Raw genomic sequence first — 58,313 nt, 5'->3', positions numbered from 1 at the left:
GGTTGTCATGGCTTGGAGAAAAAACATAACATCCCTCTGAAACTCGGTCAAAAACAGATACTCTGCCACACCCACATGACACCAGATAGCCAAAGCTTTCCTTTACAGAGGTGAAAAGCATCATGTTAAGCAGGGACCAGATGGCAGACTGCTGTTGTGACGGCTCTGACCAGGCAAAGTCAAAGACACCAGTTATCTCTTTATTTCAGGCAGGACTCGTCCCACAGTTGACTGCGAGCTTCTCCAGCCACCTGGGATACTCTACTAAGGCTGTATGTGTGCCAGACCAGACAGTCCAGGTTATCTCTCGGATGAGACGGATGAAGGATGCGACTCTAGACTAGAGTCTCATCCTTCTCCTTCCCCCCCAGCAGACACTCTGAATTGTATTGTCACCAGTCAGGTCTGTAATGTAGGCCTTGTGCACAAATGGTTACCGTGTCATTTTACCATTAGAAGCAACTTGCATGCCACATCATGCACTGGATTTTAGATAGATAGATGGTAGCCAGAGGATGAACTTGGTTCATCTTTGGCCTCATAGTCCAGCCACAGATTAGTATATTGTTGCTGTTAGGGTGTGTCTGATATTTACGTGGGTTGGGGTAAAATATGATATATATTTTTTTTTTGTTAAATCAACTGCCCTCCCTGACATTTATATTATTTTCTAGATTTTCATCTAATAGATGAGAATCTTGTGTCCCCAAAATGTCTACTTGTCTGGAACTAAGAGAAACAGTTTGACCATCCTGAATTTTTGAGGTTTTGAATGGTTTCATAAACCAGAGGGTTGTAGAATTGACCCATCCCTCTGAAGATCATGTGAAGTCATTTGATTGACGTTGATTTGAAAATCACCTAAATTGGAGTCAAGATATGTTCACATGACAACATCGATGTGTCACATATATAGTAGGCACCCACTGTTACATTGCATCACATTTCTGATGTGAGCTGAATCATTACAGAATAAAGTGAGCATTCAAGTGACTATAATAGAATCAATTCAAGCACATACAATAGGCATCAAATATACACAGAGAATACAGTAAACCTCAGATTTTTGGCAAGCTACATTTAAGTTTTCTTTATGGAAAAATGTGATGAACTTTTGTGTCACAGTCACTACACACTGCATAATTCACCTCAGCTACTGTAAAGCAGTTTCATAAGGTCCCAAGTTGATATCGACTAGAATAGTTGATGGTCATTACAATCAATAATCTTGATCAATCTCATCTTCCAGATAATTATACATTGTTCCAACCAGCCGGTTAACCAGCCGACAGCATCCTGCAAGAAATAGTCATTTGTTTGGTCCATAGTGCACATACTGTAAGTCCAGAGGGATATGCAGTCTATCAGGTATAGGAGTTCAAAATAAACCAACTTTCTCCTTACAGCCTGTGATACTCTCTGCTCGGTTGACCCAAACCGCTGACAGATGGTCACTAGAGCAGACAGTGACCTTTCACTGCCAGACAGGAGTGAAGCTCTTAGGAAACAAAGTTCTAGCAAGAACTCACTTTCTTTGCGTTTGACCCCTCCATGGCAGGCTGGCCAGGGTCCACTGTTGCTCTCCAGTCACAGTGGTCCTTGGCTTTTCAGTCAGTTAGTCCATTGTTAAAAGCAACACATCTTCTCACATACACATGTCTGCTTCTTTGCAGTGTCCAACATATTGCTGTTGGGCTTTAGACTGCCCCACCACCTAGCAGTAGTCAGTAGTGGTGGTCGTAGTAGACGCTGAAATCTCATGCCATTCAAGATTAGTCCCTCGCAAAACCCACGAGGCACAGGATGCAAGATTAGCTAATTGCTGTCGACATAAATGCAGCTTTAACAAGAGCTAACACAGCTGACTCCTTTGTGTACTGTGACAACATTATAATATAGCCTACAGTGTGAAATGTTTTTCACTACATGCTTATTGGTTGGCTCAGAAGAGCTTTAGACACAGCAGAATGAGGTTTGTTATGTTTTAAGCAGGCAGTCTTGTCTATAGTAGGCTATATGGTGTGCAGCCTGTTTAGCCTAGGCCTATTTTGTACCATTGTCATTCAGACAGACAGGACAGAGCCGGCACGTTTAAACTCAACACTGTCTTTAACATTGCATTAATGAGCTATTGACAGCCAGCATTACTATCCATTTCAATTCACATCAATTTCCACTGCTTTTCTATTATTTGATTTCTCCCCACAGTTAGGTCTTGCAAAGGAGCGGTCTTGTCTCACACGGCTTTACCACATGAGGGCGACATACACATGTTTTTTCTTTCCCTATTTTGCATAAATTTCCCATGAGCCCATGCGGCATATAAAGCAACCCGGATGTTTCCGTGACTCCATTGAATGCTTTTGTGTGGTGCGAGTGTGAGTGGTGTGCTTGCTGCTTGGCGAGTGTTTGGTCGAGTGAATGGTGTGTGTGTGTGTTTGTGTGGTTGTCTGTTTTCTGTGTATATCTCTAAAAAAAACTACATGTGATCTTATTTGATCCGGTTGGAGTCCGGCCTTGCTCTGATCGGAGATGATAGGACTCCGCGTGCTAGCCGTTCGCGGCGATGCGCAAGAGGCATTTCACACAACAGGGCTTCCACAGCTGAGGCTGTGGTCAGACATGATGAATTGATCAGATATACTAGTTCTCGATGAGTTTGGGTTCATCTCAATCTTCACGACGGACAATGAGTATAGAAGCGATTCTGATCTCACCACAAAGCTCAGTTGGGACCCTGGAGTTGGTTTTCTTTCTTTCAATTGTCTACTCTGAAACAGTCGAGGCCTGCTCGTTTGTTTCATTTGGCAGCCGCCTTGTGAATGAATAAGGGAACGTTCCTTGTGAACACGACTCAAATATGTATGGAAAAAAGTTCCGAGTGAAAACCGATCCAACTGTGAAAATAAACTATTGAGCTGTATCTGACCCCCCCCCCCCTTCTTCAAGATGGTGCACTGTTGAAGTAGGTTCCAGGGCAGACTTTCTCACATTGCGTCAGTGAACGTATAGGCCTCTATCTTGCTTTTTGTGAGGAGATTTTGGGATCAATGAATTAAAAGAAAATGCCATTAAAGCACAGGATACATTGCCTACAACGGGTCTGTGTGTTTACTCAAATAATTGCATGTTTTGCACAAACATTTCTCATTGAAAAAATAATTGTTCTCGCTTAAACCGAATGTTTTATGGTCACTCAAGATACTCTTGGAGACTTTTTGGCTTGGTTCGAGCCTTAAAACTCGTTATATTTGGTTTTATCGAATGTCTGTGGAGAAAATGGACGCGGAACTTACTTCCGGGGTAAATTACGTCACGAAAAGTCACGTGCCTGTTGAGCTCTATAAAAAACATGTGACCGATGTTGTCCAATCAGCAATCGACAACCACTGGCTGAGGCGCGCGAAGGCAAAACGCAAAACAGTCAGTACTGTTGTAGCATGGTGGTGGTCACTAGTATCTCTCTCCTGTCTTTCCCAGAGAGGAGTTTAGCTAACCATGGCTGAACCCAGCAAAAGAAAACAAAAACAACGTCATGTCTCTCAAAGTAACCGTAATGTACAGAGCATGTTCGCGGGCAGCCAGCGCGATGATGGTGGTGGAGAAGAGGAATCGCCTGGTGGTTTTGTGGAGGGCTCCATACTTCGCATCACAATGAAAAACTTTCTGTAAGTCCGCCAGTGAGCTAACGCTACCTAGCTAGCACAAAGAGCTGTGAGTCAACTTACGACTAACGTTATAGTGTTATTTGCAGCGTAAAACATAACAGGTTACTTACGCTAACTTGCTAAGCTAGCAAACTGGCGTCCTCCTAGCGTTAACGTTAGCTGGCAGCTATCGGAGGACACACCCACTAACTTACAGTAGCTACTAGCTAGCAAAAAGTTAGCTAAAAGTAGTAACGCTACGTAACTAGAGCAGTTTTTAAACCTTTTTTTCACTTAAGTTCCAACCAGTCGGCACTGTCCAGCATGTATGTCGTTTTTTGCACATGTCAAGAGTTGTATAGCTAAATTATAACTTTGTGATATCGTATAGGAGTTCAAAATAAACCCCACTATAAATCAATAACGTAAATTACCCTTATTAACAACCTTCCGCTATGATATCCCAGATAACTATCGTTCAACCCTAATAGCCTTAACACTAGTTCAGTTTTTCAGTTGGGTTGAAGTTAACGTTAGCAGGTAAAACATGCATGGACGTCAGAATATACCGAATAGTTAGCTGGTGGATAAAATTATGTCATATTTTATTGGTTACCGCTGGGAAAGTATCTTCATTTACCAAAACTAAGGAGAGGTCAGGCTCAGCTACCGACCTCTTGCTCAAAGGGCATTTGAGCAGGGTGGATGCTTGTGGCTGAAGTGCTTAAACTTGAGGTATCAATCAATCAATCAATCAATCAATATCCTTTATTTAACCAGGTAAAAGTCTCATTGAGATTAAAAATCTCTTTTCCAAGAGCGACCTGGTCTATAACCACTCTCTTTCCTCACACTCCTCTCCATGCCTTTTTACGGTTCCTGACCATGACAGCAGGAAGAGATGACTTGGTTCTTCTCTTATGCCCTTATTCATAAAACTGTAACTTACTGTACTCTTGGCAGGACGTACGACTACACTGTGGTGTCTCCTGGACCTAACCTGAACATGATCATTGGGCCCAATGGAACTGGCAAATCCAGTATCGTGTGTGCCATATGTCTGGGTCTGGCTGGCAGGACTACTATCCTGGGCAGAGGGGACAAGGTAAATGGCAGAGTAATACAGTGTTGAAGCAGTTTGTAGATACTCTGAAACTCTTCTGATTATATGGCCTATGAGGACTTGCTTATAATAAGGATTGTTTTACGTCTCTGTTAGGTTGGTGGCTATGTGAAGCGCGGCTGCAATAAAGGATATGTTGAGCTTGAACTGTAAGTCTTGTTACACTCACAGTTTACAGATACACATACTCACAGTACTTATAATAAGCTATGAGACAGGTGAAGCCCCACCGATTTACGGGGATTTTTCTTACAAAACACTGAATTTATTTAGCAAATAGGACATTTTTTCTGGTAATCATTACTATTTTAAAATACAGACAATTGCATTTGAAAAGATGATTATGCCTCCAATGTGAGATGACAAATACATAAACTTGGCAAATCCTTTATATAAAAGGGAGCAAGTGGGCAATGTTTGTTTCATTTTGTGTCCCACTGATGTCAGCAGTGATGTCACCTGTGACATCATTTTCCAAAATCATCTTATGACATCACTGATGATGTCATAGGCACTGAGGATGTCATAGGCATTGTGACATCATCAGTGACAGTGATGTCATCAGTGATGCGAAGATGAATTCAGTGGGTGATGTCTTTGTTTTTGTCCCACTGATTATGTCACAATGTCTATGACATCATCAGTAACATCATTATTGACCAAAATCATCTTATGACATCACTGATGATGTCACAGGCACTGATGATGTCATAGGCATTGTGACATCAGTGATGTCATAGGCATTGTGACATCATCAGTGACAGTGATGTCATCAGTGATGCGAAGTTGTGCAATTGTGCGCTGCGCATGCCAATAGAACGTGAGCTGTGGGCGAGGCCGAGCTGCGTGCCTAGGGTTTCGGGCCGATACCGTAGTAAATTATAAAAGCCATATTTTCATGGCTGGCTGTGATAATTTTATCACATTTTCCAAACGCTGGATGTATCTAAATTTGGAACGTCATTCTGTTCTATATTGTTCTCAGGTACAAGAATGGTGGTAATGTGGTAATAAACAGAGAGATCCACATGGAGAACAACACGTCTGTGTGGATGCTGAATGGAAGACACACGAGCCAGAAGGCAGTGGAGGAGGTGGTCAAGGCCTTACACATCCAAGTCGGCAACCTCTGCCAGTTTCTTCCTCAGGTGTGTACCTAGTATTACTGTATAGGGGATGCCCACACTTTTCTTTTTGCCTTGCATGCTACTCTTAAAAGGACCAGCTCAACATTATCTAATATTATCGATAATTGATCGTTAATTTTCCCGATTTTCGATTATGGAAATTTATTTGAAATGAACATCCCTAGTGGTGATTGACACTAACTTTGGAGCTGCGTTTTGTCAATAAAGTTTTGGAATGTCTGAAAAGTTTTGTGTTGTCTTACTGTTTTTTTCTCTCTTGATTTGACCGATTTGCCCCTGCAGGAGAAAGTGGGCGAGTTTGCCAAGATGTCCAAAATCGAGCTGCTGGAGGCCACCGAGAAGTCAGTGGGGCCGCCAGAGATGTACGAGTACCACTGCGACCTCAAGAACTTCCGCAGCAAAGAACGAGAACTGGAGGTGAACATGAAGCTGGATTGGGAACATACAGCAGTTAGTTGTGGGCAGCTACATCTAGGGAGGTGGTGGCCACTACATCAGCAAGCTTTAGGCATTGGGGAGAGCTGTCCCAACAAAATGGAAATAAAAAATAAATAATTCAAATTCATTCAAAAATGTAAATACATTTTACAAACTGTATAGTGCCATAATATTGGATGAATTGAATTTTATTTTTTATTTTTATTTAAAGTCTAGGCAGGGCTTCCTGTGTCCTCTATTTATTTGGCGCCACTCTACACACTGTAAGGATTTGAAAATAGAAATGGCTTTTAACAAAAGAAATCAACGTAGTATTTAACTTTGTTCTCTGCATATCAAAAAATGTAATAGTTTATTACAGAGCACAAAATCAGATTATTTTAAGATTTTTCAGTGTTGCTTGCTGAGCTGATGGTTTGTTGTTTATTAGAACGTAGTGAAGGAGAAGGCCAGCTTCCTGGAGAAGGCCAAGCAGACTCACGAGAGGAACAAAGTGGATGTGAACCGTTACTACGAAAGGAAGAGGCATCTGGACATGATCGAGATGCTGGAGAAGAAGAAACCGTGGGTGGTGAGTGGTCTGGTCTAGATGAAACGGTGTGTTTGTAAGAGAAGGAGAGAAGGAAAATGAAACTTGGTGTGGTCAGAGAGTAACTCCGTCTGTTTCCCTCTCCTCCCAGGAATACGAGACGGCCCGTCAGGAGCTTGAGGGTGTGAAGAAGGAGCGTGACCAGGCCAAGCAGCACCTCTCCACCCTGAGGCAGTCCCTGGAACCCATGCGGAAGAAGCTCCAGTCCATGGACAACCAACTGAAGCCCATTGATGCACAAACAAAGGCTAAGGTCAGTGAGCGCCTCTTGTGTTACAGTCTCAGCAGGTGGGGGGCAGGTTGAGCAACTGTCCGATTTTAAATGATGTAAGAATTGATTATGTTTTGTAATGGTAAAAGGCATAAAGGGAGACTGGGTCCTTGCTAGAGAAGTAGCTTAATGATCTGCGTGTATTTATCCTGTTATTTATACTTGAGAGGCCTAGCCTTTAGCCCTCAATAGATAACATTTCTATTTGAATGGTTCTATAAAAAGTTTATTTTGCTTTCATAAGGATGTTTTGTCAATTCCGAGTGTGTTATAAAATGAATCGGGAAATAATGTGATGCACTACAGCACATCATGAAAAGAGTATCCCCTTTTTGAGTCGCACACTTGAAACAAAGCAGCTATTTACATTAGAGGCTGCTTATTTCCTGGGTACAGTCAATGTGGAAAAAGTTGAATAAAATGAATTAGAAACCCAAAAGAAAACAAAAACTTTAGGCTAGTTTCCCCCTTTTTTATTCTCTTCAACATATTGATAATGTAGGAATTGGATACTGTAGATATATTCTTGATGGCATGATGATGATGATGATGATGGGCTTGCTGTTTTCCAGACTACCAGCATCAAAGAAGCCTCTCAGAGGTGCAATCAGAAACAGGACCAGCTGGACCGAAAAAACAAAGAGGTCAGTCTGCGGGGTCAGAGGTCACACTCTGCTTTTCTACTCCGATGTTACTACTACAGCAACACGGATGGATGCCTTGTCCTCCCGTTATGGACTCGTGCAGACTCTGGAAGATTACATAGATTACAAGATCTTTTTTGTAAGAACAGGAGCCGTTCTCTAATATTTTGAGAAAAGAAAGTTTCCAATTTGTGGGTTTTTATGTAAGAATGAAGGGGAGATGAAAACTAAAAGGGGGAACTTAAACCCATTTCCAACTGTGTGAAACATGTACACATCAAATGCACCGGTCTCAGCTTCAACACCCGACAGTGCCTTCAACAACAGCACCTAGTCTTGTGTCTTGTTCATGTCATATGGTAGCTGCATTTTTCAGAAGTTGCTAAAAAAAATTACTGCTACCCAAAGAGAACCAACCAATGACAGTAAATTAACTTTTGAAAATTGCCTAAATTATTCCAGTTATTATAAATATATATTCCTTGTATGAACAATATCTAATAGACCACTGCATCTCTTTGTAGTGTTGTAACAAGGAAATAACAGATGTTAACTCAAATGGACTAAAATGTGATTTATATTAGGCATCCCTACTCGTTACTTGATCTGTAGCAGTGTGGCCTTCATATTTAATGAGGATTCTCCTTCTTCATCTCTACAGATTGAAGATATTAAACAGGTGCTGAGGCTGAAGCAGATGGAGAAGGAAGACCACCAGAAGCGAGTCAACAACACCAAACGGATGATTGAAAACCTGAAGGCGGAGCTCGACAGCATTGGCGACCAGCAGGATGTGACGCCGCGCATCGACGCCATCAACGTGGAGCTGAGGAGCATCCAGGAGCAGAAGGCCAGGGTGGAGGGAGAGCGTGCCGACCTGCGCAGGAACAGGGACAACCTCAACGCGGAGTCAATACGTGAGCGCTTGACACTCACCATAACTCACATGATGTACACTACAGTTTAGTGTTTAGCATGTCAATCAATTCAATCCAATTGGTGTTGGTGTATTTATATTTATATATTTTTTGTTGATTTTTTTTAGGCGCTTTTATTCATTATTATACTCATTTGATTATTTCTCGAAGCAAATATAACGTACAGACAACTAAGTACAAATAAATCAACCATATTTACAATCTGTGTCAAGTTTGAACACCAGCTTAGTGCATCACAGTAGCCAAAATAAATTCAAAACAGAAATTCAGAATACATTACGCCATTGGTCACTTTTATCAAAAACACCTTACTGTTTTGACTGCGATGAAGACACAGTAGTGTCAAAACCTTAGTCACCTGTTTGCACTAATACAATCTGCAAGTCTTATCAGTGTGCTCCAGTCCCTCCTTTGTTTCCTGGCACCTTGCTGTAACCCCTGGCAGTGTTAGTCCCATCCCAGTGATACAACACCACATAATAGCTTATATTGTGAGAGAGGAGCGCAGATTGCGGTTAATTTTGGCCATGTGTGCTTTTGTTGCCAGAGTTGCAGAGAAGACTCAATGACATGAACAACATGATGAGGATGAAAGAGGAAAAGCTGAGGGGACGACACAGGGACACGCACACCGCCCTCCAGTGGCTCAGGCAGAACCGACACCTTTTCCAAGGAAACGTCTATGATCCCATGATGCTCGTGGTGAGTCTTGAGTGAACAATGCGTTAAACTCATATTGATTAAAAAAGAGATTAAGCGATTCTTGATTATTATTATTATTGAGATTTTCCCTGAGCGACAGCTTGATCTGTTGACTTCGTTGAGACACCTTCCCTTCAGAGAAAATAAATCAAAGCCTCTTATGATTTGTATAAGGCAATAATCAGTATTGGGGTTAAGATGTGTCTTGTATTGATTGCAGTCCTAATACCCGTGTGTCCCTTATTCCTCAGATTAATGTGAGGGAAACTCACTTTTCGAGGTATGTGGAGACCCACATCCCTTTCAATGACCTGCGGGCCTTTGTCTTCCAGAGGAAAGACGACACGGAGACCTTCATGAAGGAGGTCAGAGCGCTGGACATTATGATTGACGTGGACTCTTTAACTGGTGTTCAGGTTACCTGCAGCCAAATCCTCAGCTTATAGGGAAAATCCACGTGAATTCTAATTCTATAGAATTCATTATTCCTATCATTTTTTTTAAACCGTTCAATCAGCATTTGTGGACAACTCACTCCCAAAGGTAGCAATGAAGCCAGCTGGCCTGCATGGTCATTTCTCATCGTTCCTCTGACAATAGCCTCGTGAAACTTGCTGTATTTGGCCCCCGAAAGTCCGAACTTTCCCAAAAATGCTTTCACACCGCAAACGAACCGAACCACGGTGCAGTTTGATCCGGACCGAGACCACCTCTTTTCCTCGGACCAAGGTCCGGCCGTTTGGTCCGCACCATGGTCCGGGGGAGGTTTCGGACCTGCCACTTTGGTTCGGATCAAACTGGAAAGTCCGAACCAAACGAGGTAGGTGTGAAAGCGCCCTAAATGTACTGTTGTGATGGATTTTTTTTTTTGCTTTAAATATTAGTGACTCCAAGTCAGCATCTCAGTAGAAACGTCAGCCCTCTCTCAGGTCAGAGGATAACATGTTTCTTAGTCTTTTTCAGGATTCACCCCCCCCAAGTAAGAAATGCAGTTTTGTCTGTCCTGACCCTCAGGTCCGTGACAAGATGAACTTGAAGGTGAACACCATCACCGCTCCAGATGTTTCATGTTCTAACCAGGCTGCGTCCCGACGCATTGACTCCCTGAAGTGAGAGAAATCTTCTTAATTATGTTCTTTTTATTGATGTTAAAGTGTAACTAACTACTGGTATATCAGCAGTAGTTGTGTTGAGTTCAAAGTCTTTTGTCTGTTTTAGATTTGTGAAGCAAGATGCATCTTAGAAATATGTAAATGATAGGCAGGTTATGTTGTCTGTTCAGTTATTGTGAGTTACCGACTCGTCTATTCAGTCTATCGTCAGTTACTGACTCTATTGTCAAATTCAATTGTCTTTTTTTCTTTGTCTTTTGTATTATTATTATTATTATTATTATTATTATTATTATTAATTCACTTTTTCATGCCATTACTTTGATTCTGTGTTTTATTTCATTTATTTGTTTTTTAATTTCATTGCTTTGATTCAGTGTTTTATCATGTGAATGTATAGTATCTGAGAAACAGATTTTTCCCTTGCAGACAAGAAATACCCCAGGAAGACTAGAGGTACTTCCGCGTGCTTCTAATGGGGATCCGTAAATAAACGAAACTAAATGAAATCTTGAATCTATCCCCAGTCGCTTTGGGTTCTTCTCCTACCTGCGAGAGATGTTTGACGCCCCTGATGAGGTGATGAGTTACCTGTGCAAACAGCACAAAGTGCATGATGTCCCCGTGGGAACGAACCAGACCAAAGCCATGATTAAAACGGTGCGTTCCTCTCCACTTTATTCAAGGTTCTTAAAACAGAACAACAGAAAATGAAGGAAGTGAATGTTATTCAAAATTCACCTTTTCCCCCTAAACATGAAATCTAGTTTGGACGTTAGGGGAAAGGAAGTTTAGACGTATCACTGACGTTTCATTCGCTATTTTACCGTATATTCACATTGGGCAATTTAAATCTTGCGGGAAGTAATGACAACCTGCCTTGTGGGAATTCTAATTATGTTGTTTTTTAATTGAATGGGAGTCTGTGTCAATCCTGACGTCTCTGCCCATGTTTTCCCTCTCGCAGGTGATCCAGGAGCCCTACATCAGGGTGTTGTACACAGCAGAGGAGCGCTACACAGTGAAGAGGTCGCTCTACTCCAACAAGATCAGCACCAGCAACTCTGCATTGCACGACTCCCAGTTCCTCAACATCGTCGTGGACGCGGAGGAGAGACGCAGGCTGGAGCAGCAGATGAGTGTGAGGGTGTTTAGTCATCTATGTCCCACCCAAGCCTTTTTTTTTTATTACTTTCCTCCTGAGTGCAGAAGGGCCAGAGCAATTTAGAGAGAGAGTGGCGTCAGCGGAGGACCAAAATGCGTGACTCATTAGCCAATGAACAGCCAGGGAAGGGGTCTCGGTAACCTGGTTTCTTTGGTTCTTCTGATTGAGGGGAACACTTGGCATATCTCAGCTCTCAGTGTACGTGATTTATGTTGCCATGCCACGTAGGGGATCAGATTGAAACTCATGACATGAACACATGCAATATTCTTTGGACCGCCGAGTTATACCAGAGATATTATATTACTATAGTATAGATGGGTCACCGCAGGCTCCGCCAATTCTAACAAATGGTAGCAGCAAGTCTCCTAAATGGGCGTGGTCAACCATTGACTCAGACTAGTGTCCTCTAGAGAGAGAGTGGCATCAGTGGAGGTCCAAAATGCGTGACTCATTAGCCAATGAACAGCCAGGAACGGGTCTCGCGCTACTTTTGAATGCTAAAATAAAGCTGATAATGTACAATTTAATAAAAAATAAAAAAAACTTTCAAAGTACAACACAAACTGTCCATTTTGCTGCAACTCGACAGTGCTGCTTAATCCAGAACCTTACTTCCTGGAACTCTTGCGAGTAAAAAAAAAAAACTGGTCCATTGGAGTGAATGGAGATGTCGCGACTCTTCTATATACACGGCTCTGAGAAGGGCTATTTCGTTCCTCTTTCCTCAACTTCCCATAATTCCTTCCAGGCATTGGATCTGAGCGGCCTTGATGAGCGGATGAGAGCCTTGCAGCAGCAGGGCGTCATGCTGGACCGCCGTGACAACGAGTTGCGGGCGGAGAAGAAGCAGCTTTCTGAACTCAAGGGCAAGAAGAGACAACTCGAGCAGAAAATCAGCACCAAGCAGGACAGGTTGGTTTTTGAATTGATCTTAAATTGTTCTCGGAACAAATCAAACACAAAATCACAATACAGACAAAATATAACTATAAATAACAGTTCATTAAAAAAAATAAGCATGCGTTTGAGAAGTGGCAGAAGGAAGCAAAAGCTTATCTAGTCCTGCCCCTTCCTTACAATATCATACCATTTAAAATAAAAATCTCTTACAACCTATAAAATAAAGAAGAAAACACAAAAAATGAAAAGAGATTAAAACATTCACTAAGTGCAATTTTCTATAGTTCTTCAATTTTGTAATGCTCTATTAAAGCTTTTTTTAGGGCCGGCAGGGCCTCTATGATCCCCTCTGTCGCCCAGGACATAATGCACGACTCCACACACGGTCACGTCTCAGTGGCGGCCGGCCACTAGAGGGCGCCACCCACCTACCCACATGAAGGAGGGGACCCCTCGTCTGTTTCTCCACCGGAGTCTGCGTGTTGCAGCTTTGCTCTTATCTGTTTCAACTCCCTGTGGGCGTGCCAAGTCCGCCCTCCCCTGTCTCACTGACACTCCACTCCTCTGTTCAGCCGACATGCAGTGTTGCCAACTTGGCGACAACACGTCCACTTAACTTGCCAAAGCATCTCTCCCACAGACGATCCGACTAGTACAAAGTGTGACAGTTTAGCGAATGTGATGACGTCAAGTCAAGCGAGTGTGATTTATTTTGTGAGAAGCAAACTTTTTTCAGCGTCGTTTGACGAGGCAATTAAAGGCAATGCGCTCATGAGCGCCTAACCTCTGCCAAGGAGGTAGGCTATTGAGTCATGACGGTGTTTAAGAGTGATATGAGGTTGGAAACTGTTAACCGTTAAAGAAATCACATAGACTAATTTTGCACACCAAGTCCGTATTTTCGTCTGAAATTGACGCACGAAAAATAAAAAGAATACGACCTCATTTGTGTCAATCATTGACACACCGAGTCCGACAATTACGTCCGTCATTTACGTTTGTGGACGAGGTTCGATTTTCTGCGTTTTTCGCATCAGTCAATAGATTTTTGCGAGCTGGGACCCGTCTGTGTTTTCAGATGATGGATTAAAAAACGCGCATACGAAAACAATCGGACTGTGTGTGCAAAGACCTTAAGTATAAGGGACATCAGATTACTGCATATTACCATGTAAAAGCTTTACTAACACTGAAAATTATTTATTTATTTAGAATAATCCATGATTAATGTTATACTAATTGTAAAAAAACTCACCTACATGTATGAACAAACAAGAAAACACTTGACACCACATACCACATAGGCCTACTGTACATTTTATTGTGAAAAATAATAAACATACATGACATTAACTGTAAATCTGGCACTTAATGATGAAGCTCATGCTGGGGATTGGCAAGGACCTCATGGGTATACATGGGTGACGATACCATGCACCGGGCCCCTATGCCAGGTGTCGACCTGGCCTTGTTGTATTATTGCTCATTTCATTTACATTCACACCAACAGAGCCATACGCAGAACCCTTATGTAATGGGGAATAGGTCTGACCTGCCTTTTTCCATGTGTGTAGTCTGCGGCAGATGGAGCAGGGACATATAGACCTAAAGAAGATCGAGGAAGAGACCACAGGAAAGATCTTAGCAGTCAACTCCCAGAAAGTGGCCATAGTCACCGAGTTGATGTCCCAGATGAAGGTATGGATAAAGGGGCTTATACCCATGTACTACTGTGTATTACACCTGATAGTTGTGGTTGGTTGACGTTTAAAGTTGTCATGAATGTGGATATTGTCTTGTGACCTTGTTTTTCGATTAACCCCCCCCCCCCCCCCCCCCCGTCCTGATTTTTCTCCCAATTGCACTTGGCCAATTCAACCCTGCTCTCCCGATTGTTGCTCCACCCCCTCTGCCGATCTTGGGAGTTTCACTGGCAGGACGTAGCGCGTGGAAAGGATCATGCTATTCCCCCAGGTCCCCTCTACCCCGAACAGGCGCCCCAACTGACCAGAGGAGGCACTATTGCAGCGATCAGGACTCATAACCCAACAGCTTCCCAACCGCAGACACAACCAATTGTGTCTGTAGGAACGCCTGACCGGCCCTATGACTACCCCCCTAGCTTAGTCACAGATCTGCAGCAATATTGTCAATTTTAAACCGGTCCGCGGTGCAAAAAAGGTTTGGAACCCCTGATCTAGATAACTCCTGGATTCCAGGGCGTGTCTGAAAGGGGCTATACTAAGTTTCCCTCTGCTTCCCATCTTTCTTTAATATTCATGGCATGATCACTTTTTAAATTTTGAAGGCCAGAATATAATTTAGATATTACTTTTTGGTAAGTCCCTTCTGTGTTTTAATGGTCTTTCTATCTGTCTGTCTCTCTGCCCTCTCTCTCCTGATGGCTTAAACAGTGAGAAAGACCATTTGTGATATATCGACCGCGGATTTTCAAAAGATGTCGCTTTTTCATTTAACTTAATGGGAATAAAATGTAAATGTTTTTTTCTCTCCCGAATTTCTTTTTCTCTGTCTCTCTACCTATCTCTCTTCTTGACTTTCTGCCCTCCATTCCATTTTTCTCTCCATCCGCGTCTGCAGCTGCGAATCAAGCTGTGGATGGAGAAAGTGTACCTGGCTGCACAGACTGTGGCTCTGGCTGCCGAGAAATCCAAGCTGGAGAACGATTGTAGACAAGGCATTGTTGAACAGAGAGCCCTGGATGTGAGTGATTCACAAACACATTTATACGTATAATAGATTTCACACCATGCCTGGGAGGGCAGCCTACCCCAGTGGTTAGAGAGAACTGTCCTTCAACAGTAATACCAGGATCAAGCATCCACCCTGCTGAAGTGTCCTCGAGCAAAAACACTGAATCCCTCTGATCTGTATTTGACCCTGTGGTTTGGCCACCCTGAAGGCAAAAGGGAGAATTTCCCCAAGTCGATCAATAACCTTTCGGTTTCGCATTCAATGATTCAGTCAAACTTGAGCATTTCTCGATTTATGCCTCATTCTGTATCATTGACTGATGCCAACTGTTCATGTGTCCTTGCAGCAACAATTTACCCGACTGGAACAGAAGAAGCACCGGCTGACGGAAATCTGCAAAGGCCTGATCAAGAGAGCCAGGGAGATCTGTAACATGGGCGCTGGAGATACTATCCCTCCAGCCCTGCACACTGTCAGTATTCATCCATTCAAAGATTCTACTTGTCGGCTGTTTTGGAAGATGCCACTGTCTGAAATTAACTTTTTTTGGGGGTGTCCTGCCAAGGGCTGGTAAACTCCCCAAAAATACCTGTCAAGAATACTTTTTACTGGACAAAAACTATTAATAGACTTTTTAATCCTACCTGTTTTCAATGCCATTTTACAAGGATGATTGTGTGAATAGCAGCAGAATGAAATTACAAGACAGCATAGCAAAGCATAGTTTTAAAGTGATAATACGGAAGATTTTCATCTAAATAAATGTGTGTTAAGTCACTATCTATCTGGTAGTGACTTAACACAATGGTGATTGAGCCTATGACCCATTGATGGAAGCCTTTGCATTTTCAGTATTGCAGCATTTATGAACTTGGTGTCTATGGTGATACAGGGTGGGCGGAGCTAGCACAATAGACTCACTCTGTAGGTTACTGTAGGTTCACAGGGTGGGCGGAGCTAACACAATAGACTCACTCTGTAGGTTACTGCAGGTTCACAGTGTGGGCGGAGCTAGCACAATAGACTCACTCTAGGTTACTGTAGGTTCACAGGGTGGGCGGAGCTAGCACAATAGACTCACTCTGTAGGTTACTGTAGGTTCACAGGGTGGGCGGAGCTAGCACAATAGACTCACTCTGTAGGTTACTGCAGGTTCACAGTGTGGGCGGAGCTAGCACAATAGACTCACTCTGTAGGTTACTGCAGGTTCACAGTGTGGGCGGAGCTAGCACAATAGACTCACTCTGTAGGTTACTGTAGGTTCACAGGGTGGGCGGAGCTAGCACAATAGACTCACTCTGTAGGTTACTGTAGGTTCCCGACAACTCTTACTATGGCCGAACAAACTGAGTAATGTCACATAATAACAGTTTGGATCTCACCTGCAATTACCACTCACCGCCAATTGGTGTCACCCAAGAGAACAAAACTGAAATCTTCTGTATTATGACTTTAAGAACAGGCAAAAACAGTATAGTTACGGGCAGTGTAGCAGGTGACCCTTATTGATTTATCTGTCAAAGACAAATTTTTACCAGGGTTTGGAGCTTGTCGGTGTGTTCATTTTGGACCCTGTCAGCTTGTGTGTTGCCACAGTAAAAACATTTTTTTTTTTTTTAATAGATGGTCATTTACAGTTAGCTACAGGGCTTTCCAGATTCAGACTGAAAAGGTACAGAACAGGATTGAAATCACAGCTTGGCTATGACACTACGACCATGTAGGCAGCGAGGTACTAGTGTTTCCCATACATAAAGGAATTTGTGGCGGGCCGCCACAATAATATTTTGACCGCCACAGTAAGATGTTGACCAAAAAAAAAAAAAAAAAATTTTTTTTTTTTTTTTACAGTGCACCTGAACGCAACATGCAAGATATCCGCTGAATAAGTGTCCAATAAATGTTCATGTCATTCTGGCCAATACTTCTGTTATAGCATTTCAGTCTGGAATATGGAATATCTTTCAATAATCTATGATTTAGCTGCTAAATTGTCAAATACCGCCATCTGCTCGCTACCCAGGCACTTATGTATGTATAACCAACTAACTTAACCTAACTAACTATCCGGTGTGCACAACACTGTCAGCCTAAACTCCGGCTGACACCCCAAAAACCTACAATCCGCTACAGAAAAATGTATATTGTTTGTTTATTAACTGGCCCCTCGCCTTCTATCATTTCACGAAAGTGGCAAAGCAAGTTAAGTATCCCTGACCTATAGGGAGAAATTTAGTTTGTCATTGTAAACCCACAGCACAGTAATGATGACATGTTCTTCATAGATCTAGCCTTTTAATTTTGCTCTTAAGCTTTCTCAAAGTACACCAAATTCATGCATTTTACTTTAAAATGTTTAAAAAAATCTTGCGGGGGGGCATGCCCCGGCACCCCCCTAGGAGGTCTGCGGTCCCCCACCACAAATTCTCAAAATCCTGTGGGAAACACTGAGGTAGTGTCACAGACTTTTCTCTGGCTGTCTCCCATTTGGCCCTGCATTTGAACCAGACAGGTCACATGTCAGGAGTTGCATCTCTTAGGTCACCAAATGAAACATAAATAATGATTATGCACTGTATTTTTACAAAATCTCCCACTGAGTCTTGTTTTCTGCTCATTCAGCTTCTCGAGGAACTTCCTGACACGCTGGACGATATCGAGGCCATGCTGCATGAGGAGCGGTCCAGAGCGGAGTGCTTCACTGGCCTCAGTGAGAACGTAAGGGAAACTCAGCCGGGGGCTTATCTCTCTTTGTCATATTTGGTTTCCGTGACGTTTTCTCCTCGTCTCCAGGTTATTAGATGTGCGATCTGGAACACATATTTCTCAAAGGCGAGAAAGCAACGACAGCCCTTTGATGCAGAGACCGTTGGCGTCTAAACATGGCCTAAAGCTAGCCAGGGATATATGATTAGACCACACAATGGACTCTGAACACTGTTCCCCACAGTTACCATTTCTTTCTGTGTGTGAATGCATCAGCTCGTGCACCCTCAACTCATAAATGTTGATCCTCTCTTGACCTCTTCCCTTCCCTGGTTCCCAGGTTGTTGACGAGTACAACAGGAGAGAGCAGGAGATCAAAAACCTGAAGGAGCAGATGGAGGAGAAGAGCAAAGCCCTGACCGCCTACCGGCAGAACATATCAGAGGTGCACAAATACTACTAGCAGTAGAGGCAGTGGGGTGTGTGTAGGTGTTTGTGTGGGCACCGCTGCTGTGTAGATGCAGAGAAAACACTGGGATATGACTTCTATCTGTCAGTAATGTTTATGTGTTTGATGATCTTTTATACTGCATTCTAAAAAAACTCCAACATGGCATTTGCATCTGCTGCAATGTTAGGCTACTACTACTACTACTAATAATAATGGGCGGCTGTGGCTCAGGAGGTAGAGCGTGTCGTCCACCAACCGGAAGGTCGGTGGTTCGATCCCCGGCTCCGCCAGTCCGCATGTCGAAGTGTCCTTGGGCAAGACACTGAACCCCAAATTGCTCCCGATGGCTGTGCCAGCACCCTGCGTGGCAGCTGGCCACCTTCGGTGTGTGAATGGGTGAATGCAGGCACATTGTAAAGCGCTTTGGATAAAAGCGCAATATAAATGCAGTCCATAATAAAACAGGCGTATTAGATGGTGTTCATATATGTTGCAAGTTCCCCTCATTAATCAGGACACACATAACTTGTATGACAAAAGTGTGTGTGTGTGTGTTTTGTTGTCCCTACCACAGTCTAAAGAGCGCTGGCTTAATCCTCTGAAGAGGCTGGTGGATCAGATCAATGATAAATTCAGTGATTTCTTCCGCTCCATGCAGTGTGTCGGAGAGGTTGATCTGCATTATGAGAACGAGGTATGGATACACAAGGCTACACGCACACAAAACTGGACCCTACATCTAGGGGTCGGCCGATACGGTTTTTTCTATGGCCAAGGCCGATATAGAATGCCGATATCTTGTTGTAGTTTTTTTTGCATCTGATGAAATAAATTACATCAATTTAATAGTAACAAATGAGACAGAAAATTGCTGAGCATAAATGCAGAACATTTATTTAACACTACTGTTATTGTCTGCATTATCTCTGTTTGCTTAAAGTCCCCGGAAACCAAACATAAATATGTGTTTTGAGTTGGTCACACCCCCGTTTTTTTTTATTAACCACCCAGTCAAATTTGAACTGAATTGAATGTTGCCAAGTATATAAAATTAGGAGCTGCAATCTCTTATGTTCTCAATGCGATTCAACGATGCTGTTCTCTGCTAAGACTGTGTGAGCGGGACCTGTGTGTGTGTGTGTGTGTGTGTGTGTGTGTGTGTGTGTGTGTGTGTGTGTGTGTGTGTGTGTGTGAAAAGCGGAGCGGGCTCGCTCAGACAAAGACTCCGACTCGGTTTTCCTCCGAGACCCATAAATGTCATAAAATCGTCGAAAATAGCCCACCAACAGATCCAGAAAAGAAGTATGACCCGTTAAATGACTGGAGTCTGTCCACTGCAGGAGGAGTATGACAAGTACGGCATCCGTATCCGGGTGAAGTTCCACAGCAGCACCCAGCTGCACGAGCTGACGGCGCACCACCAGAGCGGAGGGGAGCGCAGCGTCTCCACCATGCTCTACCTCATGGCCCTGCAGGAGCTCAACCGCTGCCCCTTCAGAGTGGTGGATGAGATTAACCAGGTAGCACACACACACACACACACACACACACACACACACAAGCTTTTCAATTTTAATTATACTAACTCAGCAATCAGACAAATCAAGCATTGTTTGGTCATGAATACACAGTGTGTATGCATAAGAAAATGTAATAATAGTTGGAGAGAGTCTTATCGTGGTTTTAATAATCATTTTAATTGAATACAGATTGCAAGAGTGAGACAAATCTCAGACAAATGAGTTGCTACATACGTAACCTGACTTGAGTAACCCCTCCCTGCATTCAAGGAACATAACACATTGCAGAACAAACTGGATTAAATGTTTGGCATCTTGCACACATCAAGATTATCACACTTAAACTTGAAACCACACACACACACACACACCTACTTATCAATATTTTAGTGTGTCCAAATTAATACTGATTTTTATTGTATTTATTTTTTCACCCTCACAACCCACTCATACCTGTATGTCTACATGCAATAAAGCAGGAGTTAATAGCCTCCTGCTTGCTCATGTAAACTCGACTCAAACCATCAATCTTCTTTTCTACACAGGGAATGGATCCTATAAATGAGAGAAGAGTCTTCGATATTGTGGTGCGCACAGCGTGCAAAGAGACAACATCCCAGTACTTCTTCATCACACCCAAAGTGAGTGTTTGTACCTCTTTCATGAGTTAAGCCCAATTTATGCTTTGTCGGCACTTTTGAAACCGTCGCCGACCGAAATGAGGAGTTGAGTCGACACTTTCAAGTGTCGGCGAGAGGTATCTGCTACCTAGTGACAGTTCTAGTGTCGCTGACTAGGTCACAAAGTGCAAGTCTGATTGGCTATATAGACGTAGCCTGGGTAAACCCATCCCCCACGTGACCTGCTCTCAGACCTGTTCTCAGTCACTATGACTGGGAACTGAGAGAGCAGGTCACGTGGGGGCTGGGTTTACCTAGGCTAATATAGACGCGCACGCTTGACTTCCTTGTTTTGTTTTTTGCTGAAATGAATGTGTCCGCGCTATTTTTATCAGCATGTCCTTGATGTGTGACTTTGTGAAAATCACAAAGAACACCATGACCAACTTGCCAGAGAGAGAGGCGGTGAGTTGTGTGGTGTGTGTCGTTATATGCGGCTGCAGCCAAGTAGCCTACGTTACATCTCGCCAGGTTCCGACGTGGGTTCCACTGTCTGCACTAGTTCTCTGAAGCGTTCCGAGTGTCACGTGACCATTGAGCCGAGGAGAGAGGCATAAATGCAGCAACACTTTATTTATTGTCGACGACCATGTGTTGAGCGACACTTTCTAATCAATATAAATTAGGCTTTACTGTTCAATAAGAGAGGTCGAGGCTCATCGGAGTGTGTACGTACAGTTATGCTTATCTGTCTGCTGTGTTGTCGTCCGTGAAATGTGTGCCCTTCATCTCCCTGAACTCCCTCTCCTGTTGGTCGTCCTCAGCTCCTGCAGAATCTAAACTATGCAGAGGAGATGGCCATCCTGTGCGTCCATAATGGCCACTACATGCTTCCCCCTGACCAGTGCGACGTGACCGCTCACATCAGGGAGATTAACCGCAGGAAGAGCAAAAGCTGAGTGCACCGGCCCGGCAAGGGATTTCTTTGTTTGTTAGAGGCATTTTATTTCAGGTAGTACGGAAGCATAATGCATTCACTACTTGAGGGGATTTTCTTTTGCTTTGTTTTTTTATTCAATAACAAGATCATTATCTCAGAATTCTGAGAGTTTTTCATGGGGGGGGGATTCTGCTCATACACACACACACATACACACACACACACACACACACACGTGCATGGATGGGCATGCATGTGCACAAACGATACAATCACATCCACACATTACATTACTTTTTTCATGAAAACTTCTCATAATACTGAGATAATTATCTCGTTAATTCAGAAAAACGGGAAAAAATGTTTCAAGTGAAAGCATTAGGCTGCTGTACTTGTGCCAGCTGGTTTTGTAAAGTTGCTGGCGGTTTTGACACATGTTCTCTCGTGTGCTTGTTATCCCCTATGTGCTTGATAAAGTTGATAATAAAGTTGTTAATAATGAAGTTGTCTGACTGTGTGTATGTCTGTGTATCTTCTATGCACGCCCACACTGCAGCACGGATTGGGCTGAAAATTTCATGGGCAGGTTGGAAACTCCTGGAACCACCTGGAAAGTTGTGAGTCCATTTAATCCCAAAACTTAAAAAGTATGCCGTGACGCTGCCTCTTTAAGAGATCCATTCTTCTAATGGCAGACCGGATGCATTGCGGCTACTTTGTAGAGACCGTAGTATGGGAAGCTTCATTTTGAGTAGAAGCCGCCGTCATGCTTCCTGGAGTAGCCTCTGTTTGTAGAGGCATTGTGATGAGAATCTGGGGGGGGGGGGGGGACGACGACATTGTATTAGTATTGGGACACAGCTTGTGCAGATTCCAGATTTGTTCCGAAATATTAGGCCTAGGTTTGTTTTGGCACTTTAACACACACACACACACATTATCATAGCTAACGGAACTTTACCTATGGTTCCCTTAATGCTGTAAATGGAGCATTTCTGAGAGTTGACCCACACTCTGATCTCTTTCTCCAGCTCATTTTGTGTGCCATCTTGCTTTTCGTACGTCTTCAGTGTCCGCCTGTATAAAGTAATTATTGACAGTTTAAATGTGTTGATTCATGGGGGGGGGGGGGGTTACATTACAATGCGACTCCCTCCAGAGACCCAGCACCCACCCCTGGTCCTCAGAGACGTTCTCCCTCTGGTATAAAGTCTGGTTCTTGTTCCTCAGGAACTCTTTGTGTTGATCGTAGATGGATTTCAGATGGAAGTCCAGGCTGTCGTTTGGAGTCTGGGGTGGAGAAAAGAGCGTGGCATTAGATGTAGCCTACTGAGGGTGTGATTCTCTTGAGATGCTCTGACTCCTGATGAAAGTGACATCACCTCTTGGTCATAATGCATGACACTGCGGCGGGTGCTGGACACAGTTGCCGTGTCATGGAGGCGACTCCACGGCTCCTCAGTTTGGGCGATGTGAGTCGGTTTATCATATGGCTTTTTCTAATCGGGGAGAACAAATTAATGTAGTCACAAAATATGATATACACACATTTTGATCGCACGATTGGTTACATTATAAATGATTAAGACCTGTGCTAAATTTAATTTAAATATTTGCAGATGAATTTCAGGTAGCAGCATTTTTCCAAAGTGGATATAATTGTTTTACAATCTACTGAATGCATAACTATTAGATAACAAGGTTAACCTTAAACTCACAAAATATATTGTACGGTACATGGACATTCTACATGTAAAAATACATCTCACATTATTCTTCAGAATATAGGCCTATTTAGAAATGTGTGTCAGTATACAGAACTGGACCAAAAAAAAACTTCTACTAGATGTCTATCCAAATTGTATTTTGGGTGGCCATGTCATACTTGCAAAAACAGGCAAAAAAAATTGAATGTCCACTAGCCTATTGGAATAAAGATGATCTACATATGCAAATAGGCTATTTGTAAATTTTTATGTATTTTGAAACAGCTAGGCTATTTTTGCAGATAGCTACACTACACTCAAACACGGCTATCAAACAAGGCTCACCTGCTGCTGCTTGAACCCGGTGAAAGAATAGTAGTTCTCCAGTCTTGGGAAGGGAAATGGATCACGCTTTGACATTTTTAAGTCAACGCGAAGTCTTTTGTGTAGGACTATTTCTGTGGCGGCTGCTCCTGGGATGTTTACAACCTGGTTTCTAAGCAACCAGGAACTTCCGGTAAGTACTTTCAAAATAAAACAAGTAGGAGTAGACACAACACAACAAGAAGGTCAAGTATAAATTGGAAGCTGTTGTAGAAAATGAAAAAATGTTACAGCCTAAAACTACACAAAGACTCGATCACAAAAGACAAACCAGACACTGCGGGGGGGATACAAGTACATCTAAGCCTACAACTGTTCCTAAAGGCTCCACCCCTGTCAGCCAACCTACCTACTTTTTACCCATCAGGACTCTAAGCCTATATCATCGGGCAGGGGGACAAGCAATGGAAATCAGTCCTGTGACTGTAATTGTCGTGCATTTACATTTTTTTTTAAATGTTCATTAATGTACACCTGTCCCCTATCGAACAAAGAAATGAAATTGAAATTGAATTGAAAATTGAAATAGTCAACTCTGTGGTTGCAAATCAACCCAAATGGGTTTTCACTTTGCATGACGACTGAACTGCTAAAAAGTGTATTTGCTTTCCAACATGTACTATAGAAGAAGCCTGTTTGAATAAACAAACAGCATTCTGGGTTTACATAGCCTAGAACAGGTTTTCAAAGTGGGACGCGGGCGCCACAGGGGGTTCCAAACAGTTTCAGGGAAGGCTCAGTGAGGGGAGGTGAAAAAATATTCCATTAGTTAGGCTATTACTTCACATATAGAATAGTCTAAATGTGTGTCTGTGTGAATGCCAGAGTCAGAAACAACAGAGTCTGCCTTCAGACAGATCTTTATGTCAGAAGTCAAACAGCTATCTTGGCTCAATTATTGAGTGTCTATTTGGGATCAAATAACATAATCATACTCCCATAGGCATCTAGGAATTGAGCGAAACTAAGCAAGTAGCCTAAACGGGGGTGGCGCGGGCGGGGGGGGGGGGGGGGGGGGTGGTGGTGGCCTATAAGCTTAAAGTGATCATTCAATCTGATTAAAACCAGACACAACATCCAGTCACCTCCCTGTATTCCTCTCAGTAAAGCTCCCCTCCTCCTCCTCCTCCTCCTCAGCAGCTCCACCTGCGGCTCAGGTGTTCCAGGCAGCAGAGCAGCAGTCTGGAGAGGCAACGATGCAGCGAGGCCCGATCCACCTGAGCCACTTTCTGTGGCTCCTTTTTGTTCCAGCTTCTGCGGATTTGCCCATGTGCAAAGAGGTGAGGACATTAACGCTGCTCTCCTTGTTGCGTTCGCCTGATTTGTCTATTACCTTGTTTATAACCAAGTTAATATATCACTCGTAAGCATGGAGTATAAAGTTTCAGACTCATTTTCAAGTTGCATAGATGTTCCATCAGGCCAACTACTGTGCTAGAACTTTATAGACGCTGGCTTGCTGTGCAGTTTAGAATGGAAAATACGTTAAAAAAATACATTAAAATATCAAGAGCTGAGACGTAGGAGTGAGGATAAGCCTGATGTGCTGTCTGGAAAAGAATCATAATGTAGGCATTAGGCAAAGATTATGTTTATTGTAAACGGCATTTATGACTATTTTGGAAGACAACTGACATAAACATCCTTCAAGTACCAATGAATGCAATGAAACTTGTCTGCTGCTTGCCATTTGCTTCACGTCCAAAATAAGCCATTCATATTTTTACTGTAGGAAGCACAAATAGTTTTGTTCAAATTTGTATCACCTGAAGATATCTTCTTGATCCTCTCTGCTCTTTAAGCACATATACAATAGCTAGGATTGGCCTCCCTCAGTTAAGTGTTAAAGTGTGTGAAGTGAACATATGTTAGCCTAGCTGGTATCTGTTTGAAGCATTACATCCTTCATTTAGCTGTGCTTAATGTAATTCATAGGAGGAGATTTTTAAATGTATGTATAGTGGATCGACACACAAGGTTTTATCCTTAATGCCTAATGTAGACATGGCCTATTGCAACTACAACTATTAATCATGTCGTGCTTCAAACAGATACCGGCTAGGCTAACATACTCACGTCTTCACGGTCACGTGCTTGTGTTTTACCAGACCAAACACCATCAGCAAGTCTGCCGGCCTCTCCTCTGACCCACATTAAAACGTCTAAATATTTGCATAACCGCAGCGCCATTTGATATCATAGTACTAAAACATTTTCTTATCGGGTACACTCTGAAAAGTTAGCTGGCAGTATGTCATAAAAGATGTCATAGTGAGTGCCTTATCTAACTGGCATGCTGTGAAAGCGTATAGCAGCCGTTAGAGACAAGTTACCCTCGAGAGACCTGTAAGCCTTTCGTTTCAAGGTGAGTGAGCTTAGAGTGTGATTTGAGTCAGCGGCTGTTTTTTTTCACCGGGTGAAGCTGTTTTCGGACATTTGACCATGAGACACACCGGGCACAATGTCCCGTTGCCTTGGTGTCCTCCTCCTCATGTTTGTATAGAGGATGAGGCCCGGAGCCGCCGTCTCCGATTCGATGCATTTTTACATGAAATCCTCGAAACGCGCCCAGACCCATGTTCATCTGATACCCCCCGACCACGGCTAACGTAGCAGCACTAATTAAAAACACAAGCTCACAGGAGCAGTTACTGCTGCCTGTGTTTTGTTAACTATTAATCCCATGTCGGCTTCAGTCTGCCAAGTGACCTTCTTGGGCCCATACCAATGAGCGAATGTTAAGAGTATCCTCTCTCTACCTACTCCCTCACTATTCAGGGATTGTTTCACCACAAGGGTTAAGATGAGCAAGATAAGCATCCAATAATGCTGCGCCCCCCAAATGGCATTGTTACGGGTGGGACAGCTGGAACATGTGTGAACTCCTGCTGTGTCTGTGGAGCAGCAACAACTCTCAAATTAAATGTTTACAGAAGGATTGGACTCATCAGCATCCCCCCCCCCCCCCCCCCCCCCCCTTAGCAAAGTCAATAAACCCTGGAGGGTTTTGGTCTTAGTGGTAAAGAGTTGTCGCACATCCTTGATGAGGGAGATTACGACAACAGGTGAGACAGCCTCCTGGGCAAATATTAGAATAGCCCCGGCTTGTATTTGGAAAGGAGGCTGGCCTGGTTTAGTGAGAAATTCCCACAGGTATAAAACAATCCACTGATGTATGTTGTAGATAGATAGATAGATAGATAAATAGATAGATAGATATATTTTATTTCTGTGTCATGCACCATATTCATGGTGCCCAACCCGTGTGGGCTTACAAGACACAAATCATTCAAGTTCAACAATACAAACAAATTAACAAACAAGCCACAAAAAGCTCAAACATAAACAAGACAAGACCGAGTTGTATATTCAGATGAACAACTTCTCCATTCTGAGTTTCCAAGCACTCCCAATAAATAAGCCAAAGTGAAGACTGCATCTCTGAATAGCCATTCCAACTTAGCATCATCTCCTGACCAAAATAGTTCAGGTTTCTTATTTTGCATTAACTGAAATAGAGACAATCTTGGTTCCTCATATAGCGCACAAGGAAACAAAAAATGAAATTCATCTTCCACAACACCTAATTCACATAGGTGTTGTAAAAGTAAGAACCCAACTTGTACACTTTGCCGTCATATGTCTGTTGACTTGCATCCTTTATGTCTTCTAACAGAGCGCCGGTGGATTTGAAAGAAAGCTTCTGCCTTGTTGACTTTTCGTTGAACGTTATCACGCCGTGTGTGAAACCCCCCATCTGTTCTCTCCTCGCAGTCAGATTACCACTTTGAGTACACAGAGTGTGACGTGCTCGGCTCACGATGGAGAGTGGCTGTTCCCAACAAAGCCAACACATGCACAGGCCTCCCAGATCCAGTCAAAGGCACTCAGTGCAGTGAGTGTCCATACTTATTTCATATAGCCACGCCCTCAATGCATAATCAATGTTAGCCATATTGTTAGATTTTAATCACTATCTGTTTCATGCACATCTCCATGCCTTTCAACTCTGCTCTTCTCTCCCTTTGCACTTCTGTATTGCTTCCTATAGCTTTCTCTTGTAGTGAAGGGGAGTTTCTTGATATGAGGTCCCAGGAGTGTCAGAAGTGCGCAGCTGGCACCTACTCCCTGGGGACCGGTGTGGCCTTTGATGAGTGGGGGGGCCTGCCGACTGGCTTTGTCACCCACGGCGTGGACTTCGGTGGCGGGGAAGCCCACACAAACTGCTCCAAGTTAGTCCGCCTCACACATCTATTTTTATGAATGAATAGCTTTTGATAGTTTTCACACAACACACTGATATAAGCCCAGCCTATTCTCTCAATTTCATAAATGTCGTCAAACTGATGTTTGCTGCCGATGTTTTTCTAGCTCGACCTGGGTACCAAAGGACGATTTCATAGCCTCCAACACAGACGAGTGCACCGCAACCCTGTCCTACGCTGTGAACCTGAAGAAATCCGGAACTGTGTCCTTTGAATATTCATACCCGGACAACAATATCTACTTTGAGTTCTTTGTAAGTGTTTCACAGTGGCCCTGTTGTAAGGTGCTTATGGGGTTAATATTTAGTGACATGGGACTCCTTTTCTCCCTCCCAGGTCCAGAACGACCAGTGCCAGTCTACAGACTCTGACACCCGGTGGATGAAGATGTCAGAGAGTGACTGGAGCCACTACAACGTACGTCTTGACTGTAGCTTTAAGCACAAAGCGCTTCATCACACCCGTTGGCATGTGGCCTGACATTTGTTGGATAATTTGGACGTGTACAGACTTTTTAATCTCTCTGCCTCTCGCTATCTCTTTCCGTCTCATTTTCAACTTGACTTCTCTGTGCAGGCACAGCTGAACAAAGGCACCAATGTGCTGTACTGGAGAACCACTACATACACTATGCTGGACAGTGTCGTCAAACCTGTGCTGTTAAGAAACATTGCCATCTCAGGTAAAATCAAAAAGTCAACTTTTCATATCTCAATGTTGTATTAATCTAGGATCATTGGTGTCTGAATTATTACTCTTAAATCACCTCTTAGGAGCAATAACGAGTTGCACATGAGACAAATTTACATCGGCATTAAATATAAGTGCTTGAGACTAATAATAAAAAAATTAATCTATCTGATTTGTAGATGGCTGCACAGACAAATTGCTGATAGATTTCTGAGATGTTTCTCTTGAATGATCCACTCGAGACTTAGATGCATGTTAATACACAAGAGCTAAATGACAGCATGATATGAGAAAAAGTCAATCCAAGGCTTGTTTCTCAGCTGCCAAATTTCAGAAGTTTGAGAAAATGCTCAAAATCTCAGGCTGATGTTAAATAAAACTCATCTGTGTGAAGAAGTAGAGGAGATCTCAATTAGGACATTGCTTTCCGCTGGGCTATTTTCTATAGTGTGCTTTGCCCAACTGGCTTTTTCCCCCTTTTCAGTCCGTTATTAGTTATAGATCAGACGATTCAAATTGCTCAGGCCTGGAATTCACTGTGAGTGAAAACGTTGCTTGAAGTAGCAGTTCTTAACGTCTGCACTTTGTTCTGTTAATGATTAGTATGTTTATTGATGGTTTTCATCCAGGGGTTGCCTACACGTCAGAGTGTTTCCACTGTAAGCCCGGCACCTACAGTGCAAAACCAGGATCAGCCCGCTGCACCTCCTGCCCTGCCGACTCCTTCTCCAATAAGGGAGCCACTGTCTGCCAGCAGTGTGAAAAAGACAAATACGCAGGTTTGAATTGCTAATACTTTATCCACAAAGATCAATCATATCACTGACCAGGCTGACTGTTTCTGTTTCTTTTCTTTGATTTTGTCTAAACTCTTGTGGATATGCTTAAACTTATAATCATTTAGTACAAAAGAAAACTAACTAATGCTACTTATTCCTTCAAGTATTGACAAATGCTGCGTATTCCTTTTAAAAGGTATTTTTTTGTATATTTTATTTCAAAGTTTTCAATGTAGACAAGAAAAAAACACATAATGCAACTCATTCCCACTAAAGACAAGAAAGAAAGAAAAAACAGTAATAGAAAATAATAATAGAAAAAAAAAGTCAAGAAGTACAATGAGATATCTCAACCATATTTGGTAGATGTTGTTATTGACATAGTGGAACCAGTTTAGAAGTCATAGCAAGTCCACAGTTGGTAGGGGTCATATTTTCATGTTACTCAATAAAAGGTTGCCAGATACTTAGGACTACATCAAATCTGTTTTTCAGAACATACATGATTTTCTCTAAAGCAATACAATTAGTCATCTCTGTTATCCATTTTGTAATCTGATTTCCAGGTTAGGGCTTTTAAAAGGTCTTCGTTGATGTAGGCTGTGTTGCACAGTTCAGTTCACTACTGTTGACAAAATGTACTATTATTGTAAGTCGCTTTTGAAAAAAAGCATCTGCTAAATAATGTAATGTACATCACGCGTTTTCATGTCACCACACAGAGGCAAGGCAATCTACATGCAAATATCGACTGGTTGAGTGCATACAAAGTGTGTGGGGGGCTTTTGTGGTATCAGTGGATCTTAATGTGAGCTGTGTTTACCCTCGTATAACTGCCGGCTGTTCCCCCTGACTTGGCTTCTGTTTTTCCAGAGGCGGCTTCGGGCAACTGTAAAGCAAGACCCGCGTGTACAATCAGTGACTACTTCTACACCCACACGCCATGTAACTCTGAGGGAAAGGTAATGTGGGAAAAGCAAACGGCATGATTGTGGAGGTATAGCATTCACGGAAGTTCAGTTCAGTCCGCAGCCATCTGGCGCAACTATTAGGTTTCCCTAAATATCAATTATCCGGGCTGATTCTGTTCACCACAGAGCCATTGGCAGAATCTTTCATGTATTCATGTCTCTGTTGTTTTGTTTCTCAGACTCAGCTCATGTACAAATGGATTGAGCCTAAGATCTGCAGTGAGAGTGTTGAAGGAGCAGTGAAGCTGCCGGCGTCCGGGGAGAGGCAGACTTGTCCTCCGTGTAACCCGGGATTCTTTGTCACCAACTCCTCCACCTGCAAACCCTGCGCCGGCGGGTTCTACTCCAATGGAACAGGTGCAGATCCAGGACACAATGTGCTCATCTTCACTCAAATATCTATATTATATCTATTAAATATCTATTATATATTATTTAGCTTGACCGTTATACTCTGACACAAGAACACATTGCATTCGCAGCCTGCACCAAGTGTCCTGTTGGCACGGAGCCAGAGGTGGGCTTTGAGTACAAGTGGTGGAACACGATGCCGCCCAACATGAAGAGCTGGGTGTCCGGTCGAGAATACAGCGACTCCGACGACCGCACCACAGGTGAGACGTCTGGCTACGTGGATTTTGTGGATATTATATGTGATATCGGAAGAGTTTTGAAGAGCAGCTGAAAGTTCTAATCTATTTGTGAATGTAGCCAACCTAACAAACTTTTTTAATTTTGACCGGATTATTGATTTGCCGGTTACCAAATATTATAAACTTAGTCTTACTTTAGTTTGATGACAACTTGTCAATATCGAAAACACATCTTCAAGACTTTCACTTCCCTTTGCACTGTCCTCAGAAGCTGTTCCAAACTTTTCCCAGAGCAGGTGGTGCAGGAGCGGAGAGGTGTTTGTGTGCATTGCTGGTATAGTATGCTGTAAGTAATGTATGTTATTATTTTTATTTTTTTATGACAGCATGGGAAGTGGCTGGAGAGTATATCTACACTGTCTCTGGTGAGCAGGACTACATGATGCTTTCACTCAATGTCTCTGGATACAGGTGAGGTGGAGCAAGACACAACAATTACACAAAAAGTCTCTCCATATTAGTGTATCTCCCATAACTTCCAGCTGGTATGTGATGTTACACCTGCAAGAGAGCTTTCATGAAACGCAATCTGTCTCCCAAGGCTGCCTCAGTCCATGGCCAAAAACAGCGACGAGAGGAGTGAACTATCTCGGATCACCTTCGTCTTTGAGACCAAGTGTACTGCTGATTGTGCGCTTTACTTCATGGCGGTGAGGGCAAACATCACAACAAATGTCTTCAGGGTGTGAAGATAATACACAACAATAAACAAGTTGAATTGACGCGAGTGTGAATATCTGAAGCGAGTGTGTTCCTCCGCAGGGGAACAATCAGTGGAACACAGATGTGGTGGAGCAGTGGAGCGGCATCAACACCAAGCAGTCCTACTCCTACCTGATCCAGAACAACTACACCACCAGCTTCACCTGGACTTTTAAGCGCACAGGGCAACATACCACGGTGAGACAGAATCACATGCCCCAAATATCACTGTTGAACTACAGTATATGACAACACCATAATTAACCTGAAAACAAAGCAGAGACACATTTAAAGATTCAGTGTATTGATTTCAGCTCAGTTAGGGTTTGATATTGATGTCTTGACATGAAGAAATAAACAGCTCACACACAGGGCTCCAACGTACAATTATTTATTTGTTAATTTCATGATTTGTTTATTATCAGCATCAGCATCTGCCCTTTTTGGTTTGGATGTGTGTGCATACTCCAGTGTTGTAACTTCAGCACCCAGCAGCAATGGAGATGTTTACAATTAGCTGGCTGGTTATTGATTGACAGAATATGGGGCACCTCATTATCTATGCATACTATTGACCAATCAGAGCATTCATTAAAACGTGGGTGCAGGGGACATCATTTACACCAGGAAGTAGATTGGAATTCTAAATCTATGTTCTGTTGACAACCAAAGGGAGGGAAAAAATATATAATAATTTGGGGAAGTTTACATTTACATGTTCGTTAAATGATACCATGACACTGAGAAATGCAACTGTCATTGCACTGGATCTTTAAGAAAAACATGTGTCACATCACATTGCATTCTGAAAGGAAATAACTGACTGTTCCACTGTGTGTGAGTGGCAGAGCTGTTGCTTGGTAACGAGCGCTTCCCTTTCTCCTTCTCCAGGAGAGAACGTACAGTTCTGATGTCGCCAAGATCTACTCCGTCCATATCAGCAATGTGATTGGCGGTGTGGCCTCTGAGTGCCGGCACTGTGCGCTGGTGTCTGGCAAGACCGGCTCCGCCTGTGTCCCCTGCCCGGCGGGACACTACATGGTCAGCGGCACCGGAGTGTGCCGGAGATGCCCGCCAAACAGCTTCATCAGGGCCCAGCAGCCTGTCGGAGAGGAGGCCTGTGTTCAGTGTGGGCCCAACACAAAGAGGAACAAGGTAAGGAGAAGCTCAACTCAAACTTCACTGATTTTTTTGGGGAACAATCCTGGCTCTGTTTCAACAGCAAATACATCAAATTAAGAAATTAAGGAAGTATGATGCTCTCAAAATGACATTTAATGGGGGGCTTTCAGATGTCAGTACAGCAACTTCATGTACACATATCTATATCTTTTATATATCCATATCTACATGAATAGCTATAACTATATTATATATATATATATATATATATATATATATATATATATATATATATATATATATATATATATATGAGCTGTACAAATGCAAACAATGAAATGTATATCCTCAGTAAAAAACAAACAATTTATATATATATAACATTTCTTTTTTTTTTTACTGAGGATATACATTTCATTGTTTGCATTTGTACAGCTCATCTACTGAGTGTGACATCTAGTCATGAGCCAGCCTGATGTCTCTGGTAATATATACAGTATATCTATTCATATTACAGCTGATTTTCTTCTCGCCCTGCAGGCCCACTCAGCTTGCCTCAGTGACTGCGTGTTGGACGTGCAGAGCAGCGGAGGAGCGCTGCTGCACTACGACTTCTCTCCGCTGGCCAACGCCACCGCTTTCCAGAGCAGCCCGCGCTTCACCAACAGAGGCCTGCGCTACTTCCACCGCTTCAGTGTGGCTCTGTGTGGGAAAGAGGTGAGGCCTTCACTGTGGAATCAAAATCAATCAATCAATCAATCAATCAATCAATCAATCAATAAAACAAAACATCTTACTGTTTATGGGAAAATAAATCCATGTATGGCGATAAATGATAGAATTAATTAATGGATGGAAAATAAATGTCCTTGTTTTATTCTATCTATCAATCAGTAATATGTCAGGATTGGGATTCCGTCCTGACACCCTGTGTTTGTCTTGCAGAGCAGAGCGATGGCCACCTGTGTGGACAATGTGACAGAGAGCGGGCGGGTGGTCAAGGCTTACGTGTGCCAGTCCACAGTGGTTCCCTCTGACATCCGGGACCAGAACATCGTCTCCTCCCAGCCCTTCGTCATCGGTGACACGCTCATTGGTACGGGCTGAATGCTGCTGCATCCACTACTGCAAACAATCGTCTTGGTTTGAATTTCAGCAAACCAATAAACTACTAATTGATTGGCTCTTTTAAAACAGAGCCCAAAACTTTTCTCTCTACAGAGAGGAATTTTCTGTTATCTGATTTTTTTTAAATCATTTCCCCACTGATTTTTACCCCAATTAGTAATTTGCAATTTACTTAAAGCATGTTATATAAAATGTATTACCGTACTATTAATATTAGGGTATTATTACTACTAGTTAGTGATGCAGCTTTCATTGCTATTGCTACTACATGGGTTAGCATCTGTTGTAAAAGTCTGACAAAGTGTGTGGTCAACTGAACTGACTGAATTACATGTTTCAACTGACAATTGTGCGTTCGATTTGTGTGCATGAAACTACATGAGGTTACAATGTGTCATTCTCGTATAGAGTAAGTCTACAATGAATCTTCTGATTGTGTCTGCAGGTGTAACCACTGATAAAACCCTGAGTAACATCTCCTCTCTGGAATCAGCATTCCCCACTTTGTCCAGCCTGCCAGATGTCATATTCTACTACAGGTGACTTAAATCATGTTTCATTTATTTTAATTCATTCATTTTCAGCCATATATATTCAACTGTAGCTATTTGATGCTGGAAGTGTATTGTTTAATTCTGAAATTATTAGGGGTGTCACGATACACTCAGTTCACGATACGATACACGATATTGGGTTCATGATAACGATACGATACGATATATATATATTTTTTTGCGATCAATTTGTAAGTTGAGGGGGCATCCTCAACTTACTGTCTGTAACGTCCCTCGTCTGTTCAAACAAAGCAATGAAAAGGAGAGCGAGCATGCAATCAGATGCAGATCAGTGCCACCATGTTCAGCTTATTTTTCTCGCGATATGAGATTTCATCTCAACGGTACATATTGTCACGTTTTGATATCGCGATATATCGTGAGACGATATATTGTGACATCCCTAGAAATTATATAAATGCAAAAGTAAAAATGACCTTTAATTTAAATTGAAATATACCAAATGGTTGAAGTTGACACCTTTACATTCCACCTCATGTGTGCAGGTCCAGTGAGACGACGCAGGCGTGTAAAGATGGCAGGTCGACCACCATCAGACTGAGATGTGATCCCACAGTGACGGCGAAAGACTACATCACCTTGCCAAGGTACCTGACAATGTGACTGCTCTGAACTTCTGACCTCTGAAGTCCTCCACACGTTTGGTTTGGCACACACACACACACACACACACACACATACTGACCTCTCTGACTCTGAACTGTGGACAAACTGACCTCTTGGGGATAATTTATGGAACTACAACTACTGTCTAAAGTCTGGGTGGACCGGTTTCAGGCTCCTGTATGGAAGAGGATTAGAGCCAGATGTGAAAAATGTGTTTTGAGTTTTTCCGAATAAATTCAGAATTCTGAGATTGAAGTCATAATTCTGAGGGGGGGGGGGGGGGGGGGGGGGGGGGGGGGGACAGAATCCCAGAATTCTGAGTTTATATTCTGGGAATAAAGTCAAAACAGAATTCTGGCGTTATTCTCGGAATTCTGACTTTAATCTCAGAATTTAAGAATTCTGAGAATGTGCACTATAATCTTGCAATTCTCACTTTATTCTCAGAATTCGGAGATAAATCTATATATCTTCCGTATTTCTGACTTGTCTTGCCTCTGCTGTGCCTTTTCATCCACAGTAAATGTTCAGAGGGGACCTGTGACGGATGCTCCTTCCACTTCCTGTGGCAGAGCCAACATGCGTGTCCACTCTGCACCAAAGACCACTACAGAGAGATCGTCAGTGCATGCGTCCAAGGAATACAGGTTTGCACAGGCATGGACATATCGCAAATAAATTATGAAATGCTACGTCACAGAAGCAAATCACATTGAATGTATGTGCGTTCCAGAGAACCACCTATGTATGGCAGCAGCCCCTGCAGTGTCACGGTGGGGAGACTCTACCGGCGCAAAAAGTCAGCGCTTGTGTGACTCTGGATTTCTGGCTCAAGTTTGGCGTTTCCACGGGAACCATCGCTGCTGTGCTGCTCATCACCATCAGCTGCTATTTCTGGAAGAAGACACGCAAGTAAAGACCTCTGAGCTGTGCCTCTGCTGTTTAGTGCTGGTTGTTGAACCACTGATACACATAGTTTTTTGTAACAAAGTTTTCTCTCTCCCCCCATTAGAGGGATGTAGGTACCTTGACAATAACATAAAGTTAATAATATAATCCCGGTTTTATGAATAAGGTGAGTGAGGTTCCTACAGGGACAGACCCCTCTGGACCTCTGAAAGAAGCACAATTTTTATTTCTACACCAATATCCTCATATTGGGGTCGGAATAGTAAATTTTTTCTCCCTCCTAGGGGCATATATATATATATATATATAGGGGAGGTGGGGCAGGATATCACCATTCTGAGTCTTCTTCTTCTCACCCACCTTGGCAAGAAGTATTGTCTGGGGAGAACCTCACTCACCGTATTCATAAAACTATGGGATGTGGGAGCTCCTGTGTGCCTCCTGCACCTGGTTTTAACTTTTTATTGCTGGATGTGCGTGCCTTTTTGTACCTTGTAGCTCCTTTAGTATGCCAGACAGCTCATCGCTCTGAGGGTGGGGCTAGCGCCCCTAGTGGCGGAGGGAGAAAATTGTTATTCCTCCCACCCCTAAGAGGATATCTTGGTGTCGAAGTAAAAATAGTGCATCTGTCAGGGGTCCAGAGGGGTCTGTCCCCCATAGTGAGAACCTAACAATCCTTATGATAATAAAACATCAGATATTTGCAAAAAAGAAAAAGACAAGAATCAACTTAGGTTATTTAATAATTTAACAGTTTTATCCCCAGTAAGTATATGTTGTACACTGTGTATGCTGTAGTTTCCATTTACATCAAAGATTAAATTGTTATGTGTTATTATAGTACTAACAAAAATTAAAGCTAAAAGCTATGAGTGTGAAACTGTGTCAGAGTCCTACAGGTTGTTACAGATGAGCATCCTCTGTCCTCAGGCTGCAGTATAAATACTCCAAGTTGATCATGACCTCTGGGGGTAAAGAGTGCGAGCTTCCTGCTGCAGACAGCTGTGCAATCATGGAGGGAGAAGATGCAGAGGACGACCTCATCTACCTCACCAAGAAATCCTTCTTCACCAAAATCAAGTCCTTCTCAAGAGAGGTCAGTAGCCACATCCCATTCCACTAAAATAGCTCATGTTGAGAAGACACTCAAGGCATCTATTCATGCTAGATGTTACCAATGTGTTTTCAGAGGACATCGGATGGATTTGACTCGGTTCCGCTGAAGTCTTCATCCTCAAGCCTGCCCAGAGACGACTATGACTCAGATGACTCTTGAATTAGAGACGGAACAGATCCTCCTATCAAATCCTTTTACCAAAGCCCAGAGGAAGTGTTACAAGATGAAACGCCGGTGCATCTGATGGATGATCTCCAGTGGGTCAAAGAAAATGCAAGCAACAGAAAACCATTCGTTTTTTTTTTTTTAAATCAGAGATATCTTGTGAATGCATTTTATTTATTACACATTTATTACAAAAGATATACATTGAGGTTGATATACATTGAGATTTTTAAAATAATTTCAAGAGAGAAGTTTTTATTTAGTTTAATTTGTCATATGTTAGGTTATCAAAACAAATACTAAAATACAAAGTCTCCATATTGGGGATATTTTTAAAAATTATCTTAGAATCATAGAGAAACTGTTGACATTTTACTTGAGAGTAAAGCTATTAGTTATTTTGTATTATTTGTTTTGTAGCTGTGTGAACTTGTGTAAATTTTACTGAGTGTGTATGTGTCATACTGCATTGTTGTTTTTTTATTTAAATTCAGCCATCCTATTGTTATTATGTTGTATTTGCTATGAATGTTTATGAATGTTATGTTAAACAAAAACTTTGATAACCTATTCTACTGCACCAAAGATTAAGGTATAATCTTCCTTTATTATGAAATAAAGACTTTCTCTACAAGAAAATAAAATCACGTGAGACCTGTAATGCTGCCTTCAGGTGCTCCTCATAAGCTCCTTCTTCAAAGTTGGCAATCAGTCATAAATATGACTTGACTTGATGTAGCCTGATATCAGACTGAATTGTTAACTCGTTACACTCCACTTCGATCTTCTAGAAGCAGCCAAAACTCAACTCAGTAGAGTGGGCGGATTCGAAGGTCTGTGCTTTCAAGTGCTCTTTATCAAAATCTCTAAGAAAGATTTTTGGTGGCAGTTTTAAAAACTAGGAATTGAGCGTGCATAAAAATGAAGTGGAAGGAACAGCTACTTTGTACTGACATGCCAACTAAATATAAAAACAAAAATAGAAACACATGGTACTAATCATTGATATTGAATGTGAAACAATTTGCCTTTTTCACAGCAGCCATTTTGTGGCTAAAAGGCAGGAAGTAACACAGGTGCAAGCAAAACATCAATGAGGGTTTCCAATTTCCAATCCATTTAGATGTTCCAGTGCTGGGGCCCTTAATGTTTTGGTTGCCTGTGTTGCTTCCTGCCTTTAGAGACACAAAATGACTGCTGTAAAAAAGGAGAAATAATAATACAATACAATACATCATTTTTGCCATCAGATGTTAAATAAACAAGCAAACAAACAAATAAATACATATCAACTCTGAACTGTAATGTTTCCGATGGCACCTGAAAGCAACATGAGTTTCTGGCCTCGTCTGGCCTCAGCTAATCTCGCGAGATTGTATGGCAATGTTGCAACAAGCGGGGCGAAATCTCGGGAACTGCGTGCAGCAGAACTGGAGCAGGACAAATAGCGTCTTAATGTTTTACAACGTGCATGCAAACAACGATTCTGCAACATTTCGCGAAGAATATATAGATTAGCGAAGATTCTGTACCAACGAGGGACATTTATTAGGTGTTGTTGGTTTTATACTTTGGGGAAACGTAACTCGGAGGACTGCACGGCTCAAACTAGGCAGCCACCTTACAGCGAGGAAAAGCAAAGCAGAAGTCAACTTGGTCGGGTTGCTCTGCAGGAATGTCGCAGAAAGAGAGACCGAACTTTTATCGGCAGGAGGTGAACAAGACGATTTGGGAAGTGCCGGAGAGGTACCAGAGCCTGTCTCCTGTCGGCTCCGGAGCCTACGGATCTGTGTGGTAAATCCCGTTTCTTTTGAGTGTGTAGCTTTGTCAGCCCCATTCATTATTATATGAGGCCTCCTGCCCTGCTGCTGCTAAAGTTATAGTTAAGCTAGCTCTTCAGTTCCACTACCGAGCTAACGTTAGCTAGCAAGGTGGAGTCACCACGATGTGCTTTTGAACAAGCAAACTTGTTTATATCTGTGCTCGTCCTCTTCGCCCAGACTTCATTGCAACCACGTTGCAAGAAACTGAAGTTATAACTAGTAGTTGGGAGAAAAAAAATAGGGAAGAGGGTGGGATTCTGGTTGGCGTTAATGCACCGCGCATGATAGATTGTTTATTTTTACTCCCATACATGCTCTTTCCAGACGTTAATGGAATTTAACTCGCATTATGTTACACTGGTAAAGTCCCACCACCAGTTTTATGCCATCATCTACTCACCCTCGTGTCAAATGAAAAACAAACGGGTGAAATGTATTGAACACAGGGAGGTTGTCAACCAGCACAACATCGGAGCAGCCTACTCCAAAACAACTGAAGTGAATGGGGGGCCCAGGGGGGCCAGAGATACGCCAAGTCAATCAGCTGTAGTTAAGATGTGCACTAAATGATCCTGTAAATATAACCTAGGTCTTTTTGGACCTCCGAAGAACTGGTCCCCCCAAGTGAACCTCCCTGTGTGCTATATATTATGGACAAACTTCACCTACTGTATGTAACTGGCATGAGAGTAGATGACAGAATTTCAGAATTTTCATTTTTGGGGGAACTATGACTTGATGATCGGGTGTTCCTGTGTCAAACTTGACAAGTACACATCTTGCAGGCGCATTGTATAGATACCTCTACAAATATACTATTATTTTAAACGTACAGATACATTGTATAGATAGCTCTACATATAGGCTATTATTTTAAGCAACACCAATGAGCAACAGCAATGAGGCATCTGCATTAACAACTGGTAGAGGTCCTGTATTTTAATAACACAGAGCGATTGTTTTCCTGGTATGGTGGATTTCCCGAATGCTGCTTGGTAACAGGATAAGCTTTTAGCAGGATGGGCGTTATAAATTCAGATGGCCCATGAATGATTAAATAGGTTGTGCTGCATGGTAATAATACTATGTGGGACACAACGTTGTCGGCATGAAACTGTTGTTTTAGTGGGCAGATGTTTGTTTTGCACATGGAGGCAGACAGCTGTGCTGTTGCTAGGCAATAAGATAATCTGTTGCTGGTCAGATTACCATCAGCTCACCGATGCTGCAGTGACCTCCTTTTTTTCCCTTTACCGCACACTTGACTTGTATTGTCAGTGTTGACATGATGGAGTCGGCCCTAACCGCTGTGAAACCATTTAATTTGTATTTGACACAATACAGTACAATTTTAATTTGTATTTGTTCAAATCGATTTCAATGCTGTTTAGAGACACCACGTGCACATTAAGAAATATATCCATAATAAAACCACGAATCATCATTATTACAGTATTATGTTGCTGTCTTAGAGGACTCTGTTGCATGATGGGTCCCATCAGTAGTCGTCATAGCCACTGCTTGGAGTGTCCGTACCCGGACCCATGACTGTGGTTTGGCTAGCTGAGGTCTACCAGCAGGAGGAAGTGCTCGGGAGACAGTTCTCCCTTCAATCTGCCTGACAGACTCCAGGCAAAGCTGGTCCTCAATGTGCTGAGAGATGCCATTTTCTGCTGATCTGGTACTTTTCCCCCAGCCTTCAGCACCTAATTTGGTTTCAACAGCAAACTCGGCCGACTCTCAGCCATCGGGAACGGCAGAGGCTTTCTCATCATCTACCTAGAAATGACAACAACTAAAAGCCTGCAACATCGTTCAAAGTGTTCAGTGTTTATTTTTTTAATTCTTGTTGTATGGGAGAAGGGTTATTATTTATTATGAGGCACATATTGATTCATATTGATCAAGTCTAAGCTCAAAAGGTTTGTGCCCCTTTCATAACAGTTCGTCATATGATGAGAAGACTGGCTTGAAGATCGCTGTGAAGAAACTCTCTCGGCCATTTCAGTCCATCATCCACGCCAAGAGAACATACAGAGAGCTGCGGCTGCTGAAGCACATGAAGCACGAAAATGTGAGTCTCTTTGTGTTTTGCCACCGTTGTGTCCTTAACTGAAAGGTGTGGCTCTGTACAAGCAGAACACAAAGAAAGACAGAAAGAAAGAAACGAGGCTCTGGCTCTGTCCCGGGGCTCCGGCTCTGTCCCGTGACACCTGCTTTGTTTGTGCTGCTGAATCTGGTTATTATCCAGTGCCTCACAATGTCTGTGTGCTTCAAAACCTTTTGCGGCACAGTATGTACGTTGTTAAAGGGACAGCTCACCCTAAAATCCAAAATACATATATTCCCTCTCTCACCTGTAGTGCTATTTATCCATCTATATCGTTTTGTGTTTGTTGCCTGAGTTTTGGAGATATCGGCCGCAGAGTTTCTGCCTTCTCTGCAATACAATGGAACTGGATGGCATTCGGCCAAGTGCCAAAGAAATACATTTGATCAACTCAACAACAGCATTGTCTCTTTCCATGACCCGGTTATTCAAGATAATCCACAGACCTTGTTATGAGCAGTTTCATGGAGGAACTATTTTCTTTTGACCGAACTACACCTGCTAGCTACTAGTTCCTACATGAAACTGCTCACACATGTATTTTTTTGGTGCTTCGAGCACTACCAGCCAAAGTGCCATCCGGTTCTATTGTATTCAAGAGAAGGCAGACATCTCTGCGGACGATATCCCCAAAACTCAGGCAACTATCCCAAAGCGATATAGATGGATAAATTGCACTACAGGTGAGTGGAAAAATATGTATTTAGAATTTTAGGGTGAGCTGTCCCTTTAAAGTATGTTGCCCATTGTTCTTTGCGTTGTTGACATATTTTGTTGTTGCTGCTGCTGCAGGTGATTGGCCTCCTCGATGTCTTTACCCCTGCTACCAGTCTGGAGGAATTTAATGATGTGTAAGTTTGTTTTATATTATATTATATTATATTATATTATATTATAATCCCCTAACCTGAAGTTTGCCTCCCCACTTGCATTGGTTCAGGATGTCAGTGTAGTAGTGAAACAATAGCCTGAAGTTTCTCTGCAGCAGAGATCCATGGGAAACACCTGGAGTCCGGCCAATAGACTAAACAGAGAGGAATGTTTCTTAGAATGTCCAGTCTTGCTAGTTATTCACTCACTCACGGCTACAACAGTGGTTTCACCTCCGGCTTCCTTCCCGGGTCTGTGCTGTCCAGGTTCCTGGCTTTGTGACACATCGCTTATTTTGTCGGCGAGCGGGGCCTTTATTGTTTGTTGTCGTCGTCATCGTCGTCGTCCAAAAGTCATTGGATAGAGGGAAGTGGACAGCAGCTTCGACGGTGACTCAGTCCTGAAAAGTTTCTGCTGCCTCCCCCGCTGTGTGTGCATGCCAGAGGCAGAGCGTCAGACGTCTCACGCCTGGACCTGCACGGGTGTACTGTGCTAAGCTCTGTTTTTTTTTTTTTTTTTTTACCCCTGTCATAACCCTGAATAATTTGCCTCCCACCCATAGTCAGTCATCGTCATCATAGCTGCATGACTGTTTCACATCATGACGTCAGAATGAGATTTTCTTCTTCTTTTTGCAGAATGGCAATATGTCCCCAAATTTCCATTCATTTCCTACTCGTCATTTGTTCATATTAAAGGAACACTCTGCCCATTTTCAACCAGCATTGTATCATTAGAACATCAGTAGTATATCAGAAAACTGTAAACTGTTTTGAAGTCTGTCATTTAATTTGACAGTTATTGAGTGTTAAAGTGACTCAAACACACTAACTCAAATTAATAACTCATTAACTCAAATCAACTCTCAATAACTGTCAAACTATTCATCATTCATCTAGTTTGACAGTTATTGAGAGTTGATTTGAGTTAATGAGTTATTAATTTGAGTTAGTGTGGACCAGTGACGTCACTGGTCCACACTTTAACACTCAATAACTGTCAAATTAAATGACAGACTTCAAAACCGTTTACAGTTTTCTAATATACTACTGATGTTCTAATGATACAAAGCTGGTTGAAAATGGTCAGAGTGTTCCTTTAAGGATCGAATGGGACTTGGAAGACTTATGGACCTGTTCCTTGCACGCTCGCTCAGCGGTTGTGACTGAGGCCCTGTTTATGTTGCCCTACTGTCTCAGATAAACATCATGTGATCAGGTCACATGATGGGCTGGAGGCTAAACAAGGTCGCTCAGGACGAGAACTGGCTTTGCGAGAGAGACGGTGGAAAAAACTCGACCGTCTGGAAACGGAAAGTGGAGCGGAGCTTCTCTCACGCGACCTCAGAAGACTGAACGTGCAGTCGGAGGTCGTTCACCCCGTTTCAGCTCTGCTATTTTCCATCCCGACACATTTGTTTATCTTGACGCATCTCGTGGAAACCTGGAAAGTGTTCTGCATGCAGTGTGCTATCCAGGAAAGAGCTAGGATCTTTATGCAGGTGCTGTACTCACTGTAACTGCGGTTCCCCCCCTCCTCTCTCATCTAAAAATATAATACCGACTGGCGAGTCCGCCGTGGCAAAGGCTCCTCCAAGCTCCGGCCCCCCTCCTCTCTCCTGTTTCTATAGGAGAGAGGACGAGAGGTCAGTGGATCAAGAGGGATGAGACGTCACTATTTATATACTTTTTTCCGAACTCTGGACTGCGTCTGTCACTGCGTTGGCTTTTTGATGTCACGTAGGGGGGGGGGGGGGGGGGGTGCACAACGAGGACAAGTTCAAGCATAACGAGGTGCTATTTTAAGGTCTCGCTGGGCTGGCTGCTGCTGTATGAGAATAGAAGACTGTTCATGAAAGGGTATCTGTTGAGCAGCTAGCCTGACGGAGCCAGCGCATGGCTACTTGTGTGTGTTTTGGCTGTAGAACCGCTACTGTAGCATCCTGTTCTCGCCCACCTCCTCCTCCTCCTCCTCCTCTCCCAAAGTGCTCGCCGCCCCGCTCGGGCTTTTTTCTAAACGCCGCGGGGATTAGATTTAAATGATCCACTGATGCGGTCCCATTAAGCCCACTTATCCAGGCGTGCTGTTAAATGACATTCCATTTGCGAAAGGGCTCGGCCTATTAGGGCACCCGGCACTCTGGAGAGCAGCGCGAGCGCGAGGAAGCTGCCGTTTAAAACCGGTTTTAGCTCACACTGAACAGCCGTATGGGGAAATTAGTTTCGGGACTGCAAAAGTAATTTATGTCCATCTTGCCTTTTTTCATGAAGTGAGAACTTTTATTTATTTATTTATTTATTTATTTATTTATTTATTTATTTATTTATTTATTTATTTATTTATTTATTTATTTATTTATTTATTTATTTATTTATTTATTTATTTATTTATTTATTTATTTATCTTTTTACCTTTTATTTAAAGTGAGACCTTTTATTGACCTGAGGCTGCGTGCCTTCCAACAGCTGTGTGGTTTTATCTGTGTGGATCTCGTTTGTGCTCGGCAGCTATCTTGTGACTCACTTAATGGGGGCGGACCTCAACAACATAGTGAAATGTCAGAAGCTCACAGACGACCATGTGCAGTTCCTCATCTACCAGATCCTCCGCGGGCTAAAGGTGAAGCGCCTTCTCATGCTTTGTAAACAACGCTTAAAGGGACAGCTCACCCTAAAATCCAAAATACATATATCCCCTCTCACCTGTAGTGCTATTTATCCATCGTTTTGTGTTAGTTGCCTGAGTTTTGGAGATAACGGCCCTAGAGTTGTCTGCCTTCTCTCCAATACAATGGAACTGGATGGCACTCGGCTTGTGGTGCTCAAAGCGACAAAAACATACATTTGAAAAACTCAACAGCAATGTCTCTTTCCAGAAATCATGACCCGGTTACATCGAGATAATCCACAAACCTGGTTGTGAGCAGTTTCATGTAGGAACTATTTTCTTTAGACCCGAACTACAACCACTACCACTAGCTGTGAGCTAGTTCCTACGTGAAACTGCAGCTAGCTAACAGCTAGTGGGTGTAGTTTGGTTGAAAGAAAATAGTTCCTACATGAAGCTGCTCACAACGAGGTCTGTGGATTATCTTGGGTAAGCGGGTCATGATTTCTGGAAAGAGACATTGCTGTTGATGAAAACTCAAGCAACTAACACAAGAAGATGTAGATGGATAAATAGCACTACAGGTAAGAAGAATTATTTTTTATTTGGATTTTAGGGTGAGCTGTTCCTTTAAGTCGGCCTAATTGCCAGAGCAGTGTTTTGCACATTGTCCTGCAGTGTCTCACACACACCTGGCAAACATATGTCTGTGGTGGTAGATCAATACAACTCATCATTGATTATGTAACTTGATGTTGGCGCTCTCTGTCTCTCCTCAGTATATCCACTCAGCAGACATCATTCACAGAGTAAGTGCCACGTTTGTTTTTGTCCGCTGCGATTCAGCCGTGAAATGGAAAATGGTCACATTGTCTCTGACCCACTTTGAAAAGGAACAGTGTGTCAGAGTTTTATTGCATCGTCCACATGGCAGAATCAAGCCCGTGTCTTATGCAAACACTGAAGGCAAGTCGTAAACAGCACCTTCCTCTTGCACTGTGCAATACTGCTATTTTATCATTGCACCAAAACAAAGGCAGGCCGAGTAAGAAAGTAGTAATATCACCAGTACAAGACTATGTACCACTAGGGGGCCGCCTAGAGGTTGATTACGTTTAGTGGGCTGTGACAACGAATACGTGAAGTTATGTTGTTGAAATAAACAAAGGGCGATCTTTTAATAATGTCCTTTAACTTCCACAGTACCATAATGTCCCTTTAACTTCCACAGTACCATAATGTCCCTTTAACTTCCACAGTACCATAATGTCCCTTTTTGAGAGTGCGAACAGAAACACTCGGTGTAGCTGAGCCTTTACAGTTACAAAACCGCAACGTTTTAGACGGCGGTTAATCATTAATTTGGTTAATTGCCGCATCCCTAATCCACATCGTTAAGCTCACGCCTGAACATGAACGACACTAATTCACGGTTGTGCATCTTCTCCGTCCAGGACCTGAAACCCAGTAACTTGGCTGTGAATGAAGACTGCGAGCTGAAGGTCGGTGAACTCTCATTCCAAAACGTTGGTTCCTCCCGAATCGGCTCCGCTGTCCGGCAACGCTGATGGTTTTGCAAAACACTGATTTTGCTTTTTCCTCTCCTCAGATCTTGGACTTTGGTTTGGCGCGGCACACCGACGACGAGATGACCGGCTATGTGGCCACACGGTGGTACCGCGCCCCAGAGATCATGCTGAACTGGATGCACTACAACATGACAGGTAGAGAAGAGCGTCTTCTGCGGCTTGATCTGCCACTTCCTGTTTCTACCATGTGTTGTCACGATAGAAGAAGAGTTGATTGTTACTGTGGAATGCAAAAAATCTCAAGTTTGTGTTTTTTGCTTCTCCTGTGTTTCAGTGGATATTTGGTCAGTGGGGTGTATTATGGCAGAACTTCTCACCGGAAGAACTCTGTTTCCTGGTACTGACCGTATCCTTTTTCAGTTGAGGAGATATAACCATACATCTTCATAGTGGGGGTTTGGTGAGACTGACATAGTTGTGGAAAAGCACTGATGATGACTGATGATGCTTACAGCTTCTTGCAGGTACAATAGCAAGAACCTGATCTCCGAGGCTTCTTCTTCTTCTGTGTCGTCTTCTAATCATCTTAACTCGTTCTAATGCTTTTTAACTGGTTTCTGCTTCACTCCTCCTCCTCCACTACGCTGGCTGAAATGTCTTTTATAGTCTTTCTAGATAGATGTTAATGCAGCTACTACCTTGTTGTTGCCACACTCTCCCCCCTCTGGCTCAACACGTACCCTCTCTGCTGTAACGTTTCCGCTGGCGTGTTTCAACTCTTCCAGTGTTGTCAGTATGCATCCTTGGCCCGGGTCCATTTTCCACACCTACACCCACCACCAACCAACTAGTCTTTGTATGGGCATAACCATCTGCAGTCTGTTTTGTCCTTGTCGGTTTTGTTTCTCTTTCTCTCCCTCCATCCTGCCAGCGTGTTGTTGTTCACACTAACAGCTGAGCTCTTCAGTTAGGCTCTGTACCAACAACATCTCTCTCCACTCTGTCTTCCTGTTGTGAGCTGCCAAATGTCGAATTCAACGCTGCTTCCACAGGTTTTTACATCGCAAGTTCCGCTCTCCTCTGTACAGTTTGAGATGTGGCTTCATAGAAACCGTTTTCTCGGGGCATCCCGGGTAGCGCGGCGGGTAGATTCCCAAGCCTACCAACACGAGGTGTCGCGGGTTCTAGCCCCCCCCCCGTGTTACCTCCGGCTCGGTCGGGTGTCCATGCAGGCACAATTGGGCCATGTCTGCGGGGTGGGAAGCCGATTTAAGGGTATGTGTCCTGGTCGCTCCACCTAGCGCCTCCTGGTCGGTCGAGACGCCTGGGGGGGGGGGGGACTGGGGGAAATAGCGTGATCCTCCCACGCGCTACATCCTGCCGGTGAAGCTCCTCGCCGTCAGGTGAAAAGAAGCGGTTGGTGACCGCACACGTGTCGGAGGAAGCGTGTGCTAAGTCTACAATTCTCCCCAGATCGGCAGAGGGGGTGGAGCAACGACCAGGACAGCAGCAGGGCAATTGGCATGGTCAAATTGGGAGAGAAAAACTAGAAAAAAAATAAATAATTGGAAAGCGTTTTCTTGTGTCACATCTGCTGTGTGGAATATAGCGAATACTGAAAAGTAAACATCACAGATCGTTCTTTTGGGGGGGTCATATTTGGTTTCACAAGGCAGATTAAGACTAACGAGTCAGATTCCAAAGGTGTCCCTCGTCCAGCTCCTGGTCTTCCTTTACGGTGCGCCGGTAGACATTGATCAGTTGAAGCTAATCATGCTGCTCGTCGGAACACCAGGGCCTGATCTCTTGATGAAAATCTCTTCAGAGTCTGTGAGTTCAAACTTATACAAAGGTCTTTTTTTTTCTCCCCAAATCACCACCACACACACCCCCCCCCCCCCCCCTGCTCTGCCTCCACGTGTGATTCATTCTCTGCCGCCCAATTTCCACCAGCATGCTTTGCACCCTTCGACTTTGTGGGTTTGTCATAACTTGCAAGACTTGGTTTTCTGCCGTGAGATTATTGTGTCACACAGGTGATTCACTTGGGTTGTGTCTCTCACCGACGCTGCTGCTCTGATCTCATAACCTAAAAAGCATGTTGTTGTGTTGTTTCTCAATCTGCCGACCCCCCCTCTCTCTCTCTCTCTGTCTCTCTCTCCGGTCTCTCTTGGCTTTCTTCTCACACGCTGCTTCCAAAGCTTGGACTTTTCCCCCTTTTCGCTCCGGCCTCGTCGGGGCGACTTAGAGGTTAGCCCGCGGCGCAGAACCCCGAGTCGTAGACGGAGGAGCCGCTTCTTTAACCAACTCTGCTCTGTCGCTATACTCCCCTTGACCCAAGCCTCGTAGATATAAACCAGCTACAGCAGATAATGCGTCTGACAGGAACGCCCCCAGCATCTCTCATAAGCAGGATGCCCAGCCATGAGGTGAGCACCACCGTCCACAGAGCAGAGCAGGACCCTCAGGCTGTCTGTAGGCCCTCTTTCCCCCTTGGCTTTTTCCAATGCTCTTGCTCAATATACTATCTTGATCTATGCAAAACAATCCCGACCCCCGCAAACAAGTCCAGATTAGTGTCTGATGATAACATTTCCATATACAGAATTCCCGCTAATATTTGGTGCCAAAATTGAATTATTTACACTTAATTTAATTTGAACTGTTTGTTTTTTTTGTTTGTTTTTGTAATGACGCAAACATTCTTTTTTCTTTTTCTTTTTCACTTTAATGACAGTAATTGAGTGGTGTTTGATATGCTTGCTGCATGTGATTGTAACAATGACTGCCATGAACTGCTCCCAAAACCTGTTGTTGACTAGAGCGGCGGTCGTAACAGTAGTGACGGCGTTTCACTCAAACGAGCGATAGCAAAGCTTGTTTATTTTTAGCGTGTCTTTGAAACAGTGAAACATGCACAGTGTTTACCGTAAACAGGCTTCGTAAGATCTAGGATAACAACCAAGTTCCTGCTTACGATGGTTACTAACCACATTGTGCTGTGTTCAAGATACCTTGCTCTGAGATGTGCTTTCTTTTTGGATCTGTTTGCACATTTGTGAAATATTTGTCTTACCTCTCTCAGCATTACTCTTTGTGTGATTCATATATAATGTTATCGTGTCAAGTAATTGGATGAATGTCATTCTACAAACTAGACATATCAGTATCTTTTCTAAATGAGGCAGAATATGCCTGGTAAAATTGATACACTGGAATTACGGTAGTTTTTGTGTCACTGTTGGAAAGACAAATTGACAACTCAGTTTCAACAGACTACAATATGTAGTGAAACGTTACAGTTTAAGATTTAGAGTAAGAATAGTAGCTTTGTGACCGATAACATTATCTGCCTGTATACACACAGAATATCTGTACATTTCAATATTATGGCATACAGTAGCTGCTTTGCAGTCTCAGGTCTGTACAGTGCTAGTTTTGTTCTCATATGCTATTCAAAAATATTGCTATGAGAAATTTGTATCCATTAGCACAGGTGCTAGTGAGTTGTGAGTGTAACCTTACACCTTGATTAAGACAATGGATTTCCTATCATTTATTATTGCTACATAAACATGATCTTACACATTTTATTTCACCAACTCCATTTACAAGAAGATTAAAGAAGACGTTTGTGGCGTGCGACTAAATCTTTCTTTGTGCTACTGAAATCTTTAGCTTACTAGCACCAGTGCTACCACCTAATAAAGTTAAGCGTACAGCCCTGAGTCTACTAGGAGCAATTTTAGGCTGAATAGAATCAGTTAGTTAAAATGATCGGTGTGTTTATCGAACAGACAACATACAATGTGGGTGACATCATGTACAGTACGTAGCTCCTAGTGGGAGTTGACCTTTGCACTACATATTTTCCCAGGCCAGGAACTACATCAACTCCTTGCCACAGATGCCCAAGAGGAATTTTGCTGACGTGTTCATTGGTGCCAACCCACAAGGTAATACCAGAAGAACCAGGCTTTTCGCAACAGACGCTTTTATTGTTGAAATGTTTCAGGGAACTCTGAAGGGCTTTTTGGCCATACTGTGCTTCATATTATATGATGAATCTAAACCTCAGTCAAAATATTGTATACACAAGGATGCAAACTAGTCACTTTTAGGTGACCGTCACCTTTTTTTAATCCCAAAATAGGGCACTTAAGTTAATGATTTCTGAGTGGTTTTGTGTATCTGCCACCTTTTTCGCTCTGCATGAGTTTGCATCCCTGATACAACCGAGTGAGTAGAGGCAATGTTAGGCTTTATCTAAAAACCTCACAGTTGCTGGTATTTCATGGACTGTAAATAGTGTTTGTGTCCCCCTCCCTCCCTCCCTGTCTTTTTCTCATAGCTGTGGACCTTCTGGAGAAGATGCTGGTTCTCGACACAGACAAGCGGATCACAGCGCCCGAGGCTCTGGCTCATCCCTACTTCGCCCAGTACCACGACCCAGACGACGAGCCCGAGGCCGAGCCCTACGACCAGAGCTTTGAGAGCCGCGAGCTGGAGATCGAGGAATGGAAACGTATGTGTAGTCATTACTAAAACCGTGTCAATCTTAAAAGCATGTGTGAACCTGGGATTTTAAATCATTGATGGTGGTTTAAAAATGCACTAAGGTTTTCTTACTCCTTTATGAACAGAAAAATAGTGCTTGAAAATGAATTGGATGTCCTTGAATTCTATTTAATGTCAACTGTATGGACCCTCCTCTTAAATATTTGGATTTAATATTAGCATTTTCCCTTTCTTACAGGATTAACCTATGAGGAGGTGGTTGATTTTGAGCCGCCTATCTTCGATGGAGACGAGATGGAATCATGAGACACGCTACACACATCATCAACCCCAGCATCCAGCGATTTGAAATCACCGTGAAGATGAGCATTTAGTATTACACAAACTTTCAGACACAGCGTCATCAGTGCCTACAAATCTTAGTCTTTAGCGTCAGAGAATACATTTCTGTAAGGGGATCATTATCAACATGGGGGTAGGAAGAGCTTGACCAATTATCATGATCATTTATCATTATTATTATTTATGAACCACTAATATTAATGGTCTATTGCTGGAAAATGTCCTGCATCAGTTCTTGCCGATAGCTGAAATTGTTTTATATTCTTCTGAAGCTTTTTTTTTTTTTTTTAGACAGACTTTGATGACTCTTCACTGTGACACTCGGAACATGAGATGCTGAAATATCCGGACCTATAGCTGTGCTATTGTGCTTTAGAAATTTGCTATTGAATAACTTATGAATTGCTTTTAGTGTTTATGAATTGAAAAAGAAAAAAAAAATATATTATGCTAGCCTGCCACTTGCTCTGCCAAGCTGTCACACATGGCACTGTGTCACATGCATTTGTAAAATGACCGTTGAATGATCTATTTGTCTCAATTTATGTACATCAAAGTTCCCATCTTAAAAAAGAAGGGAACTTTGGAGGGCATTCAGACCTGGGAGAGAAGTAGGATTTATGTCTGTTAAAATGCTTTTAGGTGTTTCACAAGATGAGGATGTGTCTCTTCTCTGTCATCACTGGCGGTTCGGGGCTCGCCAGTAGAAATTCTGACATATTTTCTATTTTGTTTATTTCTTATTTTAATAGTCTAGTCGACCAGAGTCAAGCTCCTTTCCTAGGTGAGGAGTCTTGTCTGAATTTGTCTGAATAGCAAACTAAAATGAAAGACCTTGGACTCCTTTTAACATCCATATTTTGGCTACATATTTAAATCAGATGGAATAATCTGAGCCCCTGCCGTTTAAGTACAGTGCCATTCAACAAGGCACCAAAATAGAAAAATTATGTATTTGTGGGTACATGATCTACTCAAAAATATGTAAATATCTGTTCCATATATTTTTTTAATCTTTGACTTTTTTGTGGTTTGTTATGTCATTAAGCAATCACTATTAGTGTGTACATCATTTAAAGTCCTTGTGTGTATTGGTTTACAGGAATTTGAAGTGTCATGCTAAAACTGCTAATAGAAATACTGCTTAAATGTCTAAAATAATAAGGGATTTAGATGTATTTATACTTTGTGGGGGTGGTATTTATAAACAACAATCAATAGACCCCCTTAAACTATTTTCAGTCCAGCAGAGTAACTACTATCATCACGCCTTTGTTTATCAAAAATAAAGACTTATTTTTAAGAGTCAGTTTTGTTTTCTTTTAAATTGCCAGGTGTTCTATGATGCATGTTTCACTCAATTCAAAACTAAATAGTATCAACATTAGTATTGATCCTCAGTGAGTAGACCTTAGCCACTTTCAGACATGAACTGTGGACTATGTCTGTTGAATCAGGTCCGGACATTCCCTGGAGTTAACCTTTCACAGAGGCATTGTTTTCACACATCTCCCTCCTCGCACATGCACCGCCAACTTTTGTTCCGTTTGTTTAATGTGGTTTGTGTTGACTTGTCCAGTAATTTTCTGGCAGTTTTAGTTAAATTATTGTTTTTTACTTTTACTTTGGTGTATGACCCTTCCCTCATGTTACAACCTGGCTCAAGGAAGTAAAAAAAATTAAAAGGGGAGTCGCACACCAAAGTAAAAGTTTAAACAATAATTACTAAAACTAACAGAAAATAACATAGCACAAACTAATAGACCCATTTCACGGGGGCCATTTTGTGTCGAAAAGGCAGGTTAAACACAGGTGCAAGCAAAACACTAATGAGGGTTTCCAACTTCCAATGATTGGAATGTGGAAACCCTCATTAGTGTGTTGCTTGCACCTGTGTTTACCCTGCCTTTTCGGCACAAAATGGCCCCCGTGAAATGGGTCTATTAAAACAAGGGTGCATCTGCATCAGTGAGGAGGGAGAGACTGAATGGTCTGAAGACAGGTGCACCCAATCAGCCTAACGACCCCAACACCAGGCTCCTGCAAGACGGCAAGGAAGAGTGGGAGGGTCGTCACAAAATCTTATCAGATGGGGGCCCTGTGGTCCGTGATCTAATTTGTGTCAGTTTAGGGGTCCTTGACATGAAAAAGTTTGAGAACCACCGGAAGTAACACAGAAACCAGCATCAAATCCAATACTCAAGGGTAGTTTACATTATGTTCAGGTTATCACACACACACACACCTCTGGTAGGCTACTGGTCCTAGATGCTTCTGTGAAAATCCAAGAATGAGTCTGCTTTCAGTCTTGGGTGCATTATGAGTACAGGCTGTGGACATTTTAAGCATCCGACAGCTTGCCTGTGATGATCCAAGCTCCAGTAATTGTCTTAAATGCAGTTAAATTTTGTGTAGGCTGTTGAATTATTGGCATTATGCCCATTAGGCTTTTTCGCTTATTGTCGAAGCCAAGTGATATTGTGAAAGCCGAGCGTTTCGTGGACTTAAGGTGTCATAAGCCGGGGTGCAAACCATTGCATTGCCTCAGCCACATCCAGATACACTCTGTTTTGAACAGTATGCTGTAGTGTACAACTACCTGGCAGGTTAATACAGTAATGGTTGAACAAAAGTCTGTGAGCATCATCATAAAAGTTAAAATGGGAGTTGATAGCCTAATAATTAGACATATTATGTAATACATATTTAACAGTTTTCAATGTATTCACTCCTGCTGTCATGTAGTTCTGAAATGATCATAAAATAGGGGCTTCTCATCCCAGCCACTGGTCCCAGCAGGTACTACATCAAGGTAGGAAAGCTCCCTTTGAGGAAAACGAAGCAATGCGCAATTGCGCATGCGTAGAACATTCGATCACTGCTAGTGTGTGTAGCTACCGCTAGCTAGTACGAATCAAGCCAACATGGAAAGAAAAGGTAATTACGAAGAGACATACACTACACACACATCAAGTAACGTTAGTCCATATGTTTGTTGAGACTATAGTTGATGTAATAGCATTCTCTGCATTTATCTTTTTAAGTTTAGTTCCGCTGCACGCTTTCAGATGGTGGAGGTCTGGAGGAATTGAACACGTCTGTCACGCACAGTGTAGCTAGAACTGAAGCAAGCTATGTTAGCTGTCTCAACATTAGCTTAGCTTCAATGAAACATGTCAGGATTAGCTAACAAGCCTCCTAGCTGCTTCAATTCCGCATGCCACATAAAACGCTGACACCACTAACCAGCTATTATTATATTTGCTGACTAGCGTGAGCTAGCCAGCTGAGTGCATGTAAGACGCATTCAAACGTTAAGCCTTTAGAAAGGTTACCCTAGCTTAGCTATCTAATGTAACGTTACATGGCTAACGTTTCCAGTATCAAACTGCGTCTTCCTGGCAGACCGACAATCCCTTTTTAATAATTCATATTTTCATTTTGGTAGTTGCAAACACACGGTAATTCAGTGCATGATGACAATAGTGTTTATGTGCCATAGGTATGCCAATTAAACCCCTTGCTCCCCGGACAGTTTGAGACCCCCTCCCCTCTTTCTCTTATCATTGAATGTCTGCTGGACAACAAACTACAACCCATATAACGATGAAATAATTGGCCACTTTTTTCTTTGACAGTTTTGGCACTCCAAGCGAGAAAGAAGAGGGCGAAAGCAAAGAAATCCATCAAAAAGTGAGTTGTTATTTCAGCTCAAGGTCGTGCTCTTTATGTACAACACAAAACAACAATTTTGGCTTCCCTTTTTATTTATTTTTGGTGGCTGGTTACTGCAGTCCTTCAGAGCTGGTCCCTCCTGGCAGTCTGACACACACGTGTTGTCTGACCGACACTGGTGTTTTAATCTATGATCGAAACGTACATGAGGTCCTTGATTGCAGTCAGACGTTGTTTTGGTCCATGATGCATCCATTGTTCAGTGCTGCAAACGATGAGAAACGGGGGGGAAGATGAACACTCCTGTTTCAGTTTCCATACCTTTTCATTTGTCTGGCAGTGAGGGCATTTGTGCATTTAAAGCAAATTGGTTTCAACGATTGTCTTCTTTTCAGCTTTATATTTTTGTAAGCTTTTGGCACATAGAATGTGCAGCGTGAAATAAACTACCTGAGGGCTATATCTGAGTCTGAATATAGTTCTGTAATGATTGGTATTCTGATCGTGTAAAAGTAAAGTCGGAAAATAGTCATTGTTTGCTTTACCTAACAATCTACTAATCATGCCATCACAGGCATCCCTCAGAGCGTTGCGTAACACCCTGGCCTGTGCTATATTTAAGAAGGAGAAGGATGAAGCCTGCATCAGCACACCGAAGCATGGCATTTCAATAGAAACAATCGCACCATTCATTGCAGATAAACGTACCTCTTGGCACCGTTATCGTCATCACCTAAACTCACATGCCCATTAGGAATTAGCTTCATATAATATCCAATAAATTAAATGTGTTGAATCGATAAACTTTGCATGCCACCACCATCCTTCCATGTTGAGCACTATAGAAGGGCATGCAGGCTTGAATGTCGTCTTAAACACAACTTTGAGTGGATGGGGTCTTTTAACAGTCCTAAATTAACGTTTGTATTTGGGTGTATAGATGCTCCCAAACATAAAGTGAGGAGCACCAGAAAAAACAGGAGCATGCACCAAAATGTGCAGACCTGCACCAGTATTTTTATTGATTTATTTTATGTATCTTTTATTTATTTATCTTGAAGGATGTGACTAACTTAATTTGTTGTCGCTCCCACACTTAAATTCTGGTATTCGTTGAGTTGATCCTTGTGTTCATGCTTCAGTAGCCACTGAAGAACTGTGACTTACTATGGGCATCAATAGGATTTAAGTCTGAGTCCTCTCAACAAATGTCTCATTAGACGCTTTTAAATTCTGCTAAGGCAATTATAGCCTAATGCATTTCAGAAGAAAAATCCAGCAAAAATAAACATTCCAATTCTTTTTTTTGCAAAATTCAATTAATTAATTCAGTACAGTAATTAGAGAGCCGATATGGCACACATTCTGTCACTGTGCACATATTGTACCTAGCAGTAAAACCTCTTCTCTGTCTGACTCAAATAATGAATGTGTCAGGCATGAATAAGTACAGATTATGTACAGTCATACACCACATTTTTGGCGATGACATAGTGTACACCTATTTAGCGGATTGTTTGTGATCTCAGCTCTCTGCCTCCCTAATTGGCCAACTGTCTTAATCTCTACATATTGGCTTGTTGGGTAACGCTAACAACTGAACTGTTGGCAAAACAGCTTATATATTAGCCTACATATATGCATAGACACATGTGCTTATGCAGTGATTTTGCAATGATCTCATAATGCATTACATCGTTGTATGGAAGCAGTCTATGTAAACTGCGTAGTGGTACATACTCCCGTCTTGTAATGCCATCTAAATGTATTTGAGAAAAGGTTTCTAGGAGTTGTGTAAAAGAAGTACTACAATGAATAATGAAGGCTGCAAATCAACTTGACTTTTAGGCAGTCTCTAGTTTGATGTAATCTATAATGGCATGTGTATTCATCCTGTCACTCCACATTGACCGTCTTATACAATCTTGATGCAATTGTTATATGCTGTAATGCTGCTGTTTACGTGGCTACTATGTTAATTTAATAAAGCTTATATTTGATTGGTTTGACCAGGACACATAATTACAAAGTATTTTTCATTGCTTGCACTGAAGACAGACAAAGACACCTATTTGGCAGTTGTACTTGTACCAACTGCCAAATTCAATTTTACGCCCTGTTACAGTGCAAGACAAAAGGAGTGGCGTCTGGCTGACTTGGCTTTCCAGTGCTAATAATAAAGGCAGAAAAAAAGAATACTGATATATTGCTGCCATGTTTTTCAGCCAATCACAATCAGGGTGTTGTTTTGTACTCGTCAGCACCAGTTGGCTGAGCAGGATTTGGGTGTGGTAAAGGTACCGGGTGGAGGCAATCAGAGGTGACCGCCGTGAAGAAGTTAGAAATTCCTCTTTCACCGCAAAACATCTGTTGAGTGGGACCTCTTGGAAGGAAATCATTTGGGTCTGGAAAGTACTTGAAAGTGTTGGGATACAAAAAAAATCAAGACCTTGAAAGTGCTTGAATTCATAAAGAGGTCCTTCAAAATCCTACCAGAATGTCTGAGTTTGAGCCTCGTGCGCTCTGTCATCTCAAAATTGACATATGATATGATTTGTTTTATTCGTCTGGAGTGCGGGGCCAACCTTGATACTTTCTTCCTATCAACAGTGTCACTTTCTGCATAGGCTACAAGCAAACAGTGGTTTAATCTCTGCGCTGTGTCATTGGCTGCTGTTGTTGGCTGGTCGCCTAAGTCAGTGCTTCTCAAAGTGGGGTCCAGGGACCGCCAGGGATCCTTGAGGGGGTTCAACGGGGGGTCCCCAGCAAAAGGGGTAATCATTTCTACTCACTAGAATTCCAAGTAACACAATGACTATTTTGCTCATGGGTTTCATACACTTTCTGTAATAAAACTAAAAGTGTGATGATTTTCCTAGTACCACTCTCCTGACCCTGTCTTGCAGGAGCATGGTGTGGGGGTCGTTTCGTTTACATTATTCGCCATGAAACAGGAAACGGTTTTTGAGGTACTAGTAGGGATGCTTGAAAACTCTTGAAACTTGGCACACGCATCAAAACAGGTGAAGATTTGTATCTGATGTGATATGGGTCTTGGGCTCGGGTGTGGCAAGAGGGCTGGATAGCTCCGCATCCTGGCTGCAGCACATCATGCAGCACAGCACACATCAAGGTGCAAGGGAGGTACCGATCATCGCTGCTTGCAGCTTTAATAATTTGTGATTGGAAAGTGCTTGCAGTGTATCAGTACAAGAGAGTGGCAACCCTGTACACAATGAAAATGACAGACATTATTATGATGTACTTCGATGGTTAATACTCAGAGGACCGGACAGGTCAGGAGAGCATGATATTATTATATATATATATATTATTGTCCCGCCTGTGTTTGTCCCACAGGCAGACCAACCAGCCCAGAGCTCGACAGGAGCAGCAGCAGCAGCAGCAGCCAGAAGCCTCGTCTCAAGAACCCGA

The 58,313-nt window shown here is 42.6% G+C and overlaps 5 protein-coding genes across 6 annotated transcripts in view; 4 read left to right on the top strand and 1 right to left on the bottom strand.

The window, feature by feature from the left end:
- Nucleotides 1–3,452: 3,452 nt before the first annotated feature.
- On the top strand, nt 3,453–22,087 carry LOC310778565 (structural maintenance of chromosomes protein 5-like). Its single transcript, XM_083639037.1, has 24 exons — nt 3,453–3,668; nt 4,611–4,752; nt 4,867–4,919; nt 5,756–5,918; nt 6,201–6,335; nt 6,787–6,927; nt 7,037–7,198; nt 7,789–7,860; nt 8,522–8,777; nt 9,346–9,500; nt 9,752–9,865; nt 10,515–10,609; nt 11,140–11,272; nt 11,580–11,753; nt 12,529–12,692; nt 14,255–14,378; nt 15,282–15,404; nt 15,742–15,867; nt 18,018–18,113; nt 18,442–18,546; nt 19,127–19,246; nt 19,893–20,072; nt 20,618–20,713; nt 21,517–22,087. Exons 1-24 carry the CDS (start codon nt 3,499–3,501, stop codon nt 21,649–21,651), a joined length of 3,234 nt encoding a protein of 1,077 aa, XP_083495163.1. The 5' UTR covers nt 3,453–3,498; the 3' UTR covers nt 21,652–22,087.
- A 77-nt stretch (nt 22,088–22,164) lies between these two features.
- elapor1 (endosome-lysosome associated apoptosis and autophagy regulator 1) lies at nt 22,165–38,040 on the top strand. Its single transcript, XM_083638856.1, has 23 exons — nt 22,165–22,249; nt 24,860–25,002; nt 27,497–27,617; nt 27,774–27,954; nt 28,094–28,241; nt 28,324–28,404; nt 28,564–28,669; nt 29,307–29,456; nt 30,330–30,418; nt 30,607–30,784; nt 30,910–31,041; nt 31,407–31,491; nt 31,622–31,730; nt 31,843–31,980; nt 32,674–32,937; nt 33,445–33,621; nt 33,850–34,000; nt 34,478–34,571; nt 35,093–35,194; nt 35,734–35,860; nt 35,947–36,125; nt 37,053–37,218; nt 37,312–38,040. The coding sequence occupies exons 2-23, from the start codon at nt 24,919–24,921 to the stop codon at nt 37,396–37,398; spliced, it is 2,949 nt and encodes a 982-aa protein (XP_083494982.1). The 5' UTR covers nt 22,165–22,249; nt 24,860–24,918; the 3' UTR covers nt 37,399–38,040.
- On the bottom strand, nt 22,375–23,758 carry cfap276 (cilia and flagella associated protein 276; the record flags this gene model as incomplete). The annotated part of the gene is made up of 5 exons (XM_083639263.1): nt 22,375–22,445; nt 22,594–22,709; nt 22,807–22,922; nt 23,015–23,131; nt 23,684–23,758. The coding sequence occupies 5 exons, from the start codon at nt 23,756–23,758 to the stop codon at nt 22,375–22,377; spliced, it is 495 nt and encodes a 164-aa protein (XP_083495389.1).
- A 771-nt stretch (nt 38,041–38,811) lies between the features above and the next one.
- On the top strand, nt 38,812–52,512 carry mapk14a (mitogen-activated protein kinase 14a). Of its 2 annotated transcripts, none has more exons than XM_083639023.1 (12): nt 38,812–39,198; nt 41,172–41,301; nt 42,130–42,188; nt 44,715–44,826; nt 45,594–45,623; nt 46,269–46,316; nt 46,424–46,538; nt 46,678–46,749; nt 48,693–48,772; nt 50,221–50,299; nt 50,695–50,868; nt 51,100–52,512. In XM_083639023.1, the coding sequence occupies exons 1-12, from the start codon at nt 39,080–39,082 to the stop codon at nt 51,165–51,167; spliced, it is 1,086 nt and encodes a 361-aa protein (XP_083495149.1). In that variant the 5' UTR covers nt 38,812–39,079; the 3' UTR covers nt 51,168–52,512. The 2 variants fall into 2 exon arrangements, with proteins under 2 accessions (XP_083495149.1, XP_083495150.1); XM_083639024.1 differs by lacking the exon at nt 48,693–48,772 and adding an exon at nt 48,094–48,173.
- Nucleotides 52,513–54,089: 1,577 nt separating this feature from the next.
- Nucleotides 54,090–58,313, top strand: part of srpk1a (SRSF protein kinase 1a) — a 19,105-nt gene continuing 14,881 nt past the window's right edge. Inside the window, exons 1-3 of the mRNA XM_083639427.1 lie at nt 54,090–54,140; nt 54,842–54,896; nt 58,239–58,313. The exon at nt 58,239–58,313 is cut by the window's right edge and continues 59 nt beyond it. Coding sequence (XP_083495553.1) covers nt 54,128–54,140; nt 54,842–54,896; nt 58,239–58,313 — 143 coding nt within the window. The 5' untranslated portion in view covers nt 54,090–54,127. The remainder of the gene's footprint in view (nt 54,141–54,841; nt 54,897–58,238) is intronic.

The sequence above is a fragment of the Poromitra crassiceps genome (genome assembly GCF_964638095.1).
Source record: "Poromitra crassiceps genome assembly, chromosome: 6".
Lineage (NCBI taxonomy): Eukaryota > Metazoa > Chordata > Actinopteri > Beryciformes > Melamphaidae > Poromitra > Poromitra crassiceps.
Note: the sequence above shows the minus strand (reverse complement) of the source record. Positions and strands in the feature narration are given on the sequence as shown.

Coding starts and splice junctions, on each gene's coding strand:
- LOC310778565 (XM_083639037.1), top strand. CDS start 3,499: ATGGCTGAACCCAGCAAAAGAAAACAAAAACAACGTCATGTCTCTCAA. Junction 9,501..9,751: donor ATGATCCCATGATGCTCGTG/GTGAGTCTTGAG, acceptor CTTATTCCTCAG/ATTAATGTGAGGGAAACTCA. Junction 12,693..14,254: donor ATCAGCACCAAGCAGGACAG/GTTGGTTTTTGA, acceptor CCATGTGTGTAG/TCTGCGGCAGATGGAGCAGG.
- elapor1 (XM_083638856.1), top strand. CDS start 24,919: ATGCAGCGAGGCCCGATCCACCTGAGCCACTTTCTGTGGCTCCTTTTT. Junction 27,618..27,773: donor AGTCAAAGGCACTCAGTGCA/GTGAGTGTCCAT, acceptor TGCTTCCTATAG/CTTTCTCTTGTAGTGAAGGG. Junction 37,219..37,311: donor TCAAGTCCTTCTCAAGAGAG/GTCAGTAGCCAC, acceptor ATGTGTTTTCAG/AGGACATCGGATGGATTTGA.
- mapk14a (XM_083639023.1), top strand. CDS start 39,080: ATGTCGCAGAAAGAGAGACCGAACTTTTATCGGCAGGAGGTGAACAAG. Junction 45,624..46,268: donor CAGCAGACATCATTCACAGA/GTAAGTGCCACG, acceptor TTCTCCGTCCAG/GACCTGAAACCCAGTAACTT. Junction 46,317..46,423: donor ATGAAGACTGCGAGCTGAAG/GTCGGTGAACTC, acceptor TCCTCTCCTCAG/ATCTTGGACTTTGGTTTGGC.